The 72,089-nt window shown below is 40.7% G+C and overlaps 2 protein-coding genes across 2 annotated transcripts in view; both read left to right on the top strand.

The window, feature by feature from the left end:
* Positions 1 to 6,658, top strand: part of LOC138789260 (mucin-2-like) — a 51,158-nt gene extending 44,500 nt beyond the window's left edge. Inside the window, exons 15-16 of the mRNA XM_069967861.1 lie at positions 6,208 to 6,336; positions 6,495 to 6,658. Coding sequence (XP_069823962.1) covers positions 6,208 to 6,336; positions 6,495 to 6,658 — 293 coding nt within the window. The remainder of the gene's footprint in view (positions 1 to 6,207; positions 6,337 to 6,494) is intronic.
* Positions 6,659 to 17,005: 10,347 nt separating this feature from the next.
* Positions 17,006 to 71,462, top strand: LOC138789259 (mucin-2-like). The gene is made up of 21 exons (XM_069967860.1): positions 17,006 to 17,084; positions 18,097 to 18,168; positions 21,255 to 24,151; positions 27,880 to 28,054; positions 39,634 to 39,872; positions 41,985 to 42,168; positions 45,103 to 45,304; positions 46,028 to 46,191; positions 47,561 to 47,630; positions 50,560 to 50,666; positions 53,062 to 53,093; positions 56,061 to 56,238; positions 58,168 to 58,208; positions 58,985 to 59,116; positions 59,209 to 59,304; positions 63,024 to 63,152; positions 64,496 to 64,591; positions 66,825 to 66,944; positions 67,129 to 67,174; positions 68,873 to 68,993; positions 70,074 to 71,462. Exons 1-21 carry the CDS (start codon positions 17,006 to 17,008, stop codon positions 70,246 to 70,248), a joined length of 5,355 nt encoding a protein of 1,784 aa, XP_069823961.1. The 3' UTR covers positions 70,249 to 71,462.
* The last annotated feature ends 627 nt before the right edge of the window (positions 71,463 to 72,089 follow it).

Below are 72,089 nucleotides of genomic sequence, written 5' to 3'. Positions count from 1 at the left end.
CCCATATCTCTTGTAGGGGCCATTTATATATTTAAATAAGTTAATCATATCTCCCCTTAAACGTGTCTTCTCCAGACTAAACAAATGTAATTCTTTTAATCTCTCCTCATAACTAAGATGCTCCATTCCCCTTATTAGTTTAGTTGCCCGTCTTTGTACCCTCTCCAGCTCTAGAACATCCTTTTTATGAATCGGGTTCCAAAACTGGACGGCATACTCCAGATGAGGCCGCACCAAAGCTTTATAAAGCGGTAATATTATATCCCTGTCCCGAGAGTCCATGCCTGTTTTAATGCATGACAATATCCTACTGGCCTTAGAAGCAGCTGACTGACATTGTGTGCTGTTCTGTAGTCTATTATCTACAAGTACACCCAGATCCTTCTCCATCAGCGACTCTCCCAGAGTAACTCCCCCCAGGACATATGATGCATGTGGGTTATTAGTACCCAGGTGCATAACTTTACATTTATCCACATTGAACCTCATTTGCCAAGTGGACACCCAAACACTCAGTGTGTCTAAGTCATCCTGTAACATCCGCACATCTTCCATAGACTGTACTGTACTACAAAGCTTGGTGTCATCTGCAAAGATAGAAATATTGCTGTTAATTCCATTCTCAATATCATTAATAAACAAGTTAAACAGAAGAGGGCCCAGTACTGACCCTTGGGGTACACCACTTATTACCGGGGACCATTCGGAGTAGGAATCATTGACCACCACTCTCTGGGTACGATTATTAAGCCAGTTTTCAATCCAGTTACACATTAAATTTTCCAAACCGATAGACTTTAACTTACCCATCAGACGTCCATGAGGAACTGTGTCAAACGCTTTTGCAAAATCCAGGTACACTATATCCACAGCCGCGCCGCCATCCAGGCTTCTACTTACCTCTTCATAGAAACATATTAGGTTGGTTTGACAGCTTCTGTCCTTAGTAAAACCATGCTGGTTATCACTTATAATACTATTAGCCACTACATATTCCTGGATGTGGTCCCTTATAAGCCCCTCAAATAGTTTCCCCACAATGGACGTTAAGCTTACGGGTCTATAGTTACCTGGGGAAGTTCGAGAGCCCTTTTTGAAGATCGGCATTACATTTGCCTTACGCCAGTCCCTCGGCACAATATCAGTAAGCAAAGAATCACGAAATATTTCATACAAGGGTAGTGAAATTACAGAACTGAGTTCCCTAAGAACTCTGGGGTGCAATCCATCAGGCCCTGGAGCTTTGGTTACATTGAGTTTGTTTAATTTATCTTGGACCATATCTATAGTAAACCAGTTCAGTACATTACATGTGTTAGCAGCACTGGCCCCACCCACCTCAGTACTGGCCCCACCCACCACAGCTCCATCCTCTTTTGTATATACAGAACTGAAGAACCCATTAAGTAACTCAGCTTTCTCCTGATCCCCAGTTATTAATTCCCCGTCGCCATTATTTAGGGGTCCTACATGCTCTGACCTTGGTTTTTTTGCATTAATATATTTGAAGAATTTTTTGGGGTTTCTTTTGCTTTCTATAGCTACCTGCCTTTCATTGTGAATTTTTGCTGCTTTTATTAAATTTTTACAGGTTTTGTTGACTTCTTTGTAATGTTTAAATGCTACAGCTGACCCCTCTGATTTATATTTTTTGAATGCCCCTTTTTTCTCATTTATAGCCCTTCTAACCTCGGTTGTAAGCCATGTGGGATTGGATTTTAACCGTTTATATTTGTTACCCATAGGAATATATTTGGCAGTACAGTTATTTAATGTGGATTTGAAGATTGTGTGTAAGTGACCCAGTGTTCTCTAACATGCTGCAAAACAAAAAAAAGGTTAATACAGAAGACAATTAGCTATCTGCCTGACTACTCTGATAAGCTCTGACCTCTGTTCTCTGAGCTCCTGCAGAGGTCAGGGGTTATCAGTGCAGGAGTAGCAAAGGAGAGAGCTAGTTGTCTTATGTATAAACCCTTTTTTGTGTTACAGCATGTAAGAGAACACTGGGTCACTTACACACTGCAGTAAATAAAGCGTTAAGCAAAAGGTAGTCTGCTCCTGCACCTATGTATATAACCATAGGATTCTGCCTCTGGCCACAAGAGAATTTAGTTTTTGGCCACATCACCGAGTATGTATGTGTGTATGTATATATATATATATATATATATATATATATATATATTAATATTAGTGTGTAGGGGAAGGGGGCCCCATACAGTTTTTTGCTATGGGGCCCCATGAATCCTAGCTACGCCCCTGGCGATATCTTTTTTATATAGCTTTTGCAACAACTGGAGGGCCACAGTTTGGTGACCCATGGTTTATGGCATTTATACTATAACAACTGTTTGTGTGTTGCATATTGTAAGAGCAGTCATATTTTTATTTTTTCGCCAATAGAGTTATTTGAGGGCTTTTTTTATGCGGCATAAGCTGAAGTTTTTAGTGGTACACCTTTTGGGTACATGTGATGTTTTGACATTTTTTAGGGGGTGGGACTAACAAAAAAATATTCATTGTCATTTTGATTAGTTTTTTATTTATTTTTTTGCAGCGTTCATTGGGCGGTATAATTAATGTAACGGGTTAATAGAGTGGGTTATAACGGACATGGCGATACCAAATATATGTATCTCTTTTATAGGGGATTATTTATAAAAGGGGATAGGGAATGTGTATGTTTATTTATATTTATTTAATTTATTAATTTATTTATTTGTGTATTTATGTATGTATGTATGTATGTATGTATGTATGTATCTATGTATTTATTTATATGTGTGTGTGTTTTAACTTTTGCAGATACACATATAATACATTATAGCACATGATCTGTTTTGTAATGTATTATAGAGTGAATGAGCTGTCAGCGCACTGACAGCTCATTCAAACGATCAGACCCCTGCCTCAGTGCAGGGGCCTGATCATTCTAACCATAGCAGCCCAGGCGCATTAAGCAGCGTCTGGGTTGCTATGGTAACCCCTCCCCGGAGCCAGGATGAAGGGAGGTCGGAGGGAGCAGACCTGCCTCTGGATGCCCCATAGATGCTGTAGTACCATGGACCGCGGCACCTATGGGGTTAACCGCCTGGGGAGCGCGGCTCCCCTCCGGACAGTGGCAGCAGGTGGAGGAGGCTGTGTGAGACAGCTTCCTCCCGCTGCCTGATCTTTGTTAGGGACAGCGGGGGGAGGCAGGGAAAGCATGACGTTTGAGGAACGTAATTTTGCAGGAACTACCTGCATAAGATGACGTTCCCCAAACGTCACATTGCGGCAAGGGGTTAAAAAGAGAAAACACAGAAGTTTGATAATAAATGCCTTCACTCAACCACTATTCATGAGTGGGAAAAAATTCTGCCAGGGTATGTAAACTTTTGAGCACAACTGTATACTTTGCGGTTCTTACTTTTGTCCGTGAGGGATGGAAATGGTTAATCAGCTTATGTAAGGTAAATGAAATGTGCTGATCAGATCATGTCTGGACGACCTGCTCTCAACACCTGCTTACTAATCAATATCTGAGTACTGATATGAAAAGGTAATAAATGATGTCTGAGTTTTTGTTGAGAATGAAAGAAAATAAGGTAATAATTGATCATTTTTTACTGTATCACACGCTAGATGATCATAGCTATCATATGATGGAAAATTCCCTGATTCTTGTTAAAATGCTTATTCAGGTATATATGCCCACTGCAATGGGTATATAAAATTAACAAATCAATAAATTATGCTTCTGCTCAGGTTCACCCTGTGTTGAATACATCTACATCGGTCCAAGCTGTCCTATCTGATCTGGCAACCACATAATATACCATATATGAAGATGACCCTAACAGTTTTTGGCATCCCTGGGTAGGCTGGCAAGTGAAGAAGGCTAGGGTGGACACTAGGACCCAGTGGTAGTCTCTAAAGAAATTACAATGTTAATGAAGGGCTGCACCAGTGTGGTAGATCAAGTCCCTTGGGGCAAACACTGATAATGGTGGATCAGGGGTCTCCCAAGTTGGTATATGTGCAGATTATACCTGACACAGGGAGGTGAGGAGCAAGTGCATTGAGCACTTTGCTGAGAGACTTGAAATGCTTCCAACATTATACACAAATGTGTTGGGAAGGCAAGTTGCATAATATGGGGGATGTGCAGGAGAAGGATTGTATGCAATAATGTGAGGAGCATGAGAGTGCAGATAGCCTAGAATATATTCTCATTATCCTTTAAAGTGTTACTGTCATTGAAAACTCACAGACATGGAAAAAGTTTTGAGCGGTCAGTGTCTAAGTGCTTAGTATTCTAGATTTAGCCAGGAGAAACATGTAGCAGTACAGGTAATTTTCTGGCTTGGTGCTCTAATTAATTACAGTAGATGAGCTCCATAGATTTAGGGCAATCTTACATGGCCCAGTGTCAAGCCTTTGCAGAGTCTTCATATGTCTTAAGCAGGACCACATAAATGATAGTTGGATCATTTGTGTGGCCATTTAAGACAGGGAGATGTGTAGCCGATAATGAAAATGTATATGACTGCACAAAAAACTAAATCACTTAATGAATGAGAAGTTTCTTGTTCATTGGCTTATTTACACTAATTATTGCGTAAAAAAAAGAGCATTCCGAGAAACGCTTATTACTGAGAATTATAAGTAGTGGGCTTTACTATATAAGGAGTTGATATCTAAGCCATGTTTCAAACATTTCTGCCTTTGAAGAGACAGTATTTTTTCAAGTGAGCACAAGCTAATATCTTAATTCTCAAATCAGTAAATCTCTTATATAATGTGAATTGTGAATGATTTTAAACCAATGGTAGATTGCATTTATTAAAAAAAAAATAACTAGTAGATTATTTTTGCAGAATATAAATTTCACACCTGACAAATTAATTAATGATTTCTAATTGTATATATATTACAGTGGTCCCTTAACATACGATATTAATTGGTTCCGTAAGGACCATTGTATGTTGAAACTATTGTTGTATGTGGAGACCATAACTCTATAAAAAATTGGTAATTGGTTCTGTAGCCCCCAAAATGTCATCCCAAAATGAGAGAAAAAATAAGGTTAAAAAGAAAATAAGCAGATGATTAATATTGATAAAACAAGTCCTTACTGTCAGGTATGGGACTGAAGGACACAAGACAGGTGAGGCCCTAGCACTGACACCTGATGATAAACCCTAGCTTAGTCACTCTTACAAGGAGGCTCTATTGGCAAGGAAGAACACATAGGGGAGAATACTTATAGAGGCTGGTCCAGCCCCAGAGCGTGAATAGAGCTGAGACTCCAGCTCCAACTACACATACAAAGCCTACTGGCGGTGCTTGCCGTCAGTTAATTCCAATAGCGGGCAGTTAAAGCCCGGCCACGGCAAGATCAAAGGACGCTTCTGCCGCACCCCTGGCAACCGGCCGACTCCGACTGTGATGGCTGGCTCCTGACTCCTTACATAGAATAGTTAGAAAGAGCTACTGGAGGCTGTAAATCACTTTCTGTGTAAAGGACTGTCACATTTTCAGGGCCCTGTACAGAAAACACAGGTTCTCAGAAAATAAAATGTAGCTGCCCTCACCTGGTGCCCAAAGGAGCAATACAGGACATATAGTATCAGGCTATGTTCACACTATGTAAGAGACCGGCTGTTCCATGACCCGACAGGGTTTTCTACAGCCGCAATTCACTGAATTGCGGCCGCAGAAAACTGACATGTCAGTTATTTGGGGCGCCGCACGGGATCCCTGCCGGAGCGTATACAATGTGTATACGCTCCAGCTGAGATCCCATAAAACAATAGGCTATGTTCCCCTCTGCCGATGGCAACAACGGCCGTACTTTTACGTAGTGTGAACATAGCCTCACACTGTACTGTAGGGAGACGCTACTAGCCAATCAGTGCATGCACTTCAGTAATACTGGGGTTTAATAGTAATAAGGCCACTTTTAGTGATCAATCATCTAGTTATTCACATGTGCAGCAGATCCTGACTGTCTGTAGCATTGTATGCCGAGTCTGGTCTCAAGTTATGATGGTCCAGCAAGGACCACTATATGTTGAAAATATTATATCCTGAGGTCATTGTAAGTTGAGGAATCACTGCAGATATTTTTTTGTAATTGGCTGGCATTTCTGCATCCCAACGCAGTGTTTAATATTGTTTTGTCTTTTTGTTTTTAACCTCCAATGTTGACTTTGTAAACAGCTCTCTTCTGTGACTACTATAATGAAGATAATGGTTGTGAGTGGCACTATAAACCCTGTGGTGTCCCCTGCATGAAAACCTGTAGGAATCCAAATGGTACATGCAACTATGAAATAAGAGGTCTGGAAGGTAAATATATTGCAGGTTTATTTTATTATTTTGTACAATACTTCTCTAAGAAAGATAAATATAAATATATATATATATATATATATATATATATATATACAGTGTATATATATATATATATATATATATACACCTTATGGTTGTTGTCCATTAAACAGGATGTTATCCCAATTGTCCTCCTGAAAATCCTTACTTTGACGAAGATGAAATGAAGTGTGTTGCACAATGTGGCTGCTATGATGAGGAAAGGAAGCACTACAAACTCGGAGAAGAGGTTCCAAGTGAAAAGAACTGTCATGTTTGGTATATTTTTTTCTTTTGAACAATTAAAAACTATTATTCATAGATCATATGACAAACAGGAATTACAAAACTATAAGTCTACTGGCAAATATTATGTGCTTTTGGTGACACCGCTGTATTGAAGCGCAGCAGGAGCCAAAGTAAACAGGAGCTGAGCCACAGTAAGCAGGGGCTGCCACTATACAGTGAATGAATCCAACTGCTTCTGGCTGTGAATGGTCACGGTATAGTGGGGGCACTGAACAGCTTACTATCAGGAGTGCTAGGTGTCTGCAGCCCACTACACCCCATCAGTGATTGATGGATTAACCCTCTGCGAAAGTTATCAATCAAAATAATCCGGAAAACCCTTTAAAGGCCCAGAATTTTTTTTTACAAAGTTTAGAGTACCTAAAGTGCGATTCCTTTATAGTCCAAAGCTAAACAATCGACGAGTCCTGCAGTCTGCCTGCTCTATGGAAGAGGGTGGCTACAGCCTGAGGGACGCCTGGAAAACCTCTGAAAAAATGGCTGTATCAATCTTTTTCAGACGATCATCGGACTGTATCCTCCCTCCTGGCAGACTGCAGGATTTAAACACCAATCGTTTAGCTTCATACAAAGCTAAATAAATCCTGCTTTGCTTATAGGAACTGTACCATCAGGCCTGGGCTGAAGCACTGGAGGCGGGCTGACCCACCCCCAGTGCGAGGAACCCCCTGCCCCTCTATGACACTGCTTAATTAGAATCAATGGAGCTGTATCATAGAGGAATGGGGGGTTCCTCCCATTGGGGGTGGGTTGTCCCCCCTCCAGTGCTTCAGCCCAGGCCTGATGGTGCAATTACTTTAACTCTAATCATGTTCCCAGACTCTTGTGAACAAATGCAGCTGAGATCATCCTGCTGTGTCATGCAATGTTGTTGATATTATTGCAGTGATTGAAACACGCAATAGGACGCATGCTTTCAGATGTGGGAATGTGGCCAGAGTTCTGATTTAATTAACTGTATTGTTAATTATATATTGCATTCATAAATATATATATATATATATATATATATATATATATATATATATATATATATATAATGAATAGATACGGCAAGATAAGTGATTCCGGCATATACGTTTAACAAAATGTCCTATTCATTTGACTCATTAAAGTTCAACAAATTCGATTCGGCACAAATTAGATTCAGTCCACATTTCATAAAAAATAATCATAATTGAGATTTATTAGAATCTAAACATTTTGTGATTTATTCTGAATTTATCTTGTCTTTGTCTTGTCCTGAGTGCTCTGGTGGTAGGCAAGGATGATGTATGCACTGCTACTTTAATTCACTACATTTGCTGAGCTGGGTGCTGTACTTTATGGGAGCAGGGACTCCGGCCTTTGACAGGAGTCCCTGCTCTTGTACATACATTGCATAAGTAATTGGGGAATCTCTGAATCTCCAAAACTAATCTTATATTATTATTATTATTATTATTATTATTATTATTATTATTATTATATACTAGTCAGATATACCGGATCTTGGGAGATTCCTTAATATCTACCGAAGAGCAGTATTAGTCAAACTTATGGACAGATGTTTTTGAATAAGAAACAGAAAACAGCCTTTTAAAACCTTTAATGTTCTAAGCATTCCATGGAAGACTAGTAATATTTCTGTCTCCACAGTAACTGTACTACGGAAGGAATAAAATGCATTTATGTTGTTCATGGTAAGTTTATGGGACAGAGGCCAAAAAAAAAAAAAATTTTGCTAAATAGACTTTTCCCATTAAGTAGAAATGATTTGACTTTTATTTTAGAAAACAGCTACCGAATTCAGCTGGCTATAAACTGACTGAAGCTAAAGCAGAGTATTTATCTAGCTCCTATATAAGATGCCACATAATAGTATATGCTCCTTTTTAGATGTTGCCTGTTATTGCATCTTATTAAATATAGTAATATTGCTGAAAAGGATACCCCCCTCCCTTTAACTTGACTCAGAAAAACCTTTTGATTGTATTTGGTAAATGTCTTCCTGCTCTAAATGTCTTGTATTTTATTGTAGCCTGTATATGTATCTATGAAGGACGTGTGTACAAATACAATGAAACTGTTTACAACATAACTGGTGCAGAAGGCTGTGGCAGGGGTATATGTAAAGAAAATGGAACAATATATGAAGATGTCCACCCTTGCCCTAGTACTACAAAGGCCACACATACCACAGGTAAAATATTATTTTGATCATCTAAAAAGTAGTTTAATGGTACTATTTATGGACCTAATCTGTGGAGGCCATCTATTGACTTTGTAAGCATTATAAGTGGAATCACATTCCATTCTCTTGCTGATGAAGACATTTTGTCTGTCATTATAGAAGTGTGATCTGATCAAGGATAAGCATGTGGGGCCATAATACAATGATTACTATAACCAACACTTTTAGCATTCAGCATCTAAACATCATATGCAGGGCCCTATTTATTACCAGGTAACCTGGCCGGTGCCTAGGGCAGCACCTTGCAGGGGGGCAGCACCAGGGAGCAGGGGAAGGAAACAACTTTTTTTTTTTTTTAGTCTCCCACCCAGTAGTGGATTATAACAGGGGCGTTTCTGGCGGCAGCCCGGGGCCCTGAGCTCCTGGGGGGCCCATGACCACCCAAAAAGACTTATACTTTCAGCGGTGTATTGTCTCCTGGCTACACTTCCGCCATCATTTGCAAAAATCACAGTTTTTTTAATGCCAATTTTGCACAAATCAGGACATCTTGACTTTATCTGTCCTGTACTATGAACACCAGGCTAGTGCAGCCATAGTTACAGTGGGGTGGGGGGGCCCAGGCTTGGTGAACGGCCCGGGGCCTATGGTAAAGTTAATCTGCCCCTACTCCCACCTCCTGTTCAGACTTGCCAGCTGGTGTTTTTTCGAGGGGGGGGGGGGTGGTAATGTGATATTCATCAGGTCTGGTATGGTGGTGTAATTTAGTCAAAGTATGGCGGTATTATTCAGGTCTGGTGTGGGGGTGATAAATGTGAGGCCTGGAGCTATTACCTACCAATTTACCAATGTTTCTACATGTAGAGAAATGCATGTGGCCGAAACCATGCTCCCCCACGCTCCCATTTCTTCCCCAGTACTGCTACTAGGATTAGTGGCCAAGCGCCTATTGTTTACCGCATGAGGGTCTGGTTTCGGCTGCATCTGGTGACGTACAGTAAATGTGGGAATGCGGCCTAAGACTGATCAGATATCAATATGATGGTCAGAAACTAGAAAATCATGATGCTAATTGGTGATTAAGGATGGAGTGTCTTCAGGTTTAGTTTCTAGAGCAGCAGTAGCAGTTAATACAGCATGATCATATGGAACAATAGAGAGGACTTACTGATCTATCTACAAGCATGAGCACAGTGCTCCAACTGCTGGATGATCTACAGTAGGAAGCCATTGCATGTGGTAGTAGTGATATGAGGGACAATAAAGGCCGTATTATCGGCACAATAGAAGGGGCAAGTGAAGGGATGAACTGTCAGGTCAGTGCTTGCTTCCCCCTCATTCCCCGCCCACAGCCTGTGCTATGACACACACACAAACAACGAGCAGGGTGGAGCGGGGGGCTGCTGGAGGGGCTAACTCCTATTGGAGTCCGCAGCAGCTTATTACATGGAGCAACTGAAAGCAGATCATCTTTGCAAGAATCGGGATCTTTCAATATGTTGAAAGATCATGATCACTCGACATTGTGCACCTTCTACATGTCCTATTACACAAAACGATTATTGGCCTGAATGATCGGTAATCTGCCAAGAACAGCAAACAATTACTTTTTGTAATAGGGCCTTAACACCTCGGCCAGGATTCTAAATGGCACACACAGGAAAAGTTTTTGAAATGTCTCCTCTAAATTGCAACACTTCTTTGAGCTTCCCATCACTGCTGGGACCAACTAGGATGGTAGCTTTAGCAACCAACAAATTTGAAGGATCTACAGGCCTGTAACGTATGTGGGAAATATGCTGCAGAATGCTATACGGGAACTGTGTACCTCCATGCTTAACCACATATCATCCAGCAAGTTAGAGGCAGCCCAATAGCAGACTAGAGCCTCCTTTTAACCTAAATCTATTCTTCCACATGTTTACACACACAAGAAAAAAGAAAAACGGCCATATAAAACACATGAAGGGTGGGTTCACACGTAATGGATCCACAGCGGATTTCAAGTCGTGAGTTCATGCTGCATTTCCTTCCCTGTCACTTTCAAGGAGATTACATACTCATCCATGAGATTGTGAAATTCGCTGCGGATCTGTCACGTGTGAACCCACCCAAAAGTTTTTTTTTTTTAATCTACTAATGTGTAATATTGAAGGGGTACTCTTGAAACTTAAAAGGTACCTGTCATGATATAGCCACATATGCAAAAGGTATATAAAGGTATAAGTGTAAAAGAAAAAAAAAGTGTCATTGTTAATAAATAGCCCCCTCCCCTAATAAAAGTCAGAATCACCCCCCTTTTCCCATGTTATAAATAAAAATAAATACATAAACAAACATGTTTGGTATCACTGCGTGCGTAATCGCCCAAAATATTAATTTATCACATTCCAGATCTTGTAGGGTAAACGGCGTAAGCGCCAAAAAATCCCAAAGTGCAAAATTGCACATTTTTGGTCGCATCAAATCCAGAAAAATTGTAATAAAAAGCAATCAAAAAGTTGCATATGCACAATCAAGGTATCGATAGAAAGAACACATCAAGGCGCAAAAAAAATTACACCTCACACAGCCCCATAGACCAAAGGATAAAAGCGCTATAAGCATGAAAATAGGGCGATTTTAAGGAACATATATTTGTTAACAATGGTTTGAATGTTTTTACAGGCCATCAGATACACCGCACATATAATTTTTTTCTGCTTTCGGAGCATATTTTATGCAAAAATTCAGCCTGTCATTGCCAAGTACAATTAGTGATGCAAAAAATAAGGGCTAATGTGGGCCTGTAAGTGTTAAAAATGCAAGTGCTATGGCCTTTTAAGCACAAGGAGGAAAATGAAAACGCAAAAGCGAAAATTAGCCTGGTCCTGAAGGTGTTAAAGGGGTTGGCCACTTTATAGTAAAATTGCTCAGTGTACAGTATTAGTAACTGTACTCACTGCACTTACTGAAAGCAGCTCCCTGTGTACCTCATAGAGTTAAATTAGATTCCTCTCCTCCAGGCTGGGCTGCCCTGCTCTGTGGTGTTTCTGTCCATAAAACGGCCGAGAATTACAGTAGGACATTTTAATGGGGTCCAAGTCTCAATAGATATAGGGGGTCCCAGTGGTAAGTATTTAAACAAATTACAGTATGGGGAAAACTACAGTTAAACCATGAATTGTAGAGAAGTCTCTAAAACTATGTGCTTAGGACAAAAATAAGAAAATGTGCCAAAATTGGTGCAGAAAACAAAAGTATGTACAATATAAATACACTCTAAGGTAGAGTAGGTACTGTCGAAGGGAGGGATCTGAAAAATAGAGTTGCAAGCACCGATGGGCAAATAAACACCTAGGACCACCAGACGGTTATATCCTGATGTGTTTGTTCCAACGCGTTTCTACTGTCAAATGTATGTACAGCTTAATCAGGGAACAATATGTAAATTTCCACCGTCCGTATCAATATAAATACACTCTAAGGTAGAGTAGGTACTGTCGAAGGGAGGGATCTGAAAAATAGAGTTGCAAGCACCGATGGGCAAATAAACACCTAGGACCACCAGACGGTTATATCCTGATGTGTTTGTTCCAACGCGTTTCTACTGTCAAATGTATGTACAGCTTAATCAGGGAACAATATGTAAATTTCCACCGTCCGTATCTGTGCATATCAGACCATTGACCATTTATTTTAGCCATATTATAGAACCATATGTTTATCCTGACATGTTTGTCCTTATAAGATGGACAAAAGTAATTACTGGCAATGGGATAGATAAACCAGTGCCAGTGTTTACAGTTTTACCAGACAGAGATCTAGCACATCCCTATTAGATCAACAAGGTATAGCATTAGATGATGACCAACAAACACTATAAGGCTATGTTCACACTACGTATCTTTCCGGCCATAGTGCGAACCGCGAATATACGAACGTAGTTCTGAGGTTGATGCGTTCGCTTGAAAGTATACGATATACGGCCGCACAATGCACACTACGTATGAGCTTACGGCCGGATCGTATATGGCGCCGTGAAAAATGAACAAGACCATTGTTTGAGGACGGAAATGTTCCAACTCACGGCTGTGGATTTCTTTGCGGTCCCGTACGAAGTACTTATTTCAGCCAAATTGAACTTGATTTTTCGATCCAAAAGGTTCTGTGTGTTTTATTGGGCTGGGCGAAGATTTCCAAGTAAATGACCTGTTTCAGATCGCTTCGAAACAAGCTAGGGAAGCATAACTGTACTACGGGCATATGTTCGCGGTTCGTACATATCCGGTCGCATGTCCATTTTTCCCACGCCCGAAGTTTCAGCCGCACATGTACGGTGGCGTACGAAATGCGGCCGGAATTTTACGCAGTGTGAACATAGCCTAATACATATGAAAAATGCATTGACATGCTGACATGCATGATAGCATGATATATATCTATCAGAGATTGTGCATATGTAGTGATAATTGTGGTACAGGGCACCACAGAAGTTGGGTGCACATGATATGCTGTACTTGTCTCCTGCCATCAGAGTCCACTTCTTTTGATCTACATTGGCCCTGATATCGGACGTGTTGTATGGCGTCCTCACAGCCTCATGATCCCGCAGCCTCATGATCTGTGATATTCACAGATACGCCGTGAACGGATGGTGGAAATTTACGCAACATTCCCTGATAAAGCTGTACATACATTTGACAGCGGAAACGCACTGGAACAAATACACCAGGTCATAACCAGCTGGTGATCCAAGGTGTTTATTTGCCCATCTGTGCTTGCAACTCTTCAGACCCCTCCCTGTGACGGTACCTACTGTTCCCTACAGTGTATTTATATTGTACATACTTTTGTCCGCACACTAATTTTCCACATTTGTTATCTTTGTCCTGAGCACATAGGGGGAGATTTATCAAACAGTGTAAAATTTAGACTGGTGTAAACTGCCTACAGCAACCAATCACAGCTCAGCTTCCAGCTCTGGTGAAAGGAAAGAGGAGCTGTGATTGGTTGCTGTGGGCAGTTTGCACCAGTCTAAATTTTACACCCTTTGATAAATCTCCCCCATAGTGTTAGAGAAAGGACCGACACTGTGGTTGGGGCCATCCTATTAAGGAGGTGGGTCATTCCAAAAGAAAGGGTCAGAAGGTCTGGGTGAATAGTACGTAGAGTGCACACCCCCTTCCCTCCAACATACTTCTCTACAAGTTTATACAGCACTGTTTTTTATTACAATAATTTTGTACGTTTATGATTGTCGATATCCTTTTTTAACTGAAATAATAAAAGTTAATTTTTAACATTTCATAGTCCAACTGTGGTTTTCACCATAAAATGGCCAACATGGAGGAACATGTGACCATGCCCTGCCCCCTGTGTCCACCACTGAGCCTGTATATGTCTATGGAGGACACTGGGTGGGATGGGGCATTGTCACATGCTCCTCCATGTCAGCCATCTTATGGACAGAAACAAAACAGAGCAGTACAGGACAGGACAGCACAGCTTGGAGGAGGGGAGTCTGATTTTAGCTCTATGAGGTACACAGGGAGCTGCTGTTAGTAAGTGCAGTGAGTACACTTACTAATACTGGACACTGAACAATTTTACTTTGAAGTGGCCAACCCCTTTAATCATACAATTCCCAGAATTACTCCCCTCCAAACAAGAGTCCTCCCTGTGTCTCAGTTAGAGCTGTTGTATAACATCTCATTTCACTGCAGAATGTGTCAATTTTAAGCCATTTTGTTGTTGGCTGTGTCTGTTTTTTTCTGTCAAATTACTTAATGCGGTGCCTGCTCTAAAGCTGAAAGGTTTTCCTCAGGACAAAGTGAAAACCTGACCATCCTTCCACTCTAGAACTGGCTGTTTTTATAAAAAGAAAACCCATAAAAAAATTACAGTCTGCTTAGTAAATCTGTCGGTTCCCTTCCCTTTTGGCACATTATATAATGTACTGAATTTGCCCCCACACTGTGAGCCCCAATACATACAGTAGTTACCTTACACTATTTCCACCATACAGTGATTACATATTTCATAAAAACTGCACTAAACAAAACAGAAAGATATCACCAATGATACCATTACATAATACCGCCACATCATGACCCCTAACACTACAACCCTATAACAGAGTGCAGTTACATCCAGTGACTCACCGGGGGCGTCTTCTTCGATCAGAGTCTGTCACCTTTTCTTTTTCTCTCCATCCAGCCTGGGCCATCTTGAAGTCTTCTCCTGGCTGTGAATCTTCTCTCCAGAATCTGCCAGACAAATATTTTAGGCTCCAACACATACAGTAGTTAGTAGTTAGTAGTCCCTTGTACCCCTATACAGTAGTTACACCCCTCTGTACCCCTACATAGTTACACCCCTCTGTGCCTCCATAGTTTTAAGGTGTCCCTGTAGTATATAGACCCTTGTGTGCTCCTCCAGTTATAAACAGCCCTCCTGTGCGCTCCCCCATTAGTATATAGCCCCCCTGTGCACTCTCCCCAGTAGTATATAGCCCCCCTGTGCTCTCCCACAATAGTACATAGCCCCCCTGTGCTCTTCCAGAATAGTCTATAGCCCCCCTGTGCTCTCCCCAATATATAACCCCCCTGTGCTCTCCCCCATAGTATATAGCCCCCTGTGCTCCCCAATAGTATATAGCCCCCTGAGCTCCCCAATAATATATAGCTCCCCTGTGCTTCCCAATAGTATATAGCTCCCCTGTGCTCCCCAATAGTGTATAGCTCCCCTGTGCTCCCCAATAGTATATAGCTCCCCTGTGCTCCCCAATAGTATATAGCTCCCCTGTGCTCCCCCATAGTATATAGCACCCCTTTGCTCCCCAATAGTATATAGCTCCCCTGTGCTCCCCAATAGTATATAGCCCCCTGTGCTCTCCAGTAGTATATAGCTCCCCTGTGCTCCCCCATAGTATATAGCTCCCCTGTGCTCTCCCATAGTATATAGCCCCCTGTGCTCCCCCATAGTATATAGCTCCCCTGTGCTCCCCCATAGTATATAGCTCCCCTGTGCTCCCCCATAGTATATAGCTCCCCTGTGCTCCCCCATAGTATATAGCTCCCCTGTGCTCCCCCATAGTATATAGCCCCCTGTGCTCCCCAATAGTATATGCGCTCCCCCTTCCATATAACATTGAAAAAAACAAACACTTTTACTCACCTAGGTCCACGCAGTCCTCTTCTCTTCCCTCTTGTGGCCGCACTTCCTGCGGTCACAAAAGGCTGCACTCCCCTTACCCTCGCGCCGACACTCCAGTGACGTTGGGCGCTAGAGGGAGAGTGCGGCCTCTTGTGACCGCAGGAAGTGCGGCCACAAGAGTCACTGACAGGGAGGGAGCCAATGGCTCTCTCTCTGTCAGTATCGCTGCTGCGCGGAGGGGGCGGGGGGGGGGGGGGGCGCAGCGGCGGATGGGTAAGTAGATTACCCATCCATGGGGCTAAAATCCAGCCAAACCTCCCAAGACAGCAAAAGGATGATACATTGTTTCCAGAAAAAGAGAGGGAGTAGTCAGGGAGTTTTAGACAATTTAACACATTAAATTAAAAAGACATACACAGCATCTCAGTAGTAAATCATGCAAAAGTAATTAGCAAGAACACTATAATAGCATGTCATATATCTTGGGTCCGTAGTTTTATCTAAATACAATATTCCGATACTGGAATACCTCTTCAATTTCTTATAAAAAGGAAATTTGTAATTTAAATAAATAAATAAATAAATGAATACTTTTATGCAAGTATAATAAATGTCATGGTTTGCTAATAAATATATTTTCTTTTCACAGTATCGACCACCGAAACATCTTACACCCTTACTGCAACAGCTCGTACAACAACAGAACGGACTACTTTACCACGTACAACCTGTAGGCGACTTTGCAAATGGACAGATTATTATAGCTTTCATAATGTTACTCTGGGGCCCAATGGGGGTGATTCTGAAAATCTTGAAACAATAAGAAAGGCTGGTATAAAAATATGTGCGAATCCAGCAGATATTAAATGCAGACCAAAAAATAACAATGGTATAGCACAAATCTATACATGTTCTGTAGATAAAGGTTTAAGATGTCAGAATAGGTATCAACTTACAAACTTTTTTACATGCTATGATTATGAGGTCAGGTTCTATTGCTGCGAGATTTACTGCAAAGGTACATCCATGAAAACCACATCACCAAAAACATTCTCTACAAAATCTCGAAGAACCACATCTCCAAAACTTCAAACTAAGACAACAGGTAATTATACAATATACCCAGTTGCATGTACTCCGAAATGTTACCAATCAAAGTGGATAAATGAGCATAAGCCTGAGGCTGGAGTTTTGGGCGGTGAATTTGAAATCACTGGATTAATAAAAGCACCTGGAAAATATTTTTGTTCCAATCCAATTGAAATTTCCCATAGTATATAGCCCCCTGTGCTCCCCCATAGTATATAGCTCCCCTGTGCTCCCCCATAGTATATAGCTCCCCTGTGCTCCCCCATAGTATATAGCTCCACTGTGCTCCCCCATAGTATATAGCTCCCCTGTGCTCCCCCATAGTATATAGCCCCCTGTGCTCCCCAATAGTATATGCGCTCCCCCTTCCATATAACATTGAAAAAAACAAACACTTTTACTCACCTAGGTCCACGCAGTCCCCTTCTCTTCCCTCTTGTGGCCGCACTTCCTGCGGTCACAAGAGGCTGCACTCCCCTTACCCTTGTGCCGACATTCCAGTGACGTTGGGCGCTAGAGGGAGAGTGCGGCCTCTTGTGACCGCAGGAAGTGCGGCCACAAGAGTCACTGACAGGGAGGGAGCCAATGGCTCTCTCTCTGTCAGTATCGCTGCTGCGCGGAGGGGGCGGGGGGGGGGCGCAGCGGCGGATGGGTAAGTAGATTACCCATCCATGGGGCTAAAATCCAGCCAAACCTCCCAAGACAGCAAAAGGATGATACATTGTTTCCAGAAAAAGAGAGGGAGTAGTCAGGGAGTTTTAGACAATTTAACACATTAAATTAAAAAGACATACACAGCATCTCAGTAGTAAATCATGCAAAAGTAATTAGCAAGAACACTATATTAGCATGTCATATATCTTGGATCCGTAGTTTTATCTAAATACAATATTCCGATACTGGAATACCTCTTCGATTTCTTATAAAAAGGAAATTTGTAATTTAAAAAAATAAATAAATAAATGAATACTTTTATGCAAGTATAATAAATGTCATGGTTTGCTAATAAATATATTTTCTTTTCACAGTGTCGACCACCGAAACATCTTACACCCTTACTGCAACAGCTCGTACAACAACAGAACGGACTACTTTACCAAGTACAACCTGTAGGCGACTTTGCAAATGGACAGATTATTATAGCTTTCATAATGTTACTCTGGGGCCCAATGGGGGAGATTCTGAAAATCTTGAAACAATAAGAAAGGCTGGTATAAAAATATGTGCGAATCCAGCAGATATTAAATGCAGACCAAAAAATAACAATGGTATAGCACAAATCTATACATGTTCTGTAGATAAAGGTTTAAGATGTCAGAATAGGTATCAACTTACAAACTTTTTTACATGCTATGATTATGAGGTCAGGTTCTATTGCTGCGAGATTTACTGCAAAGGTACATCCATGAAAACCACATCACCAAAAACATTCTCTACAAAATCTCAAAGAACCACATCTCCAAAACTTCAAACTAAGACAACAGGTAATTATACAATATACCCAGTTGCATGTACTCCGAAATGTTACCAATCAAAGTGGATAAATGAGCATAAGCCTGAGGCTGGAGTTTTGGGCGGTGAATTTGAAATCACTGGATTAATAAAAGCACCTGGAAAATATTTTTGTTCCAATCCAATTGAAATTGAATGTCGAGTAAAAGGCTCTGAAAAAACCACACCAACCACAATAGAAAAACAGAATATAACATGTGATTTAAACGAGGGATTGAAATGTCTCAATGCCAAACAAACATCAAAAAAATGTTATGACTATGAGATACGCTTTATATGTTGTGATGACATACGCCACTGTAGGCGTACAACACCAAAAACAACATTGGAGACAACAACATTAAAAACAATGTTAACAACAACTTGCCATTGTTATGTGATGGGTTCCAAATTCCGACCAGGTATGTCAACTTCATTCTCTACTTGTATGTTTCATGTGTTTAGGTCAATAGGCACTGTGTTCATAAAACATTTCTAAACATTTGTCAAGGGTATCCACAGAAATCTTATCTCCCACTGGAAAAACTTATAGTGGGCCCAGCTCCCCAATATGATTTCTACAAAATATTTTATGCCTTCACATGACCCTTCCAGTCCCCAGTCCAGTCTCAGTTAACACTGACAGACATAGTTTACTGCAATTTAGATCTCATGGTCTCTAGTATGACTGAAAACCAAAAGAAAAATAAAGTTTTCCTTTAAAATTTTAAGAAAGAATAAAACATTTTATTACACTAAATAGGACACATAACAAGCATGCTACAGTCCAATAGTTTGACATTTTAATACCTGTGGCTAAAGAAGTTGGATGCAGCCCTAGGGAGTTCCTGAAAACATGGGTACAGCCATACTGATAGCATCTAATAGTCCCACAGGGGGACTTAAGAAGTGCAAAAAATTAAAAATAAAAATGTTTTTAAAAATATGCCAAAACCCCTCCCTCAATAAAAAGTTAAAATCACCTTTCTTTCCCATTATGCAATTAAAACTAATTAAATAAATAAACATATTATATGTCGTAGCATGCATAATTGTCCAATCTATTAAAATAAAACAATATTGTTTCCGTCACAAACAGAGCAAAGGAAAAAAGCAGAAAAGTGCCAGATTGATTTTTGTTGTTATTTAGCAGAATTTTTTTTATTTTATATTTTAAAATTAAAATAGAGCTATCAAAACGTCCGATCTACAGAAATATGATACTTATACAAGTTGTACAAGTGTAGGTTAGGGAAGAAGGAGCTTGTCATGCTAAAACAGGAGATGAATTGCACACAAAGGAAGGGCCTCATCAATAACTACGTCTAAATATTAAGACTATTTTCCAAATATGTACTGATAAACGTTAACATCAGCCATTGTGAAGCAACGTCAGGAATTTAAAGTTTATTATTGTTAATTCAGGCCATTGTTTTACAAGAGCAACCATTATTAGCGCTTATCAGAATGTACAGGGAACATAGCCTAATAGTAAAATTGCAAAAATATTCCATGGAGCTTTATTTAAGAGTCTTAAAACACTGGACTAGTAAGAAATCCCTCAAGGGAAGAGCCCAGGCAAAGGGTGGCACCTGTAAGACCACCAAACCACCATATTAAGTGGCCCTTTAAGTAAATATCCAACTCAATTTACGAGACTTAGGACATGATAAGGGAAAAAGCAAAACCAGGTATCCATCTGCAGACAGCTGTTTTGGATTGTTGCCCCTCATCTAGGCAGGAGCAGTGCCTAGTAGACCACCACAGTAAGGGTGCCTTTACACAGAGATATTTATCTGACAGATTTTTTTTCAAAGCCAGGAATGGATTTGAAAAGAGAAGAAATCTGTCTTTCCTTTTTGACATGTTCCCTGTTTATAGTCTGTTCCTGGCTTTGGCTTCAAAAATCTGTCAGAATGTTAAGAGCACAGTAAAAACTAATTTGAAATTAGATACTGAATATGATGTGTGGTGAGTGTGACACCTAAAACATTTCACTTTAAGGCTATGTCCACACAACGTTTTTCAGCTCCATTTAAAATGACGTCTGTTATTTTGAGTCTAAAATAACGTACGTTATTTAGCTGTCTAGCCTGCCCTTAGTGCAATGACTGGTGTTTGCACATTATTTTAGTTTGAGGTTACTAATAGCTCATTGGATGTGGCTTAATTGAAAAGTACATTGAATTTAATAGTAAAAACGGAGAAAGAACGGTGGAAAAAGAAAAACTGTGTGTGAACAACTAATGAAAAATGTCCGCTGTTTGCAAAAGACGTCCAAAAATAATGATCATGTTCATTATTTTGACGTCCGCGGTAAAAACATCTGTTGACTTCAATGCATTGCATTGCATTTTGTTTGTTTAAATATTAAAATCGGACGTTTTTCTATTTTCTATTTTTGACGTTGTGTGAACATAGCCTAAAGGTCATGCCAACTTTTCAAGTCACAGATTTTGCCAGTTAAAAGTCTCAGTTTACAGCAAAGGAGTTGCATCTTTTTTTTTTTACTTTTGTGCAAAAATAGTGATCTACTGCTTAGTAACTTAATATGGACCAATGTTCTTAAATTCCTCTACAATATCAATACAGTATATTGTTTGCATTCATTAAATGAGAGTAGTCTGTATTACATTTAGCAAATAAGTTGCGTATACTGTATGTGTATTTTTTTAAACTCTTTTTACTTTTTCAGGTGAAACTATTTCTAGGAGAAAAGATAATTCCGGCTGCACTATCTCTAAAATTTGCAGCCAAAGTTGTAAAGTTATAATAATTCAGTCCTGTCCTACAACTACAACTGCTACAACAACATTTAAACTTACCACAACTCCTAAAAGAACTACAACTTTAACAAAAAGCACTCGTCCGTCTACCACTGCCTCAAAAAAAACTACTCCTAAAACATCAAGAACTACAACCACAACAAAAACCACTCGTCCATTTACCACTGCCTCAAAAACAACCACTTCTTTGAGCACAGTAGCTACCCCAAAAATATCATCAAGAACTACAACCACAACAAAGACCACTCGTCCATCTACCACTGCCTTAAAAACAACCACTTCTTTGAGCACAGTAGCTACTCCCAAAAGATCATCAAGAACTACAACCACAACAAAGACCACTCGCCCATCTACCACTGCCCCAAAAACAACCTTTTCTTTGACCTTTTTATCTACTCTTAAAACATCACCAAGAACTACAACCACAACAAAGACCACACGTCCATCTACTACGGCCTCAAAAACAACCACTTCATTGAGCACAGTACCTACTTTTAAAACATCCTCAAGAACTACAACCACAACAAAGACCACTCGTCCATCTACCACTGTCTCAAAAGCAACCACTTCTTTGAGCACAGTATCTACTCCTAAAACATCATCAAGAACTACAGCCACAAAAAAGACCACTCATCCATCTACCACTGCCTCAAAAACAACTGCTACATTGAGCACAGTGGCTACTCCTAAAACATCATCAAGAACTACAACCACAACAAAGACCACTCATCCATCTACTACTACTCCCAAAACAACCACTAAATTAAGTACTGTGGCTACTCCTAGATCATCAAGAACTACAACCACAACAAAGACCACTCGCCCATCTACCACTGCCCCAAAAACAACCACTTCTTTAACCTTTTTATCTACTCTTAAAACATCACCGAGAACTACAACCACAACAAAGACCACACGTCCATCTACTACTGCCTCAAAAACAACCACTTCATTGAGCACAGTACCTACTTTTAAAACATCCTCAAGAACTACAACCACAACAAAGACCACTCATCCATCTACCACTGTCTCAAAAGCAACCATTTCTTTGAGCACAGTATCTACTCCTAAAACATCATCAAGAACTACAGCCACAAAAAAGACCACTCATCCATCTACCACTGCCTCAAAAACAACTGCTACATTGAGCACAGTGGCTACTCCTAAAACATCATCAAGAACTACAACCACAACAAAGACCACTCATCCATCTACTACTACTCCCAAAACAACCACTAAATTAAGTACTGTGGCTACTCCTAGATCATCAAGAACTACAACCACAACAAAGACCACTCGCCCATCTACCACTGCCCCAAAAACAACCACTTCTTTGACCTTTTTATCTACTCTTAAAACATCACCAAGAACTACAACCACAACAAAGACCACACGTCCATCTACTACTGCCTCAAAAACAACCACTTCATTGAGCACAGTACCTACTTTTAAAACATCATCAAGAACTACAACCACAACAAAGACCACTCGTTCATCTACCACTGTCTCAAAAGCAACCACTTCTTTGAGCACAGTATCTACTCCTAAAACATCATCAAAAACTACAGCCACAAAAAAGACCACTCATCCATCTACCACTGCCTCAAAAACAACTGCTACATTGAGCACAGTGGCTACTCCTAAAACATCATCAAGAACTACAACCACAACAAAGACCACTCATCCATCTACTACTACTCCCAAAACAACCACTAAATTAAGTACTGTGGCTACTCCTAGATCATCAAGAACTACAACCACAACAAAGACCACTCGCCCATCTACCACTGCCCCAAAAACAACCACTTCTTTGACCTTTTTATCTACTCTTAAAACATCACCAAGAACTACAACCACAACAAAGACCACACGTCCATCTACTACTGCCTCAAAAACAACCACTTCATTGAGCACAGTACCTACTTTTAAAACATCATCAAGAACTACAACCACAACAAAGACCACTCGTCCATCTACCACTGTCTCAAAAGCAACCACTTCTTTGAGCACAGTATCTACTCCTAAAACATCATCAAAAACTACAGCCACAAAAAAGACCACTCATCCATCTACCACTGCCTCAAAAACAACTGCTACATTGAGCACAGTGGCTACTCCTAAAACATCATCAAGAACTACAACCACAACAAAGACCACTCGTCCATCTACCACTGCCTCAAAAACAACCACTCCATTGAGCACAGTACCTACTCCTAAAACATCAAGAACTACAACCACAAGAGAGACCACTCGTCCATCTACCACTGCCTTAAAAACAACCACTCCCTTGAGCACAGTAGCTACTTCTAAAACATCAAGAAGTACAACCACAAGAAAGACCACACGTCCATCTACCACTGCCTTAAAAACAACCACTCCCTTGAGTACAGTAGCTACTCCTAAAACATCAAGAACTACAACCACAAGAGAGACCACCCGTCCATCTACCACTGCCTTAAAAACAACCACTCCCTTGAGCACAGCACCTACTCCTAAAACATCAAGAACTCCAACCACAAGAGAGACGACTCGTGCATCTACCACTGCCTTAAAAACAACAACTCCATTGAGAACATTGTTTACCCTTAAAACATCACGAACTACAACCACAGTAAAGACGACACAAAAAAGTACAAAAATAACACCATCTACTTTAAAATCGTCTACCACAGTATCTATTCCTAAAACATCATCAAGAACTACAGCCAGAACAAAAACTTCTAGATCATCTGCGGAAACCGCCACCTCAAGATTATTAACTTCAAAAAGCGCAACTACGGAATTGTATGATTGTTCTGGAAAAAAGGTGACTATAAAGGGATAGTGTGTGTTTGCAAGAAATTGTCTGTATATGTACACCTGAGCAAAAACTTTACTGGTTATTTTACCCAGAAAAAACCAAAATAATTATTTTCTTCAGTCACTAAAAGTTATTTTAGGAATTATTAATGTAGCAATGGTTCCGGCACTCCAGAAAAAGTTTAAATTAGTATATCTTTATTGCATATCCAAGGTAAAAAATCATGCTGCTTGACACAATCAATGTGTTTCGCACCCATGTGTGCTTAATCGTGGTCTGATCAGCTGATTGTATCAACACGTTAAAAACAGAAAGCCGCCAATGAACAGACACAATACAAAAAACACAATCATTTGTGTGAAGCAAGACAATAGGTTAAGAGGAAACAACCATGCATATGGCAGCACATATGTGCATCCAAGGAAAGCGCAATATTCCACATAAATACTGCTGTTCAGACAGAGCGACACCTAGAAATATAAATGAGTACAATGATATACAGGAAAATTTGTATTATTATACATAAACGGATGGATCTGTGACAGTATAGACATGCAGTCTATGGAATCCCGGCCGGAGTGTATACACATAGTATACACTCCGGCCAGGATCTTTAGCGGCGCCGCATCCCAATTCATCAGAAGTGAAGATCATCCGGACGGTACTGCAGTCTTCTCTGACACCGACCGTTTTGTGACCCGGCCGGGGCCTCAATGCACTTCCCAGAAATGTTTAGCAGTCCCTAATGAACTGGAGCTGGACCCTCTTTTGATATCAGTGATGTGTTCACTTGTCCTGAGTTTTAATTGCCTAATTGTGCACTCTACATATTTAAATTTACATGATGTACATTTAATTATAAACACAATGTGGCCACTGATATAATCGGAAATAGTGAATATATAGGAATTGTCAATAGAGGAAAATTTTTTAGTTACAATAGAATATTTGCACATGTTGCACTTATGGAGCCCACATTAATAATTACCTATTATTTTTTGGTAAGTGATGGCATTCAATGGTTTTAAGGCACTGAGTGATAGTTGGTTGCCCAAGGTGCACCCTCTACGGGCTACAGAGCGTATACCTCTACCTTAAAAGAGTGTCCTACTCGAAATATTAATATTTTTGTGTAATTTGTCAATTATTTGTTTATACTCAGGTGAGTGACAAGTTGAAAAAGTGACAGAGGTATTATCATTAGTACCTGTCCGTTGTGTACTGTCAGATTGTTTACACAAAAGCTGTTTTCTAGTTTTTCGGGAAACAATGCAAGCCTGTTCGCTTTGTAAACAAAAGGTATTGTGGAAAAACAGGTGCATTTGATGTGCATTAGTTCCTTATATTGGTATTGATCTTATTGTATGGGTGGGATGATCGCTATCTACATGGAGTAAGGTGTTACCGGCGGTCGAATTCCTGTAGAGTGCTGTGTGAACACAGGCAGAATCAATATCAGCTGTAAGTAGTATGTCCAGAAAAGGAATTTCACTTGATGAGTGAAAATAAGATTATTATTATTAGTGTATTGGAGGAAACCTTCTATCGTATTCTCCTTTCCCTGCCATACTATGAGCACGTCATCGATGTAATGACCGTACCACCGTATGGCAGGGAAGAAGGGAGTAGAATTAAAAAACACAAACCGTTTTAACCCCTTCGCTCCTATAGGGGTGCCTTGTGTTTGCAGGAAGAAACAACCTTTAAGGCCGCATTTACACGTCCCGTGTTCTGCATGGAACACGGACGTGGAATGCATGTAACGGACTCCCCCTCCGCCTGGGCAGCATCTGTAATTAGATGCTGGTAGCGGGGGAACTGTACAGATATGCACCACGTTGTAATAAAGCAGCCGTGCAACGCTGTCATTACAGAGCGGCGTATAGGCTTACAGTTTCCCTGCTCCCACCAGCATCTAATTACAGACGCTGCCCGTGCAGGGAGGGGGGGGTAGGGAGTCCGTTACACGCATTCCACGTCCATGTACCGAGCATAACACGGAATGTGGCCTAAAGGTTAAAAAATGTTTCAAAAGAAAGTTAGTGCAATCTAAAATATACTCTTTAAGTTTGCAACTGTAAGTACTGTATCTATAAAGATGGAAAGCCAATGCTGAAAGTGCCTGCTCATGAGGAATTAAAGAATAGAGTGCAGAGATGTCAGAACTAAGCCGTAAGCACATAAGGTACTTGTCACTCACCTGAGTATAAACAAATAATTGACATATTACACAACAATGTTAATATTCTCAGACATGACACTCTTTTAAATGAAATGGTAGAAAGAGGAATATGCTGTGTAGCCTGTAGAGGGTGCACCTTGGGCAACCAACTATTACCACCATAAAATAATAGGTAATTATAAATATGGGATCCCTAAGAGCAACATGTGTAAATATTCTTAAACGTTTTCCAATATTGACAATTCTCAAATATTCACTATTTCTGATCATATCAGTTGTGAAAGTGACCGCATTGTGTATATAATTGAATGTACATCATGCAAATTAACTAAACAGCTGTTGCACAAAGAGGCAGTATACATTTTCAAGTTAAATACTAGAATTCCTTACAGACCTAATTTTAAAAATGACCTTTTGTATCATTATACTGTACTTATTAATCCTGTCTATACTGTTATGAATATGTGGATCCTTGTCACAGATCCATCCATTTATGTATAACAAATTTTCATGTATATTATTGTACTCCTGTGTATCACTGTGTCGCTCAGTCTGAACAGTCCTATTGATGTGGAATTTTGAGCTTTCCTTGGATGCACACATATGCTGGCATATGCATTGTTATTCTCCTCCCATTTCCTCTTAACCTATTATCTTGCTTCACACAAAGTTTTGTGTTTTTTTTGTATTGTGTCTGCTCATTGGAGGCTTTCTGTTGTTACAATCAGCTGATAGGCCATGATTAAGCGCCCATGCGTGCAAAACGCGTTGGCAGCCTCAAGCAGCATGATTTTTAACTTAGATATGCAATAAAGATATACTATTTTCAACTTTTTCCTGGGGTGCTAGAACCATTGTTACATTTTTATCTTCCATGACCCTGCAACGTAGATAAGGTGAGCTGACTGCTACACTTTGATTTTCTTATTCAGGAATTGATTCTCCAGTATATTCTAGTAATGCAGGAATTCCAAACTATTTTAAAGGTATTTACTACCTGCAGAAACCATGTGGCCAAAAAACATTACGAAATCATGCCAATGTGTGGTAAAACTGTATGTTGTAGTGGACTGTCACTGTTACATGTGGCGCCGTCTATACAAAGCTCATGCACCTAGAGCAGCTATATAGGTGCATGAATCCTATTCTTTACCTACTTATTCCTCCAATGTAATATGGAGGTATTTTAAGTTTTTTCTTTACTTTGTACAAATTTTATTTTTTTATTATGTACAAATCCTACAGAAAAAAGGGACATGCTGTACCACTGATACAGTATACCCTAAAAGCATGCAAGGAGTGTGAAAGAGCCTTATTACAGTGCATGGAGGTTGTAAGGTGTATGCATTGACCTTTTTTCAGAATGCAAGTACTGTTCAACAAAATTAGTTCTTACACTTCTTCATAAAGGGTTCCTACACTTCTTCGGGAGAAAAAAAGAACATGATGACATAATATTTGGCATGTGTGGTGTATGTTATGTTTCAAATAGGCTCATGCTTTGGCTTTTTTATATACTTTATGTTTTTTCTGTTGTTTTTTCTCAATGCAGATAAATGAGACATGGCTAATTAACAACTGCACGTATGCAAAATGCTTGGGAAACAATCAGGTTGTTTTACAAAATGTGACTTGTCCTCCTACAACAACCACTTTCTGTGTTCGTGGCATTACACGTACTGTAACATATACCGATGATGGCTGCTGCTCTCAAAATGTCTGTGAATGTAAGTCAAAAATGATAAGTCATGCTTATATAATGTGGCAATTATGTAATAGAGACACCTATAATCCGAACCTCTCCTACCTCTTCACTCCATGAGTTTATATTATTTTTATTTAATATATTTGAGAATAACAAAAAATAAAGTGGGCCTTGATGCAGAAAGGGACACATTTTTGCACACCCCTCATCTGCAGAACACTTTGGCCTTTTGGGAGATTTACACTACTCTTGCCACTTTATAAAACTTGAGCGATATAAAACTTAAAAGCCATTTGTTTTGGAGGCCTTAGTTGTGTATTTCATGGTTTAGCAGTTGCCTATTACTACAAGTACTAAGCAACAACTACATAGCTTTCCCTCAGCTATTCATAACATTCCTCCCACCCTGCCTTCTGCCCCCCCCCCAAGGCTCTCTCCAGTTCCCTTGCCTAAAGCTGTTGCAATGAGGATACAGCACTTGCTCGGCAGGTCCCATAGAGACTGAAGGGAGGGGGAATGCACATGCACATCCCACCATTTTAGTCTGTTAGGAGACATGGGTCCCTATTTTCTAGTAAAAATTAGCAGTCAGACCCCCACCAATGGGAATACCCCATGAAGACTTGTGTCTTAGTAAATTCTCCTTCCCCTAAACAGTATACAAAAGCCTTATTCTTTAGCATCCTTTTTCATGGTGCTGGTAAGAGGGTATAGAGAGGGTTCATGGCGCAAGCTCTCTCTCTATTGTCTGTGGCTTTTGGCTGCGATCAGCAACTGGGGTCCGCTGCAAATAGCTGACACTGATTGATTACTCGTGCCAGATACTTAACCACTTAGATGCTGTTGTCAAAACTGAGCAAAACTAGCATACCTGCATTAGTGGTCAAATCTCGCTTCAGGGAGACAATTCAATGTCAATGTCAGCCTCCCGGGCTGCCTGATATTTGTGATTGCTTCTGCTTGTGTCAGCCCTGATATGGTAGATCAATGTAGCACATAGGTACTGTATTGCTCTCTATAAGCAATCATGGTATTGCTCATAGAAGCTCCTGGGGGGGACTACAAAAGTGTGTAATTTTATTTTAATTTTTTAAATATATTAATAAATCCATCCTATAATAAAGGTTTAAATATTCCTCCTATTCCTAATTTTTAATAATAAAAAAAAAATAGAAACATAAAAATAAGTCACATGCTTGGTATTGACCAAACTATTAATTATAGCATTACTGATCTCACACAGTAAACGGTTCAAAGCTGGGTTCACACTGCATTTTTGCAGTCCGTTTAACATATCCATTGTCCTTCCTATATGTATTTTATAGCATTTTCTTTATTAACCATAAACTTGTTACTCTACCTGTACTTCTAAGGGTAGCTTCACACATTCAGGATCCGCAGCGGATTTCACGAGTTTGCAGCGAAATCCGCTGCTGATCCTGGTAGTGTGAAGGTGAATCGGTCACATACCCGCAGGGGAATTTTCATTCCACTGCCAGTATGTGACCTGGCCCCTTTTAAACCCCCGCAGCCATCAGCCCCCCGGCCTGGAGCATATATTACCTGCTTGGCCCCGTGGCTGCATGTGATGCTCCTGGCTTCCCTCACTCCCCATCAGCCAATAAGTGCACGGCAGCACTGATTGGCTGATGGGAACCGCCGGGAGCCTCACACACAGCCGCGACACCAAGCAGGTAATGTATGCCCTGGGCCTGAGGCTGCAGGCTGAGGCCGTCGGGGGGTTAAAGGGGCCGGGTTACATATCCGCAGTGGAATGAGAATTCTGCTGCGGATATGTAACCCCATAGACCTTCACACTACCAGGATCCGCAGCGGATTTTGCTGCAAACTCGCAGCGTGAAATCTGCTGCGGACCCGGTACGTGTGAAGCTACCCTTAAATCATTTTTAAAACCATCATAATTTTGTTACATTAACCCTTTAGACTGGTGACAAGGTGATTCTCACTTACTGAGCTCCTGGAAGACCCCCCATGGTACATACTGTTTCTCATTTTTTCTATTGGGGGTGGGACCAGAGCTTGGGTGTATGCTACCTTGTCTTTCTTAGGGTCCTAATACATAGCAATTAACGAAAAATGATTGCTAACAAGCGTTTTTGGGAACAACCTGAAATCATTCACCATAACACACAGAACAGAAGTTTTTAGTTACAATTAGGGATGAGCGAACCGAACTGTTACGAACCAGATTCGTCACGAACTTTGCAAAAAGTTCGGTTCGGTACCGAACCGAACTTTCAAAAAGTTTGTGACGAAGTTCGTTAAAACCGCAACGGCGTCGCAAAACTATTGTTTTCACAGAATGGAAGAGGATATAAGGAATTATTACTCCTATAATCCCTTTTATCCTTTTATTATGTGAATATCAAGGTGTGTGACGTCACTACAGGAACAGGAAGTGCCTGAGCGTCCATGCTCTTTCTCATTGTGTGTCTAGACTGCAGAGAGAGAGGAGCTCCGTGCTAGTTAGGGAGGGAAAGCACATAGATAGCTAGGCAAACAAGTAGATATTTACAGGGAGGTAGAGAGAGGGAGAGATAGGCAGAGATAGGAAGTAAAAAACTTGTGATATCCAGAAAATAGTCAAACACCGATATATCACAAAATATCTTTATTACATGCTCGAAATAGTATAAAGCACAGGATAGTGGTTGAGGGGGGGGGGCAGAGGCTGTGTGACCACTTATCACAATAATTTATGCCAACAACAACCTTAGTATAAAAGGGAGTGCAGGCAGGACGCCCACAATTTATTTTTTAACGTCAAGCCAGATGTTCGTCTCCCTGCCCAGGCTCAACAGGGCCCCCTTGGTGGAGTCATGGTGCGTGCCTCCGTCAGATGAGGTTCTTTATTCTCTTCATCCGATGAGGCCTCTGCTGTTTGTTGAGCTTCTTCATCTCTGCTGACAAATGAACAGTGGACAAAATCTGTTATTACAAACATGTTAGCAACATTGTAACAATTCTCAAGAACCAATATGCATCCAATGCAGGATTTGACTTAGGCTTTTTGTGTCCTTTTTTATCCAGTATGTCCAATGTGTTAGCCTTACCTTTGCGCATAATCTAGACTATTGATCAACATTCTCACACTGCTCCCCAAAAATGATGCTCAGGGAAAATGATATGTCTGCAAAGAAATAGTAATTTATTCTCACATCTTGTGCTAATTAGCCCTTGGCTCCCTAAAAATCTCACTTGAGAAATGAGTGGGACATTGTTAGGTCATATGTAATCATTGGGGCACATTTGTCGCCATTTATCCTGTCCGTGCTTTGTAGCTAAATCGAACTCCAGTTAGGTCTTACATCATCGACTTATTAAACAATTTTTTGTATCCAGTTAGGGCACACTGCATTTATAAAGAATATTGAGTGTACAGCAGGGGGAGCATTATTGTTAGTAACTGTATTATTATCCAGTTCCAGAAATATATAGGTCCCCCTGCAGGAAGCTCGATGTATATAATCTCTGTCTATGTAACACATGTCTATATGTCTGCACACATAACAGACTGAACTAATACTGACATCATCTGATCCTAGCATGGACAGATGCAATTAAGACACACACTTACTGGCGCCGTCTGCTGGCATTCAAAATGAAACGCAGCATTGGGGCAAAACGCAAAGAGCCGAGTTCTTCTTGTGAAGCCCCACGCCTCATCAGCTGCCGTCGCTCCCTGATGAATCTGTCCCTCACACTGGACCACCTGGTCTCCACATGTTTGGCGGAAAGCAAAAAACTTACAGACATTAGTAATATATGAGTGTCAGGTGACCATAACAGTAGAGTTTCTTGTTTGACATAGTGGGTAAATAACTTACCAATGATCAACTTCTGTAATCTACTATGCTTGTCCCAACCTGGGTACACAATCCGGGCAACCTCCCTCCATGCGGCACTCCGCCTTAGCCGGCTTGTGTACCCAGGCGCAGGGCAGTCCCATAGCAGTGGCCGAGCATGGACCTTAATAAAAAGATACATAAATAATATAAACCTCTTGCAAACAATGCTCGCTTGGTAAGGTAATAGCTAGTCGAGGCTTTTTCCTTGTTAGAGGCAATGTTGCTAACTAAATATAACGTCACTTATGTGGGTGGCTTATGGAGCTTCCCGTGCTGCTAACTCCCTCCCTCCTCCCTCTCCCTCCATGATGTCTGCTGCCGGCCCATATCATATATACAGTACACAACTACTCCCATCATGTGGTCATAGTGTAAGCCTCAAATATTTCAAACATAACGTAATAGTGAATTCGACACCACAATCCGGAGGGGGGATGGGGGAGGGGGGAGTGAGTTAGCTGCACGAACAGCTCGCTAACACAAACCATAAGTCACACCCTCGTTTCTCAGCAACATGTGATCAAACAAAGAAAATTCCTGGAAGAGATATTACACAAACATAGCGAATCAAACATAATTAGCGGCACATTGGCTACAATTGGAAATACATTGCATTATGTTTCACACAGACACATAGCCTAAGGGTACAAACACACACACCGTATACGTAGCCTATTTACTGCTGCGATACGCAGCAAATACGCAACAAATACGCAGCAAATATGCAGCAGATTAGATCTAAATAACTGAACACAGCATCAAATCTGCACCACCAAATCTGCTCGTATTTGCTGCGTATTTGCTGCGTATCTGCTGCGTATACGGTGTGTGTGTTTGTACCCTAACAAATATAAATGTATAGTGCGATTTAGAGCTAACCCTTATGGGCAAGCCATAGGAATTACACACATTCGTAGGGACGTGAACTACTATCACCAATGTATGGTGACCAATGTAGTCACACAGGGCAATAGGTGGGGGCAAAAATCCATAATAAACATTTAGCTTCGTCATAAATAAAGATCATTCATGACTAACTTGTAAATGAGAAATTTGGAAGGAAAGAGCCTTTAACAACACATATATAAAATAGAGCAATGTAAAGTACCGGGACAGAATGTAAGCATTATTGAGAACAGATATCTGATATATTCGAAGACCAGACCTGCACATTTAATTTTGACAGTAACTCTAATCAGGGCCGCCATCAGAAATTTCGGGGCCCCATACAGCCAAAATGTCAGGGCCCCCCATAAGCAAAAGCAATAATCCCATAAATTGAAGTGGCATGCAGACATGCAGGTCGGCGCTCGCTTGCTGTGAAGATCGGGCCTTTTAATAGGGGCTTAGTGCATTAGGCTTACGCTTTACGAAACATCAGACAGACCGGGAACAGAAAAGGCAGGACAGGGACAAAATCAGAAACCGCACAATAGTCTGAGGTACAAGCCGAGTCAGAACCAGAGACAAGTACACACAACAAGCCAAGGTCAAGCCAGGAGAGTAAAGTGACGTCCAAAACAGCAGGCAAAGGGAACGGGGCAAACAGTCAGAATCAAGGAAAAGCTGAGTACTTAAAAACACTAGTGATGGCTAAAGAGGGACAAATCACAGGCGGCTATGGTCAGCAGCTGTCTGTTTAAATAGAGCACCCAAAACAGCCTGATTGGCCCAGTATTCCTGCCTTTTCATTGGCGGATTTTTCCCCTCTTGCCCTGATGCTCGACCCTGATGTCGCCTGGGCTGGTTGCTTGAGAATCAGAGAGCCACACAAAGTATGGATTTGCTGTGGGAGTGGACGCAGTGACAGATCACTGCTTACTATAACAGAGCAGAACACCTGTCAAAATAACTTACTGCACCTATTCCTTACTGCTCCTAGCTTTGTCTTTGGCTATACTGCAGTCTTTAGTAACCGTCACATGATCACTTGAGACTGCGCTGCAGAGGAAGATGCCATACAAAGAGGAGTGGGAAGCGGCTGCGTTCCCACATTGTGTTTGTTAAAAACTGTGAACTTTCAGCACTTTGTGAACGTACTTCCCCACTGTCCTAGCCATCTCTGCTAGTATATGCGCTTGTAAACAGGATTCGCCTGTGTGACCGTATTCTTATTGTAAATCCATAAAGCAGAAAACCATTAGACTACATGACAGTTTTTGAGCCACGGCCAGAAGTGGATCCAGCAAGAAGCAGAAGTACACGTCCTTCCTTTATATTCCTCATTCCTCTCTAATCCACATTTCGCTTTGGAACAAAAACTACGGTGTGTCACCAGCCTCAACGTGACCGCAATAATGTCTTGTATTATAGATCTACAATAAAACTGTGACTTTTAAAGGAAAACTATCAGCAGGTTCATCCATATGACCGTCCTGCTGATCTATCACTGTAGCCGCCTCGCTCCTCATTCCGGCGCAGTCTCCTTATTTTTCTAGGTTCTGCTGTTTTGAAGCCAAAATAAATTTTTTTAAAATGCAAATGAGTTCCTTTAATGCACTGGGGAAGTTTCTCGGCCCCTCAGTGCACCGTCCCACCTGCACGCTGGTTGTGAAGTGCACACTTACTTACACATACGCAATTATGCAAAAGCAGACACGTCTCGTTCTCACACATGAGCTGTTCAAACTGCGTACTCTGGATGGCGCAGGGACAAGACGTGTCTGCTTATGGATAACTGAGTATGTATAAAGCCCCATTCACACGTCTGTGTCAGTTTGTACTGTCAGGAAATCCTGATCAGGAGGCCTCAAATGGCATCAGGAAAGTATCAGGATTTCCTGACAATAATCAGTTTTTACCTTCAGGATTTCCTGATCATAAGAAAAAATAGGACACGATGTGAGATGTAGTTCTGCAAACTGTATGGTCACAGCTTGCAGAACTACAACTCTCATCATGCTTGGATGACAGGTCATGATGGGAGTTGTACTTCTGCAGCCTGGATGGCCACAGGCTGCAGAAGCACAACTCCCATCATGACCTGTCAGCAGGACAGTATATCGGTTGTTCCAGCGCTGGATTTGCAGATCGGGTGGCGCTGCTCAGGTCCAGGGAGGGGAGGAGGAGGCAGCAGGAGTCCGGGACACACCGGGAGCAGCGGCAGAAGGAGGCCTGGGGGAGCCGACTCGTGAGGTTCGGGTGAGTGGAACTCCGGATGCTTTCCTGATGTGCATCAGGAAAGCGCCCAGGACTTCAAGGCTCCCATAGACACCTATGGGGGCATTTGGGACGGAATTACAGACAAAAATAGGACCGGTTCCGGAAAAATCTGTCGATGGGTCCAAAAATCGAGATTTTCCGGACATATGAAGGGGGCCTAAGTAAGTGTGCACTTTACAACCAGCATGCAGGTGGGACAGTGTACTGAGGGGCCGAGGAACTTCCCCAATGCATTAAAGGAACTCATTTGCATTTTTATTTTGGATTTATTTTGGCTTCAAAACAGCAGAACCTAGAAAAATAAGCGAGGAGCGAGGTGGCTACAGTGACAGATCAGCAGGACGGTCATATGGAACTTGCTGAGCTTCATCTACACTACAGAATCCTACATATACCAAATCCTACAGTCATACACACAGGTTATATAATTGTACACACACACATGAACATGGGCTCTTTACATACCGTATATACCGTATATATCTATCAGATACACATAACAGACATACCTATATACATTACATACGGTCACACTTTAAATTTAGTCCAGGAGGAATAACAGAGCAGGAGCAGAACACGAGGTATAAGAGAATAAAGCTTCCTAATACTGGCATACAAGAAGTCCTAGGTAAGTATGTAATAATCCAGGAGACATATTTCATAGTCAGGCTGCAGTAGCTAATCTACAGAATCCTAAACATATTGCCAGTCACACACACATGATATATACTTGTACACACACATACACACATGTGCACTTTACACACCATACATCATATGCAAACCAGACATACTTGTATACATTACATACGGTCACACACACAGGATATATACTTGTACACACACAGGATATATACTTGTACACACACACACACACACACACACACACACACTATATACTTGTACACACACACACACACAGGATATATACTTGTACACACACAGGATATATACTTGTACACACACACACACGATATATACTTGTGTACACACAGGATATATACTTGTACACACACAGGATATATACTTGTGTACACACACACACAGGATATATACTTGTACACACACACACACACGATATATATACTTGTACACACACACACACACACACACAGGATATATACTTGTACACACACAGGATATATACTTGTACACACACAGGATATATACTTGTGTACACACACACACAGGATATATACTTGTACACACACACACACACACGATATATACTTGTACACACACACACACGATATATACTTGTGTACACACACACACACAGGATATATACTTGTACACACACAGGATATATACTTGTACACACACACACAGGATATATACTTGTACACACGCAGGATATATACTTGTACACACACACACAGGATATATACTTGTGTACACACACACACACATATATACTTGTACACACACACCCTCTCTCTCTCTTACTCTGTGTGCAGGGAAGCACAGGGGGCCATGCTCTGGAGTCCTCAGCTTCCTGTCTTCTCCTCCTCACAGGCGGCTCTGGCCCCTCCCCCTCCTCTTTGTCGGGACTTTAGAAGAGAGGAGGAAGTAGCCAGTAAAGGTAATGGAGGGCGGGGGAGGGCCCCAGGATAGGGAGGAGGGGGCCCTGTCTGTGTAGAAACCTTCCTGTCTGTCTATAGTGTATAGACACAGACAGGCAGGAGGAAACTGTGTGCGGTACAGCTGTCAGGTGGCCGGGCCCCTCTGAGCTTAGTCTGAGCCCGGGCCCCTGACAACTGTACCGCCAATACTGCCCTGATGGCGGCCCTGACTCTAATAAATAAAGTGACTGTCACACACATCGCTTCTCAGACTCACAATGATAAGCCAAAAAGCGGTAAGCTGTTAGAACTCCACCTATGTCAACATTTATTAACTCATTAATGGCAAGGCGTTATCAAATACTTACTTGTAAGATTAGTCCATAAACGTTGATGAGTGATTTATCGATAACCATATCTGCCTCCATCGATTTGCCTTCACAGTTCTAAATAAGCTAATTGAGTGAATTGCTTTAAAAACTATACATTTGTTTCTCAAAACAATCACGTGACCCCCTAGATGCAATTGTATCATGGCCAGTGAACCTGCTTCGTAGGAGTAAGTAGATTTAGTTTGTCAGAACTTTGTAAGCCGAGAAACAAAAATAGAAATATAATCATCACTAGCAGTAGTGGAATATAATAGGGGCGTTTTGGGCGGCAGCCCGGGGCCCTGAGCTCCTGGGGGGCCCATGACCACCCAAAAAGACTTATACTTTCAATGGTGTACTGTCTCCTGGCTACACTTCTGCCATGATTTGCAAAAAATCACTGTTTTTTTATGGCAATTTTGCACAAATCAGGACATCATGACATTATCTATCCTGTACTATGAACGCCAGGCTAGTGCTTCCATAGTTACAGTGGGGTGGGGGGGCCCAGGCTTGGTGAACAGCCCGGGGCCTATGGTAAAGTTAATCCGCCCCTGATCACTAGTAGTCTGTTTTTCTGTTTTTATACTGGCCTGTAATCGATCAACTGCTCCCTCCTCCTCAAGTAGCCTCTCCTCAATAATACTGGACTGGAATCAATCAACTGCTGCCTCCTCCTGCTGCTCAACTTGTCTCTTCTCAACAATACTGGCCTGGGTGCAATCAAGTGCTGCCGCATCCTCCTTGCAAACTTTTTTTTTCCATATTTTTTGTCACTATTTTGTCACTTTTATTCACTATATTTTATTAATTTTATTCCTATTATTATTATTATTATTATTATTTTTTTTTTTTTTTTTTTAATTCTCATTATTTTTGGAAATTGTAATATCAATTGCAACTAAACGAAACTATACCCTATCTCACTTCCACTATTGTAGCTGCAATTATTCAGCCGTTAGAGCAAGGTTCGTTTTCGGTTCGGTTCGGACCGACCTGAAATTCACGAAAGTGCGCCGGATCGAATCGAACCGAACTTTTCAAAAGTTCGCTCATCCCTAGTTACAATCATTACCACGATAGTTGCTAAGATCTAGAGATGAGCGAATAGTAAAATATTCGACTCGATTAGGTTTGATTTGAATTGAATAGCTCCCGATATTCTACTATTCGAACGAATATCGCATTCCATTATAGTCTATGGGAGAAAAATCCTTGGGACCTGGAAATCAAGATTAGACCACTGGGAGGTCAACAAGTGCACAATAAAACCTCAGAAAATGATGCCAACACCTCTGGAATGCATATGGGACAGCAGGGGAAGCATGCCTGGGTAAATGAACATAAAGTACAAGTGTACCTTTTAGTCTAGCGGTACTAGCGTACGTATTAGGTGGTGCGTAATATTAGCGTATGTTTGTTTTTAGTTTATTCAGTACACTTGTGAAATACAATTGTTTGCAGAGTTTTATATTGCCCAGACAGTGATGTGAATTGCACACATGTATATATTGCATATATATATCCACTTTCAGTATTAAGCCACTATCAACTCCGAACACAATATAACCGCTTTGTATAATGGAAAAAATACTCAGACAACTTATTTCCTCTACATTAGCGTGGACAGAAAGCCAAATATTGAGCAAAAGAAAATTTATCATGCAGCCATTTAAATCACAAAAAAGTTAAGTTGGTGTGGGAATTACTTTAAACGGCAATAGAGTCTCTCTCCCCATGCTGTTTAGCCAAACAGCAGTCCTTTTATTTTTTGAGGCAATGGAAAAGCCTGGAATACCTGGGAGCAGTTGTCCCATCCATCACTTTGACTGCTCCAGTAAAGCCGGACCTGGAGCAGCTGTGGAAACATGTAATAAAAGTGTCAATAACCTACAGTTACTGTCTAAAGCTACCGGTTCACTTCACCAAGGCCAGGCACCTGACACCATGAGGTGAGCCCTTGAAAAATTAGCTTGAGGCCCATGAGGTTATCCCTCGAAAAATTAGCTTGAGGCCCATGATAGATTGGCTGTATAGAGGCCTATGAAGTGAGTCCTCAAAAAAATTGTATATTATTTTAGTGTCCCACTATGGGGACTTCACTGTGCAATTGCCTGATTACAGGCATATTGCATTGCAGTGCTGATCTGCACTGCAATGCAATGTGTCTGTAATAGGCAAGCTGACCTTAAGCTGAGCCTGATCAGCTACCGTAGCTGAGATACAGGAGTATTCGGGGAAGCAGAGATTCTCCCTTCTTTTAGCACTATAGGGTCTGTGTTCACACTGATCGCAGCTTCTATAGGGTTAATTGCCGTGATCCTGGCTCGGGCCGGATCTCATCAGTTGCGGCGGGTGCCCTGCTATCACTGACAGCCGGGCCCCCCCACAGATGACACGGGCGCAGCTTCTGCGCCCGTGTCATCCCTGTCACGTACTGGAATGCTATGCAGAATAAGACGTGCTGGTACGTAATTCGGCGGGAAGGGGTTAAGTACTACTGCAAACCCTTTTAAAATAATTCTTTATCAGGGTCTATCAAGGTTCCAGTTTTGGCAGTGTTATTTATTATTGTTGTTATTTTAGTCTTGTTGTTACCTTACCACTGCATGAAAATTATTCTATGGTTTCTTGCAGGCCTCTGCAAGGGAATGGGTGACGGCTACTTTGTCACTTTTGATGGAACTAATTATACGTATATGGACACATGTACAGATATCCTGGTAAAAGAAATCAATCCAACATATGGTGATTTTACGGTGCTCTTAGATAAGTCCAACTGCTTCACCACACTTAATGGATCCTGTCAACTTACAATATTGATTCAATATAAAGGCAATGAGGTGCAGCTGATACAAAAAGATGGTTTTACTGAGGTGAGTTCCCCTTGATTGCAAATGCGCATGTTGGCCAATTCTTCATGCAGCTTACACAATCTTTGTTGAAGAATACTGCCAACCCCTTGATGACCGCAATATGTCCCTTGTCTGTGGGGCTCTGGTCTCCTAGAGCAGTGCTTCTCAAACTGTGAGGCGGGCCAGCTGAGGAGCGAGTTTTCACAAATTAACTATGATCTGCACAGCCCTTTTGCTGTTTGCAGAAATCTCCATTATAACATCATTATTCATTTATTTTGTACTTAATTTATTAGTATATAGAGCTTGGGAGACAGGTAAAAGGTAGCCCTAGCATAATTCTCAGCTTTTAAATGGACTTTCACCACAGATAGTGAGGCCCAGGCGCCCTCTTGGTCAGTCAAGTGAGGCCCAGGCATTGCCTTGGTCTGTTGGGTGAGGCTCCAGTAGAAGAAGTTTGAGAAGTGCTGTCCTAGAGAATATCATCAAACTAAAGCTCTGGCTCCAACTATTAAAAGCAGAGGGATCTTTAATCATTGTAGTTTAACCCCTTATATGCTGTGTTCAAATTATGATTGCAGCATTTAAGTGGTTTCTGGGCTTCTGTCACTCCTTCTGCATTGAGGTGGAAAAAAATCGCTGGGAGGTAAGTTGGATTTTTATGGCAGCAGAGGGACTAATGAAGGCTTCAAGGTATGCCATATATTTGTGCCTTCTCAGCTGTGCCTCTGGCAAGGCTGGCTAGGTTGCCTATGAACATTATGTTGACAGGATATAACACTACACTACACTACTATACTAAGTAGTACAGTATATTTATATTAGCGATTGGGAGATTGCATTTTAGTGTCACTTTGTGAGACTAAAAAAGTAAGGTTTTGGAAAACATACCATATTTTCTGGCGTATAAAATGAAGTATAAGGTGCGTCTCCTGGCCCGTTCCTGGCGCAGGCAGTGTGACGTACACTGCCTGTGCCGGGAATCCCTCGAAACTCTCTTGAGCAGCTGAGCATCTCATTGGAGATGCTCGGATGCCGGGAGAACTTCGGGAGAATGACGTAGGCTCCAGACGTACCCGAAGCCTCTGTTATTCTTCTGAAGCTCTCCCGGCAGCCGAGCGTCTCCGACGTTCGACTGCTCGAGAGAACTTCGGGGGATCCCAGGCGCAGGCAGTGTACATCACACTGCCTTTGCCGGGAACAGGCCAGGAGACTCGCGGAGGCCGGGAACAGGCCCCAGGTGTGTTAACTGTTTGGTGTTTTTCAATTTAACTGCAGTTAACCACTGCAGTTAACCCCAGGCAGGGGTTAACATTTTACGGCGTATAAGACGAACCCTTGACAATATTCTCAAAAGTCAGGGGTCGTCTTATACGTCCAGTCGCCTTTTATGCCGGAAAATATGGTAATTGTATTATATGAAAAAAAAAAACTTGCAAAAAAAATAAAATTATATATATATATATATATATATATATATATATATATATACATACAATTTCCCCTTACAAAATATGTATATAAAATGTAAAAAATAAAAACACACACACACACATATTGCATCACCACATCCATAATGATCTAAACTATAAAATTATTTCATTATTTTTCGCGCAGGGTGAATGCTATAGGAATAAAAATTTAAAACCGACACCAGAATTGCAGTATTTTTTTTTTATTTGCCTCCAAAAAAACAAACAAAAAATATATAAAATCATATATACCCTAAGAAGGCGCCAGTGATAACCTTAATGACGAAACATTTTTTTTATTGTTGCCTTCCAAGTGCTATAACTTTTTTTTTTAGTCAATATACCTACATGCTGGCTTGTTTTTTGCAGGACAAGTTGTACTAACTTGTCCTGAAAAAAACAAGCCAGCATGTAGGTATATTGACTAAAAACAAAAAAAAACTGGTATAGCACTTGGAAGGCAACAATAAAAAAAAAAATGCTTGGTCATCAAGGAGTTAAAGGACATCTCACCTTTATTTGTTAAAGGGAACATTTCACCATTCCTTGCCTGTCTGTTCAGTTAACAGTGAAGCATTGAGCTTATGTTCTATGCAGAACCAACTAACCAAGAAGTACCTTTTTAAACATTAAAATATTTTTTCTTTACTTTTCCTTTCAGGCAACATTTAACTCAGTAAAAGTTAATCCAGTTTTCATTGAGGATGATATTGAAATTTACGGCATTGATGATAAAATAGTATACATAAGAGCTATTGATGCCTCAATCAGGTTAAGCAGTGGTACAATATTTGAAATAAAGTTGTCATCTGCTCTGTTCAACAACAATACTGAAGGACAATGTGGTAAGTTATGTTATATGATTGTTATTCCTTTTTTCATGATGTGTGGAAGGGATTATTGTAAAATAGATTGAAGCCTGTATGCAGTAACCTGGTTCGGCCATTACACAGTAAATGGAGACAATTGTTTCCAGTCCTGTTCTCTGTGTGGGTGACAGGTCTCTGCATCCTGCTGATCAGTGATTGTTGAGTTACCCTCATGTCTCATCAGTTTATTTTGCATATAATAGTCCTTTGTTGGTGAAGATCAGTACAAAAGATATCAGTTGATAAAAGCATTTTTGCAAACCTATGTAGAATGCTTAAAGTGACACTTGTCACCTCCTTTTTGCATTCTGACATCTCTACACAGGTGTAAAGGGTAAACTTTGCGGTTTTCATACCTTATTTTATATCATACGTCATGGTGCTTGTTCAAGTACAAAGGCATCTTTTATCAACTGCAAATTGTGTTAAGTGGGCGTGGCCTCGCGGCATTAGCGCCACTTAGCCCCGCCCACAACACCGCCATTGACCCTGCCCCCTCACGGCCATTGGAACAAGCTGGCCGAAAGGTCTAGACCCCACCCCTTTACAAGGGGGTGGGGCAGACGTTGTTGTGGGCAGGGCTAAGTGGCGCTAATGCGGCGAGGCCACGCCCACTTAATACAATATGCAGTTGATAAAAGGACACTTTTTACTTGAACAAGCACCATGACGTATGATATGAAATAAGGTATGAAAAACGCTAAATTTACCCTTTACACCTGTGTAGAGATGTCAGAATACACCAAGGGGGTGACAGTGTCACTTTAAAGTAAATCTGTCAGAAGTAATTCACTTTCCAAAATGCTAACACTGTAAGATAGCTGTTAGGTAAAGGAGACACCGTGTACCTTGTACGTTTTTTATATCTGTCTTTGCCTTCTGAATGTAGAAAAATGCTTTTATTCTCCAGTAGGAATTGTAAGAGAGGCTTTTCCAAGCTCCTGATCTATTGCAAGCTGTAACACCTCCTGACTACCCCTCCCATACCTTACCCTGCCTGACTGGCAATTAACTGCAAGTTAAAGGGGTTATCCAACTAAAATCTTTTTCTTTCAAAGTAACTGTGCCGTGGCTGGGTCGCTGGGACTAATATTGAACCAGCTGGTGGGCTCTGGTGTTTTGGGGGCTACTTGTCACGGTGGCCAGGAGTGGTAAATACCCACCCCCTGACACACGGGCAACCAGACCTTGAAATAGGACAGATGTGAGGTGCAAAGCGTGGGTGCAGGTGCCACGGCAGAGTCTCACTTTCAACAATATTCAACTTTACTAGAACTTCTCTTCAGTGCAATACAAGTATTAGCAGTGCTAATATTAGTGATAAACAGAAGTAACTTCACATAGTGTAGAAATAAGCAGAAAAGTTATAACAGGAGATAGGGGTTGGATAGAAGTGCCCTTGCTAAATTTAGCAAGTACTCTGCTGTGATGTGGGTGAAGTGCGAATTATATTGAAAACTCCTCGTACTCACGTATAGATAAGTCCCAGTTATCTTATCTGACCACCTTCTGCCTCTCAGTGTTAGGTTTCCAACCTGATTGGTAGTACAAGTCCCAGGTCTCTGTCTCTGGGGTTGTGGAACTAGTAGTATCCTTCCTACTTAGTCGAGCGAAGTTCAGTAGAGAGCGGTTATCTTGCGCTGGGTTCTACTGGAGATCAGCCTTTCTTTCCTCTCCTTCTTTAGGGGGTTGACTTTCCTGACAAACAAATTTGATGCATAGGCAAGGGGGGTGATCCTTCATCTCCTGTTACCCTGTGGTTAGGTCTTGCAGTGCATAACTGCTGTTGTTAGTCACACTTGAAAAACAAGTCTGGTCTCCTCCTCAGCTAACCCACGACTCAAAACCTCTCTGGCCGAACTCCCTAACTACAGGAAGCCCTGAGTGTGAGTAAGGGTCCTATTCCATGGAGCGATAATCATCCGAATCGGCTCGATTTGGCCGATTATCGCTCTGTGGAATAGAGACAACTTTGAGCCAATGATCGTGTCATCGGCTGATCGTTTATTTAGGTTCAAACCTAAAATCATCGGTCACCAACTGCGCATTACTACGTGGAATAGCGATGCGCGGCAGGCAACCAAAGATTTTGCAAGCACCATGCTTTACCTAAGCATGTTGCACATCTTCTTCTGCGCTTCTTCGTCCCGGTCCCGCGCACAGCAGCAGCTTCATTGCGGCCTGTCTTAGCTTACAGACCACTCAGCCAATCACTGGCCAGGACCGCCGCGGCCAGTGATTGGCTGAGCAGTCTGTCAGCTCAGACAGGCTGCACCAAAGGAGGAAGAATGAGCGCAGGAGAAGGGCACAGCAGTGATCTATACTAACTGGGACACCTGGTTGTATAAAGAGCAAAGAAAAACCTATAGTGTGACACTACAACTGGTCTTAGAAAGTTATATAGATTTGAAATTTACTTCTATTGTGTGTCCTGCAAGAGATGTTGTTTTTTCAGTCTGACACAGTGCTCTCTGCTGACATCTCTGCCTGAGACAGGAACTGTCCAAAACAGGAGAGGTTTTTTGCTGGATAACCCCGTTAAGCCTCAATCAGATAATATATTATTTAGGCTATGGTCACACGCTGTATATACAACGGCCGTTGTTTTAAGTTACCTATGGATGGATTTCATCATTGTTAATTCCGGCCATAGGTAGCGGCCAGAACGTTGTTTGTAGAGCATGTGAATATTGCCTAAATAACATAAGCATTTTTCTACATTTTGGAAGCACAGATGGATATATCCTGCGCTCCTTCGTCCTCCTTCGTGTCTCCTTGACCTAACAGCAGTCTTTGACCTAACAGCAGTCCTACAGTGTAAGAAGTTTGGAAAAACAAGACAGGATTTTTCCTCAAATCTTTTTATGTTTAAAAGATTATTAAACTATTTATCTTTAAACTTTTCTTAAGGTACCTGTTCCAACAACAGAGCAGATGACTGTCGTCTTCCAGATGGAACCATCATCTCAGATTGCTCTTTTATGGCCTCTTTTTGGAAGGTTCCTAAAAAGAGTTGTGGCTTAAGTACAGCTAAACCTGTCACTGTAACTGGGAGGGGTATTACAGAACCATATTGTAAATATGGAAACATATGTGACATTATTGCAAGCAGGTAAGTAATAAATAATAAATACTAACAATACAGATAATGTGTAGAAAGCAAAACTTTACAGGTTCTCACTACCCAGTAACAAAGAGAAAGGGACCACTAGAACTGCTCTCCCCTCACTTCAAGGACCCCATAGCAGTTTCCTAGCCCACCTCAGCAATGCTTTTGTATTATACAAATGAATGGAGCTTGGACTAAAACCTTAAAGATGCGTTCACATGTACAGGATCTGCAGCAGATCTGCAGCAGATTTGATGGCGCAGATTTGTAGTTGCATTTTCAAAGCAAATCCTGTACGTGTAAATGCACCCTGAAGGGGTTTTCCGGGCCCGGGGGCGGGGTTGATGTGGTAGTCACGAGTGCCATTATTGTAAGTGCCCATGAGGAGACCTTTTCATGTTATAGGCTCAGAGCTCTATACAATGAGCTTTTCTTAAGGTGCTTTAAGTAACAGCAGAAGAGGCCATTTAGGAGATTGCTGGAGATGTAATTCAGAGCTGTGATGAGTGACCGTGGAAGCATTCAGTTCAGAAAGCTTTGGCTGCTTAACATAGAAAGCTGGCCTCCTGGGCCCTGGTAATAATGGTGTCCGAGACACTAAAGCAAGCTTTTTGTAGTCATGCAGCTTTCCTTTATATGGTCCTGACATCAATTTTGAGTGCCCAAACTGTTGAAAGACTCCCTTTAAAATGTTATCAAACATCATTGTTTTGTTTCCCTCATTAGTAAATTTGCAGAGTGTCATAAAGTGCTTCCATATGAAGACTACTACAAGAGATGTATTATAAGTGATTGTGATCAAACTACTGCCTGTGACCAAGTGGCGTTTTATGCACTAGACTGTATCCTGAAAGACAAGTGCACAGACTGGCGGACAGATACTCCATGTGGTAAGTGTTCATATTTTTTTTTATGATTTAGGCTATGTTCACACAACGTAAGTTGTGTATTAATCACAGCCGTTGTTGCCGATGTGGGACATTGATGGTGGCCCCGCAAAAAACTGACAGTTCACACAATGGAGCAGAGAACCTGTCAGTTCACACTGGTGCGCCCACATCCGAATTAAGCAGCAGTGAAATCATCTGGCTGGTACTGGAGCACCAACCTGGACGATTGGACGATCTTCAGTAACAGCAGCCGTTCTGTGACCCGGCCGGGTCACAGAACAGCCAGTGTTATACGCTGTGTGAACATGGCCTTAGTTAGTATAGCACTAATATTATGTTGTTGATATTACTGAAACTTTAAAAATAAATGTGAATTTATTTATTATTTCTAATACTACAGTAAGCTCAGCAGAGCCTCCCAATTTATTATTCTCTAATATTGTATCTTTTTGATGATTGGTTTGTACAGTACTGGGAGAAAGTGACAAAGATTGCTATAATGTAAAATAAAAAAATAAAATAAAAAAAACACTGTTCAGCTGCTGTTTCTATTCTAGGCAAAAAGAGAATATTGAGAGCTTTGCCATAGTTATGGAGCTCTATTTGGCCCCAAAGTTTGCCTTAAAACTCTTTTTTTTTTTTTTACTAAACATTGTCATTCTTGAGATTGACTGCTACAACAGACTGAATTTGAAGATTTCTTGTGCCAGCAGAAGTTTGTTCAGGAATTTTTTTAAATCCCATAGAACTCAATTTCTGCCTAAGGGCTCATTCACACGATGCGTGCCGCGATCCGAAGGAGAATCGCTGCATTGATCCCCTAGCCGGGGACCACCCGCCGCCCGACATGGATCCCCCTGGCAGCAGAGATGATGCGATCTCCTGTCATCGCATCTACTACTCACCTATTCCACTGTGCAGACCGGCTAGACAGGCTCACCAGAAATGGCCTGGACTGCGCTGCCGGGAGAAGATGATAGTGTAGTCCAGGCCACTTCTGGTAAACACAAAGCCGGTCGGCACAGAGTAGTAGGTGAGTAGTGGATGCGTTGACCAAAGAGCACATCTGATGCCGGGGGCCGGGGGGGGGGGGGGATCTATGCTGTGATCTGCACTAGGACATGTCCTATTGTTTCGTGGTGCGGATCGTGGTTCAGGTCGTGGCACGGATCATGTGAATTTTATATTACAGAGTAATGTAACTTTATTAATGCAATGTATTTACCGAAATTTTACATTCTCTCTTTAAGCCATATGCTGAGTTTTATGCTGACTGCTGTATTTTCTTTTTACTACAGTATAGTGACCAGTTGCTTAATGTAAAAATTAAGACTGTATAATTTATTTATTCATCTGTATTCATTTACAGCTTTTAATTGTTCTAGTCCAAAAGTTTATAAAGCCTGCAGCAACACTACACAGCCTACCTGCACTTCAAGGTATGAAGTGTATTTTTTTTTAACTTCGTAAATTGTATGTTTAAAAGGATGGTCTACCCAACAACAACAACAAAAAAGATCTTCTGCAATTTCCTATCTATCTTATAAAACATAGCATATTACACCTAACATAACATATATGCCCCTGCATGTATCTCTCGTTATTCTGGTATTACCAGAAACATTTAACTCCATTATTATTACTCCAAAATATTATTTATAAAAATATAAACTGGTGAAATTGGAAAAAACAATGCAATATGGTAACATTTGGGGGCTTCCTGTGTCTACGTAATGCACTATACGGTAAGATCGACATGATACCATTATTTTATAGGTCAGTCTGAACACAACCATATGCAGGTTTACACAGATTTTCTAATGTTTTAATTTTTTTTATGAAATCCTTTTGTTCTTTTCAATTAATTATTCATTAAACGGCCCTATCGTGACTCTTATAACGGTTTTAGTTTTTCACCTACGGGGCTGTATGGGGTGTAGTTTTTTGCGCCATGATCTCTACTTTTTATCAATACCAAATTTGTGTAGATCTTACGTTTTGATAACTTTTTATTAAGTTTTTTATATGCCTGTGGCAGACTCAATGAGCAGATCGCCGATCGGAATGCACGGAGGAAGGTAAGAGACCTCCAGTGGTCCTATACAGCGATCGAGACCACCACAGTCACACTGCGGGGGTCCTGATTGGTAAGTGACAGGCATTTAAGGGGTTAATGACAGGCTGCAGCGCGATCGCTGCAGCCTGCCATTAAGTGTGAGGGCCCGGCTACTGATTGCAGCCAGCCCCCACTGCTATGAAGTGCGCTCCGCTCCAGAGTGCGCTACATAAAACAGGACTTACCGGTATGCCCAGGGTCGTATAGGGGTTAAGGTACTAAAGCTAATGGTCAGCTTGTTGCTCAAGAATAAAAATTTGTAGGATTGAAGACAATTAAAATGTACACTGTTTAAAAAATAAAGGGAACACTTAAACAACACAATATAACTCAAAGTAAATCAAACTTTTGTGAAATTAAACTGTCCACTAAGAAGCAACACTGATTGACAATCAATTTCACATGCTTTTTTGCAAATGGAATGGACAACAGGTGGAAATTATTGGAAATTAGCAAGACACAAATGTTCATGTGTCTGGACAAACGGTTAGAAACCAACTCCATAAGGGCATGGTATGAGGGCCCAACGTCCACAGATGGGGGTTGTGCTCATAGCCCAAAACTGTGCAGGACACTTGGCATTTGCCAGAGACAACAGAAATGAGCATTTAGCCTCAGGCGGCAAACTCTGCGTTCCAGCAGGGGGCGGCATAATGTTTCCCCTGCTGTCATTTTAGTTAAGTTTCACTTAACAAAAATGACAGCAGCCCTGCAGCTGTCACCTGTCCCACCTCCCACACCAACCACTGTTCGTGCGTCCTGCTGGGCTCCTGTGACGTCACCCAGCAGCCTTCCTGACTGAGTGCCCGGGGTCGCGCTGTGGTGATTGGGTCTCCGGGATGGTCCGTATTAGGCTTGCTGCGAGCAGGCGTGCAGATTTGCCTCAGGCGGCAAAGACCCCATAATCGGCCCTGCTCTCTACTGAAAACCTTCGTCTTAGAATACCCTTTAGAAAATTTGCGCCAAATTATATTGGTCCCTACATTGTCACAGAGATCATCAACCCTGTCTCTTACGGACTGCAACTTCCAAACTCAATGCATATTCATAATGTCTTCCACAAAGTGCAGATAAAAAGGTATCACATACAGTATATGGAAGCAATATTGGATTCCTGTTAAGTAAAAAAATATCTTCAATATGTTATCCACTGGAAGGGTTATGGCCCGGACGAGCGCACTTAGGTCTCTGAGAAAGATAACCATGTGCCTCGACTCATCAGGCTTTTCCATCTACATAACCCTTCCAAACCAGGTCCCTCAAGTGAGGGTCCAGAGGCACCTCATCGACAGGGAGGATGGGGAGTACTGTTATAATCTTACCAGACTTTGATTCAGCAAGGACTTCTGTGGTGCGCAGAGCAACACCCGCATTCTCAAGTGCCAGCCCCGGAAGCCACATGCTGCTGAAGCACACCCCTTCACTCTTAGCTGACACCACCTGCCAAGGTGCTGCACCCTTGGCTTCTCCTTTCCAATTTCTGCAATGTTATCTGGTTTTATTGACCTCGGCTCTTGTTTATCTGACTGCTCTCTGGATTTTAATTTCTGGTTTCTTTGCTGGTCTGTTGAATACCCCCTAAGTTTGATTTCTGTACTTTGCTGGTCTGTTGAATACCCCCTAAGTTTGTTTTTCCCATGTTTTTTTTATCGCATTATTGTAAGTTAGGGACTGGCACCCAGTTGCCTGCAGTCACCTAGGGCTGTCCGAGGCAAGTAGGCAGGCACAGTAGGCAGGGACAAGTTCAGGGTTCACTGTCTGTGTCTACCCCCAACCCTTCCCGGACCGAACTCCTCCTTTGGTTTTGTGTCACTTAGTACTTTCCATTCCTTAGTTATTCCACCTGAATAAATTGAAAACTGGGTGTAACTATTCCTCTTGAAAAGTGGTTGTATCACTATACTCTGACACTTTCTCCAATCACTGCTGAGAGTGTCATACTGTGCAGTTACATACTCATGACAAGAAAGATAGTAATGCCCAGTGGTAAATGTATTTATACATTTTATGAGAAATACATGTATTTAGGAAAATAAATGTGCCATAAATGCAGGTTTCCTTTTATATCATGATACATAGAGGTATACTGTTACTTTTTATGTGCAAAAGTTTTAAATATGTTTAATTTATCAATTACAAACAATACATTTGGGAAATACAAATATTGTATAAAGTTTTGCTTAGTATGCCATAGTAGTTTCAGTTTGTTTGTGATAAATTTTATTATTTTTTTTATTTTTTATTTTTTGTAGATTTTCTCCTAGTATTCTAAATAGTATTGGAGAAGCATGCCTCTGCCCCAATAACACCATTCTCTACAGTGCAGAACCAGATAAAAGAATATGTGTTCCACAGTGTGGTAAGCTTTTTTTTTTTTTAAACTATACCACTGGTGCTTTGAAATAAATATGCATGTGAATGAATAGTTATAAAAAGAGAGGAGGGAATCTGTTCCAATGAATTCAAATACAATCCAAATCTCTCCTCCAAAAAACAGATTTATCTAAATTTCCAGAGATTTGTCTTTATTATGAGTATGTAGAGAAGCAGGGATTCCTGTGAAAGGCAGGTCAGTTAAAGTGTCACTGTGGTATAACTTTTCACATATAAATCTACAGGGAATATGAAATAAAGCAAGTTTCCAATCTACATTTTTTTTTTAAATTGTTATCGTGCTATAAAACAAAGCTATACTTAACTTGAAAAGTCAGTCTCCCAAAACTTTTTAGTCTTGTGCTGATTAAAAAACTAACAAAAAACATAGGATGTCCCAGTCATTTGTGCATTTACGGAGAAACCAGTCCTTTGATTGACAGGTGCATTAGTCACTTTTTTCAACCAGCACAAGACCAAAAAGCTGCCTTCAGGAGACTGGATTTGGATTTCAAATAAAGTATAGTATAGCTTTGCTTTAAACTAAAAAAAAAACAAAAAAAACCCTAAATAATCAATGTAAATAGCAACCATGCTTTATTGTACATGCCCTGTTGATTTAGGTTTTAAAAGTTATAACAACAGTGACACGCTAACATTCCTTGAGCTGGGCGTTTCACATGCATCACTGCTATATGCATGATTGCTGATCCAGTTGCTCTCCATTCACTCATGCTGTGTGCATTGCCACTTATACCCAGTACATTCACTGGACTGAGCGATCTACACTAATCTCAGAACATAGTGAGTAGATACCCATATCTCTGAATTTTTATACAAAACAAAAAGAAAACTATAAGCAGGATTTATTCTAGGTTTCAAAAAAGTGACTTCATAGACCTAACTACAAGTAGCGGCTAGCTTTGAAGCCCATCAATTAAGGGGTTGGGCGCCATTACAGAAATTAGAATCACAAAACCCAACATGTGCTACCCCAGGCGTTTTGAAAATCATAAAGGTGTCTTTTGCAGCGACTGATGGAACTGCAGCAAATATAGCGCTGCTCCAGGCTGGGTTAACACACAGTATATTTCAGTCAGTATTGTGGTCCTCATATTGCAACCAAAACCAGGAGTGGATTAAAAACACAGAAAGGCTCTGTTCACACACTGTTGAAATTTAGTGGATGGCCGTCATTTTATGACAAATAATGGCCGTTATTTCATAACAACGGCCAATGTTTTAAAATAACACCAATTATTTGCCATTAAATGACGGCCATCTACTGAATTTCAACATTATCTAAACATAGCCTTTCTGTGTTTTCAATCCACTCCTGGTTTTGGTTGCAAAATACTGACCAAAATACTGAGCAAAAATACTGTGTGTGAACCCAGCCTTAGGACCCTATTCCACCGGACGATTATTGTTCGCATAATCGTTAACGATTAACGATCTCAAACGACCGCTATTGCGAAAGACCTGAAAACATTTGCTCATTTCCATGGAACGATAATCGTTACTTATGATCGTATTTGCGATCGTTTTTTCCTCGCTATTTCAGCGCTATTGCGTTTTTTATCTACTGGGAACCACCGAACGACGTTTTATTCAATGCGAACGATTTGCAAACGTTTTGCGAACGAGCAACGATAAAAATAGGTCTAGGTCTTATGAAGCGATCAACGATTTCTCGTTCGGTCGTTAATCGTTAACTGCATTTCAACCGAACGATTATGGTTTAGATTCGAACGATTTAACGATAATCTGAACGATAATTGTCAGGTGGAATAGGGCCCTTACTGTGATTTCACAATTAGCGGCAAATTAGCACTAAACAACATTAATTAAATGCTATGAGTGAGCATAGCTTTAGGCTGTGTTCCCACATTTGCGAGTTCTTTAGCCCTTAGAGAAAAAGTATTGCAAAAATATTATGCCTTTTGTCATATTGTGCTTTCTGTGCAGCTGCAAATCTCAAAGCCCATCTATGGTGGGGAATGGACATTTTTTATTTTAAATAGCAATTGCTCAGGGTTCAGTAATTTTATTATGTGCAGCTGCTGACAAAACATAAATTAACAAGGGTCTTTCTTTAGGCTGTGTTCACACATAGCATTTATTGTGCATTAATTAGTGCTATTTTGCCATGAATTCAGCTGAAAGATAAGGCTGATTAACGCTTATTAAATGTGCATTAAAGGCTATGTTATAAATAATCCAGCCTGGAAACCCTTATTACAATGCAGAGTCCAGACAAGATAATTATATGATTATGTAAACAAAGAAACAACAAAAAAAAAAGACAAATGGGGGCACACGGCCTTATGCCTAGCAAATATACACTTGATTGTAATTACTGTTTATTTTTCTGTCCTCAGGTTGTGTCGGGCCTAATGGAGAGCCTAAAATGGTGAGGAATCTTCAAACTGTTAGTGTATTAATAAGAGAACTAAGTAAAGTGGTACTTTGGTTCTCGAACACCACTGTGTTCAAGTAATTCACTTTTCAAACAACAATTTTCCCCAAAGTTTTGTTCAGTACTTGAACTCTGCTTAGTGTCCAAACAAACCTCGAGAAGATAACTATTGTTCAGCCTCCCGTTATTTAAGGTGTTCGGGTACAACTGTTTACAGGAGAGGGGAATCGCTTCATAATAAGGGCATCCTGCTCTAAATAGCGCTTCCCACTCAAGAGCAGAAAGCTTGTGGTCCTGAGCCATCTGTGTCAGTACTGCTGCCGAGCGGGATGCACACACTGTACTTCTTCTACTCAGTTTGCCAGCCAGGCAGGGGTTAAAAGGCTTGAAGTACAGATAAAGACACAGCCTAAGTAACATCTTCCCAAAGACCAGAACACCCATCATTTTGACTGGTGTTCGGCTCTTCCTAGTAGGTTAAGTGGTGATGCTGTGCATAGCATCACCACTTAACCCGTGCCTGGCTGGCATTCTGAGCAGAAGGCATACAGTATAGTGTTGAGCAGTACAGACACAGCACACTCAGGACAGAACCTTTCTGCCTTTAAATGGGAATCCCCAATTAAAGCAGGAATTCCCTTCATTATGAGAGGATTCCCTGCTCCTGCAGTAAGGAGCAGTGTGTTATAGCAGTATGAAATTGCATCACCACCTAACTCTTTACACTCTGTGGGCCAATAGCTCTGCTCGGTTCTTGAACTGCTCCATTCTGAAAGAGCCTTCTATAATGGAAGAGAGGTATGAGTGTATAATTTGATTGCAATTTGTCATTTTGTCATCAGAAAATGACTCTCAAATTTTTTTGAGAAACATTTCAGAAGAAATCTATACTTAAAAACCTCTATAAAATATCCTGAAATCTTGCAACTTTTCACCCTGGCAACTGAGTTTTAAAAAAAACAAAAACAAACAAAAAAAAACCTGTCACTTACTGTTTAGCATCTCACTATCATCTCAGATGGGATTATAATGAATGGTAATACCCATTTAAAACAGCTGGAGGACAGATAACATACCAAGTTTCTCCAAAAATAAGCCCTATCCCAGAAATAAGACCTAGCTTCATTTTGTAGGCTTTTTGAACTAGGCTTGAAATATAAGCCCTACTCCACAAATAAGCCAATCAGGGCTGTGCAAGCTGGAAGCCATGTGATGCGCTCCAGCCAATTAAATGGTTGCTGGTGCGCAAGTGCACCAGCAGCCTTATTCTCTCCCATTCACTGCTGTGGAAGACGTCGAAGAGGAAGAAGACCAAACCCGCCCCTTGCTCTGACAACATCGATCCAAGATGTTGCCAGGGAGAAGAGGACGGGATGACAGTTATTTGATATGTATACTTTCTTTCTCTTCCTGTGTTCTTTTTGGAGAAACACGGTAGAATTCGCCATTGAGAATGGGTAATGGATACAGTTTACCTTATCTTCCTTCCTGCACACCAAACTCTACACAGGTCACAAAGTACAGTATGCAAACAAAACTCTCCCAAAGAAGTCTCCAGTCTATAGTTTCTGAGGTTCATGTTGCAAAGCATATCTCTATTTAATACTAGAAGCTTAAAGGGGTAGTCCACCAAAAAAAATTTTCTTTCAAATCAACTGGTGCCATAAAGTGCCAGAGATTTGTAATTCACTTCTATTAAAAAATCTTAAGTCTTCCAGTACTTATCAGCTGCTGTGTGTCCAGCAGGAAGTGGTGTTTTCTTTCCTGTCTGACCCATTGCTCTCTGTTGACTCCTCTGTCCATGTCAGGAACTGTCCAAAGCAGGAGCAAATCCCCATAGAAAACCTCTCCTGCTCTCCAGACTGGAAATAATACAACTTCCTGTTGGGCATACAGCAGCTGATAAGTACTGGAAGACTTGAGATTTTTTAATAGAAGTAAATTACAAATCTCTGGCACTTCATGGTAGCAGTTGATTTGAAAGAAATTTTTTTTGGGTGGACTACCCCTTTAAGCAAGACAGAAAATAAAAAATAGAATTTAAAATGTACAATTAAAGTGCAACTATCATTCTTTGCTGGTGCAGGATACAGTGTTAAAATCCTTCCACTGGCATGTCTGTTCTGGCGCCCCAAGGACAGAATTCATCCAGCAGCACAGTTTACTGCATTTTTAGTGTATATAGTCAATGGCATTGACAGATTAATTCTGTTCTCGGGGCGTCCAAACAGACAAGTAAGTGGAAACATTTTAACAGCATCTCCTGCACCAGCAAAAAAAAAATTATAGATACACTTTAACCCCTTCCCGTCATTAACATGTATATATATGTTCTTACTGCACATACCCCAATGCAGTAGGAATGTACATTTATGTTCCTGACTAAGGGGCTTCTGATGTGTGATCTATGGCAATCTATTGATTGCATCTTTTACAGTGATAAAAGGTGTAAAAAAAAGTGTAATAAAAAAAAAGTTTTTAAAAGTATTAAGAAACCCTTATACCCCCCCCCCATAATAAAAGTTTTAAATACCCCCTTGCCCATTATAAAAATATAAAAAAAAAAAAAAAAATGTGTAAATAACAAACATTAGTTCCCTATCTATCTCTCCAGCAACAGTACCTTTATGGTGCCCACAAGTCCTTGTTTACAACAGCATTGATGGACTATATGGGCATGTAACCACTGACATTACTGACCTCGGCATCATTACTAAGACCATCGGCTAATGGACATAGATGATTTAATGTCCATTGGGTGGATCTGTACTATAGCACCAATAGGCTGCTTTAGACCCATACTGCTGTTGTACTTGCCTATGTTTCATATGAAGGCATGAGGTAAAATCTTTTACAAGATGTTTATAATAATGATGAGGTTCAGTGCAGACCTCTGTGATTCAACCCTGCACTAACTTGTTTACCAGTATGCTTGCATACAATTCTATTCTCTGTTTACAGCCCAATGAGTCTTGGATCGTCAACTGCTCCATCTGCACTTGTAATGAAAAGTCATTTACTGTGCAGTGTCAACCAATAAGGTGTCCAACACCTGTTCCGCCAACCTGTGATAAGATCGGCTTTAGATTAGTTGAAATTGTTGATCCAGCAAATCCTTGCTGTAAAAATAAAACATGTGGTAAGTGAATCTTCTACTTTTCAGACAGTATTGAACTTTGGACAAAAAATATATGGTCACTTCACAGCTAAATGAACACCAGCTAAATGGCAACTTGTGAGGAGACATAATAGCTGCTCTTCACATTTCCCATGTAAGGGTATGTGCAAACTTAGGAAAACACGCAGTGGACTTGTGTCGGATTCTGCCGCTCGTTCCCATGCGCTCCCACTTCACTCTCCGCCTGTACCATTGACTCCATTTTATGGTTAGGCAGATGCTGCCCTCCGCCCGAAGAATGGAGGGGTTCATCCCATTGAAGTAATAGGACAGGCTATTACAGGGGTAGGGAACCTTGTCTCTCCAGCTGTTGCAAAACTACAACTCCCATCATGCCTGGGGAGCTAAAGCTGTCCAGGCATGATGGGAGATGTAGTATTGCAACAGCTGGAGAGACAAGGTTCCCTGCCCATGATCTATTGAAATGCAATTGATGTTTGAAAGAGATGCAGATGCAGGGTTATAAGTGAACCTTGGGGCTTGGGATAGTAAAGCAAGGGCCTTTTGGTGATCACCTTGTTGGAGGAGTACAGACACAATCATTTGAATACACAAATTAAAAGCACTTTACTTGCAAGAGGTACTAAAGCTTGATGATTACAAGAATATATACACTTACACATACAGGAGGTACAGTAAGTATGATGTTCCTCACTCTGCAGTAAGTTAAAACAGTGCTTCTCAATTCCAGTCCTCAGGCCTCACTAACAGGTCATGTAATACCTGATGCACTGACTATAATTATATCACCTGTGAAATACTAAGGAAATCCTCAAAACGTGACCTGTGAGGCCTGAGGACTGGAATTGAGAAGCACTGAGTTAAAAGATTTTGGTGGGGCTTGAACTAATGAAGTCTCTCTGACTCTTCAAATCTATTAAACCCTTGTGAATAGTTATGTTGCTCACTCTTCCAGGGTAGATGCACTTGTCCACTCACAGCACACTACCTGTCAGGCTAGGTTCAAACAAAGTCTTTATTTGGCTATGCAACGGCCATCTTTTTGGATGTCCGCCATTTTTAGGTTAAATAACATCTGTTTTTCAAATAGCGAAAGTTATTTGGCCTAAAAATGACGGATGTCCAAAAAGATGTCCGTCGAAGGGCCAAATAAAAGGCGTTGTGTGAACCTAGCCTCACAGACACAACACATCTCCTACGCCATACAAGCTAGTACTTGCACAGTGAAAAGTATGCGACATATCTGCAATCCACAAACAGAAATCCTATCAGGTACTCTGCCAGTCTTCAGCAGCTCACAAATCAGTCCCTCACTGCTCGTCTCTTCTCCCTGCTTCCCAGACAAGAGGTCAGAAGGCAGATAAGATGAACACTGAGGGACCCCGAGCAGCCACAATCGAAGCTGCTGGGGAATGGGGGTAGCTATAGCTATATTTTTATTCTTTATAGCCCCAACATTAGAAGATGTTTTTTGCGACATAGGAGTAGGGATGGTCCAAACCTGCTTCGGTTCAGGTTCGTACAAACCCAAACTCTTGGAAATGATTTCCGCTGTCTGCCCACTCCATGGAGAGGGTGGATACAGCGGGAGGACTGCCTGGAAAACTGAGATACAGCCATAACCATAGGTTGTATCCCAGTTTTCCAGGCGGTTCTCCCGCTGTATCCACCCGCTACACGGAGCGGGCAGACAGCAGGAATCTGACGCCGAGCGTTCGGGTTCTTACGAACCCGAACCAAAGCAGGTTCGGGCCGTCCCTACACAGGAGCATCTCAATTATTATCACCTAAGCTCCCACAGTGCACTGCTCTCTGCTAACACAAGGCTTTCTGAATTTCTCTTGTTTGTCATAAAAGCCAAGACAATCTCATGTAGTTAAAAACATTACATTTGGGTTTTTTGAATTTTTCCCTTTTTTCCCTCCTAAGAGCCTCAAGATGTATGTGTGGTCAACAACACTATATATCAGGTAAGAAAGCCTAAAGTATAGTGCTGTCTTATTTAAAAATAAACGAGAGAATAAATAAATTGACAATGAACAACAATATTAGATCACTTGACATAAAGCAACATGTTATGTTCAGTTCAGAGAGGCTTGCTAATTTGTACAAAGCACATCCTTTAGGCTATGTTCACACAAGTTTTTTTTTTGTGGCCGTTTTTTTAATGACAAAATATGTCCATATTTTGATAATTACGGCCGCAAATAATAATCATGATCATTATATATGGCTGTAATTATAAAATGACTGCCCTTTTTTGTTGTCAAAAGGACAACTACAAAACAACATTGTGTGAACATAACTTTAAGCTGACACCATAGCAGGATGCTATCCAACAGAGGCATCAGCACTTATTGAGTTTTTTCCTACAACTCAGCGTTTCCCAACAAATAACTAGCGAGACACCAACCCCCACTTCCACTCAAGTAGCTCTTGGTTTGGATGGCTCCAGCTATGTTAGAACTAAACTGCTGCAGGTGAAAACCATATCACTGGGCGCTAACACTATTGACATTTAATGGTGCGTTTACACAGGCAGATTTATCTGACAGATTTTTGAAGCCAAAGCAAGGAACAGATCATAAACAGGGAATGGGTCACAAAGGAACGACTGAGATTTCTCCTCTTTTCAAATCCATTCCTGGTTTTGGCTTCCAAAATCTGTCAGAAAAATCTGCCTGTGTAAACGCACCATAAGCTGTGATAATTCCTAATTTAATAATTCCCTTCTTTCATTTAACAGCCAGGTGCTACTATTCCACCACCGTATGATAACCCTTGTTATGAATGTAATTGTACTCATCAAAAGGATTCTGTAACCAAGTTAAATGCAGTAAAATGTGAGACTAGAACCTGTCAAGGAGAATGTAAGCTGGTAAGTGAGATGTTAAGCTATTATACACAGTGGGGACAATACATGTAATTCTTCTTCATACTAAATGCAATGTCTTACCTGTTATCTGGCAGGGCTTCAAGCACAAAACAGAAAACGGGAGATGTTGTGAATGTGTCCAACAGTTTTGCATCATTACACTTCCGAATGGAACAAATATTTTACTTCAGGTATGTCTAGATACTCATTACAGTTACTAAGGATGTAAGGGTATGTTCAAATGGGGCTGCAAACCCGCAGCGTGAAATCCGCTGCTGATCCAGTATGAGGAAAGGCACCCGAAATGTGAATTATTATCTCATTTGTGTTGCGTCACTATCTTTGTCACACACATGTAATTTCAAACCCAGAGAAATGCAAATTTTTCCCTTTTTTTATAACAGTTAAATAATAATTATTTTTTTTAACAGATAGTACCAGAAAGTTAGGCTAGGTTCACACTGCGTTTTCATCATCCGTTTAAAGCATCCGTTTTTTGCAAAAAACGCATGAAAAACGGATTGCAAAAAACGGATTCATTTCTGTGCATCCGTTTTTCCATTGACTTCCATTATAAAAAAAAAACGGATCCGTTTTTTTTGGCGGACCAAAACGGACCAAAAAACTTTGCTGACCCTATTTTTCTGGAGGTTAAAAAAAAGGGATCGGTTAAACGGATGCTGAAAACGCAGTGTGAACCTAGCCTTATAAGCCCTAAGATTTCTAAATTCAATTGAAAACGTCTTCCATTACTTATCTGCTACTGGCCTACAGGAAGTGGTGTTTTATTTTTAGTCTGAAACTGTGCTCACTGCTGTCACCTCTGTCTGTGACAGGAACTGTCCAAAGCAGTAAAGGTTAGAGGTGGCAGCAGAGAGTAATGTTTCAGAATTTAAAGAAAACACCACTTCCCGCAGGACATACAGATGCTGATAAGTACTGGAAGGCTAGATATTTTTGAATTAAAGCAATTTTCAAATCTATATAGCTTTCTGGTAAAAATAATTTTGCCAGAGACCCCGTTTAATGTATCAACCAAATTTTTCTACTAACATGAAGTACATTTTGTCATCAGAAAACTTTCTTATCACTTAGATAAGTTTAACCCTTTCCCGCACGAGGACGTAACTGTACTTCCTCACGCAGGTGCGGGCGTTCAGAGCGGGGCCGCGCGGTGACCCCGCTGTGAACCGCCGCAGTCCCAGGTGCCTCATGGAGCCCGGGACCGCGGGTATTAGCAGGCACGGTCCGATCGCCGTGCCCGCTAATACAGTAATCAGATGCAGCTGTCAAACATGACAGCTGCATTCGATTACCGGATGCAGCATTTTCCTGGTGTCTAGTGGCGGAGATCGTTCCTGAACGATTACTGAAGCCGGCTGGGGACCGCTCCAAGATGGCGCCGTCCCTGGCTCGGCTGCAGCAGCCGAAAGCAAACGAGTGCCGATCTTATTGATCTTTGCTGTATGACTATACAGCAAAGATCTCAACGAGAGATCAAAGTGTATATACTAGAAGTCCCCCAGGGGGGCTTCTAGTATATGTGTAAAATCACCCCCTTTTCCCAGGTTTTAAATAAAAGTAAATAAATAAATAAACATGTTTGCTATCGCCGCACTTTGAATTTTTTTCTGGTTTCGCAGTGTACTTTATGCAAAAATTCAGCCTGTCATTGCAAAGTACAATTAGTGACGCAAATAATAAGGGCTCATGTGGGTTTCTAGGTGGAAAAATGCAAGTGCTATGGCCTTTTAAGCACAAGGAGGAAAAAACGAAACCGCAAAAATCGAAATTGGCTCTGTCTTTAAGGGGTTAATTCAATAGACTTTTCAATTAAGCCACATCCAAAGGTCAATTAGTCCACCTACACTAGAATTATGTACTAACATCCTTGATTGCACTAATGTGTGAACATAGCCTATGTCTATTTATGGACACTCATTAATAATTAACAGTTTGAGTGCTCGGACAGCATGTAATAATGTGCGGAATTGGCTTAATTAGAAATTGGAGTCCTTAGTAAGAAAAAATTTGCATTAACATCTGTTTATTTATTTCTCATTAATCCAGTCCATTGCCTCAGACCTTGCATCATATTTGTAGCCCGTCTTTGAACCTATTCTATGTTATTAATATCTTTTTGTAGGTGAGGTTTCTAGAACTGGACACAGGATTCCAGATGTGGTCTTATACTAAAGTTATACAGCAGGATTACAATCTCTTCCTACTGCTGTAGTTATATCTCTAGCTGAACAGCCCAACACTTGATTAGCCTTTTATACCGCAGTATAACTGGTATGGTAGCACTGGTGACTTATTTTGAGGTTGTAAAAAATCACTACTCCTAAATCCTTCTCTTCTTAAAGCAACTCTGTACCCACAATCTGTCCCCCCCAAACCGCTTGTACCGTCAGATATCTGCTTTTAATCCAAGGTCTGTCCTAGGGTCCGTTCAGCAGGTGATGCAGTTATTGTCCGAAAAAGCAACTTTTAAACTTGCAGCCCGTGCCAAACTGCCATAGCCTAGAGTATCTGTGCCCTAAACTTACACCACCCCTCTGTCCCTCCTCTCCAACATCTTCATCATTAGAAATGCCTCTGGCAGGATTTTTCCTATTCTTCTGCAGTGAAAACTGCCCAGGTGCCTTAACGATTCAGCCCATGTGCAGTGTTCACACAGCTGATGAATAGGAGAATACTTGCCTGGGGCATTCCTAATGATGAAGGGGACGGAGAGGAAGGACAGAGAGGTTGTGTCAGCCTAATGCACAGACACTCTAGGCCACGCCAGTTTGACACAGGGTTGCAGGTTTGAAGGTTGTTTTTTAGGACAGCAGCTATCCAAAGGTACAAGCGGTTTAGGCTGGGCAGATTGTGGGTACAGAGTCACTTTAAGGGTGTGTTAACACTGAGTAAATGTGGCAAAATTCCGCAGCGGAATCTCGTCTGCCTCATGTCAACTCTTTGCCCTCTCATAGACAGGCTATGGCCCACTGGCGGGATTCCATGGCGGAAAGATCGGCCACAGAATTCCGCCACATTTACTTAAGGAATGTTCACACTGAGCGGAAAGTTCTGCCACGGAATCCTGCCGTGCTCAGTGTGTCATTGCCCATCTATGGGAGAGTGCACGCTCCTCTGCTGCCTCCTCTGACATGTCACTTCTTTGAGTGGAGAAGGGAGGAAGCGGACGCATGTGCACCTTCTCATTCACTCACTGTAGGACACTAAACAAAAAATCTAATTCAAAAAGTCGCATCTAATTTAGATAGTCTTGTCTAAAAAGCTTCATAAATTCATATTAGATTTATTTTGAGCCCAAACTAGATATATTAGACTAAAAACTGGCGCAATTAGTTTGATAAATGTCCCCCATAGTGTTTTCTAAAACAAAACTGACAATATGATTCTTCCTACAAGAGTATTGAGGTTGTTATATTGCTTGGATTTTTTAGTTTTCTTAAGGAATCTCATGCAATATCAGGAAATTTTTCTGCCTAAAGGAGAGAGTGCAGTGTAATGCAGTGTAAAGAGACCATCATAAGAGAGTATGTTTACGTGTATTCTCACAGTATTCAGTTTCTGAGAATGCCATGTTGAAAGCCTTGAGAAGATACATCAAGACCTGGTATATTTTGGCAGATGGCATCATGTACATAAATGTACAGTATCTGCCAGAGGAACTTAGCATGCCAGCTTAGGCTTATGCAATGCCTACAATGTTAAATAGTATTAAACTGTGCCAATAAGGTAATCAGCTGCATGACAAGCACAATAGAAACATAATGATAAGAAAACAGAATACAGGAATGAGTGAAGCTGAAAAGAATATTCAGACAAATGTAATAAACATAAAACATAAAAAAGTATCATAAATGAAAAGAAGTGACAAATATATACATTTTTACAGGACAATACAACCTGGTATCTATCTAATAATTCCTGTTCGTACTATGAATGTCATAAAGTGAATGGCCAATTTAATGTGAAAGAAAGTCAAGTATTATGCACTGTAAATAGCCAAAGTGACTGCTCAAAGGTACGTAACTGTGAAACACTTTATTACTGCAAAAGTGTGTTCTAATTTTTGTTGTTACCTAATTGCTAATTTTTGCTAACCTAATATGCTTCTTTTGTACATTCAATATATGTTCATAATCTTAAATTACGAGTTATTGCATCATTGTTTTATTGTGTATGTTATCCATTATTATCTAGTTGTGTTTCTTACTTGGCTAGTAGCTAGTGCCTACTAGAGATGAGCAAACCTTGAGAAGGCTGAGTTCGTCCGAACCTAAATGCTCTGCATTTGATTTCTGGGGGCTGAAGAAGTTGGTTGCAGCCCTAAGGCTGCTTGGAAACATGGATACAGCCATAAGCTGTATCCATGTTTTCCAGGACCCCCTAGGGCTGCATCCAACCTCTTTCGCCACTGGTTATCAAATAATTACAATTCAGGTTCAGACAAACCCAAGCGTGCTGAAGGTTTTCTCATCAGCCTACCATATAATACTGAGTAATTGTGGAGAAGAATCTAGGTCACTCCCACCGAGCTCCAAAGGACCTGTTTAAAGATGGAAGAAACCTCCAGAAGATCACAGCAACACTTTACCAATCTGAACTTTATGGCAGAGTGCCAGAATAAAGTCTCTCCTTAGTAAAAGATGTAAAAAAATAAATGCTGCCGGGAAGACGCCCACACTCTTACAAGATTCTCCGATCTGATGAAACCAAGGTTGAATTATTTGGCCTTTGTTCTAAGGGTCATGTCTGTAAGAGAACACAGCACTGCCCATCCTTTGCCTAATACCATCAATACAGCGTAGCATGGTGGTGGCAGCATCTTGCTATGGGGATGTTTTTCAGTGGTTGGGAAAGGGAGACTGATGATTTTTTTTAGGAAAAGCTGAATAGTGCAATGTACAGAGATATTCTAAATGAAAACCTGATGCAGAGGGCTCTTGACCTGAGACTGAAGGTTCACCTTTTAACAAGACAATGACCCTGTCAAGTGCACAGTATAAGTGCACAGCCAAGACAAGATAAAGTGGCTGAGGGACAATTCTGTGAATGCTCTTTAGTGGCCCAACCAGAGTTCGGATTTGATCCAAATGAAATATCTCTGGAGATGTTAAAATGGCTACACCGACGGTCCCCAAGAAGAATAAAGGCTGGAATCACCACTAAAGGGGCTTCAACTAAGTAGTGACTAAGGGGCTTATTACACAAAATGATTATACAATAATCGCTTCATGTTAAAAGGCAACGATCAGATGATATATAGTCAGAAGAATGACTGAATACTCCCAGTGTCTCGATATTTACTATGCAGGTGTAATTTCATTATCTTTATGCATCTTACCAATTGTTTGCAATCTACAGGGGTACGTATACCAAAAGCTTCCAAGTGAATGCTGTGGGAAATGTATCCAGACAAACTGCATCATAACAGCTGACAATGTTACCAAAATATTACAGGTAATGATTCTAATTAATATAAGCAGAATAAAAATATACTACTGCAGATTGTACATGAACGTGTGAAAGGGGTACTCCAGAGAAAAAACCCTGGTTTCCAATCAACTGGTGGAAGTACTGTAAGACTTGAGTTTTTAGACAGAAATAATTTACAAATCTGTATAATTTTCTGACACCAGATGATTTAAATACTTTTTTTTCTCCTGGTTACCCTTTAATTAAAGATATTGGGCCTAATTAAATATAAAAAAGAGAGAGAAAATCACTAAAAAATAGAGATACTGTAGGCTGTGTCATTTGAATTTAGGTGACTGATTGGATTAATTTTATATCCTAATCCCCAGTACACCAATTTGCATATTTTAGTAGAACTATTATTATTTTTAGGATTAGAAGTGTCTAGTAAAAGAACAGCATAAGGCCCTCTGCACCTGACCACAAAACCACTAATCCACAATCACAGACAGTGCACACATTAAACATATAGAAGCCACAAATCCCGACTGTATAATTTTCTCTATTTTTGACATTAGCCTAAAGATGGGATAGCCTAAATATGAGACCTTGTACTCTGTGAGACAAGTTGTAGTTTTTATATGAACCATTTTGTGGTACATACTGTAAATTATATTTAATATTTTTTAAAATTTTCTATGGAAATTCTTTTGAATTTTTTTCTTCCTTTTTTTTTTTTTTTTTTTTACCATGCTGTGAAAATAACATCCTATCTTTATTCTGGAGGTCGGTACAAATGCAGTGAACGCACTAAATCTGTACAGGGTTTTTATACTTTAAGTTTTTTTTTTTTAAGATTTATTATAATAATTTTGGAATATTTTTATAAAATAAAAGTACTTTTTTTTTTTTTAAAGGAAATTTTTTATGCTGTGCAAACTTAAGGAGGGGGAAATAAAAGCTAATTGATTTTCCTGCAGAGACAAGAGGTCAACAGAGTGCCAGAGCACAGAAGGAATTAAATCCTAAGGGCCCTATTACACCAACAGATTATCTGACAGATTTTTGCAAGCCAAAGCCAGGAGTGGATTTGAAAAGACGAGGAATCTAAGTCTTTCCATTGTTACCTGTTCTCTGTGTATAGTCCACTCCTGGTTTTGGCTCCCAAAAATCTGTCAGATAATCTGTTAGTGTAATAGGACCCTAAGGCTCTATTCCTCGAAATGATTATTGGCCAAATAATCGTCCCCTGGAATAGAAGGCAACGAATAGCCCACATCGTTTATGTCGGCTGATTGTTGCAGTCGTTTGTCTTTCAACCATGTTGAAAAAAAAATGATTGTGATAGCAGTGATCTGCTGCCGTTGCTCCGTGGAATAGGAGCAGCGGCAGCTGGCTGCCATTATCCTCTATGGGCTGCCCGGAACGATCTAGTGATCACCAGGGCAGCCCCCCCCCCCCCCCCCCCCCGCAGCTCCCCGCGGCCCCTCCCACACTTACCCACTTGCTAACCCTCTTACGCAGAGATAAGGACCTCACTGGAGAAGCAGGCAGCAAAATAAAATACACAGGAGGGAACAGAGAGTGGTTTAAGGAGATCTACTGTATTTAATGGGTGAACTAGATCGAGACCAAAAGAGGAGAAGCAGGGAGACGATATGTAATTTTATTTATTGCACTAAAGTGTGTGTGTGTCCCTCAGGTGCACTGAAAAGAGTAAGGCACAGACAGGACCACAAACTCTTTTCTTTCTCCTGTCATTCTGAACTAACAGAAAACCCAGCCAGGAGAAGCAGCTGCTATTATTTAGCTGCTCTCCCAGCACTAAGGGTCAACCCTGACCAATACTTGGGCAGAACTGTATTGTACTTTTTTAGTAAAAACGGGATAAACTGTTAAGAGGTAAAGCATCAAGCAATCTCTAGATATCATTAGGAGAAGCATGTGGTAGCGCACTTCACTTCCCGACTGGCCATGATCTGTCTACATACTCTGTCAGCAATATTTCCTGGCAATAGGGCCAGCTTGACTATGGTATCAGAAAAAAGAATATGTATGATCATATTATAAGAATATGTATAAGAATATGGCTAATATAATATATATATATATATATATATATATATATATATATTATATATATATATATATTATATATATATATATATATATATATATATATATATATATATATATATATATATATATATATATTATATATATTATATTTTGTAATTAAAATTTTTACTTTTTAATCTGTTTCTGATTATTTGTACAGCCTGGAGAGACATGGTCTTCTCCAAGTAACAACTGCACCATATACAATTGTGATGAGAATTCTCAAATATACACTTCGCAAGTAATATGCAAACCACCTGACCCATCAGTCTGCGAAAAGGTATGTTCTTATTTTCTGTGAAAATCATACGTAATACAAGATATATAGACGCATCTACTTTTATAAAGAGACTAATATTTATAAAAGGTTATTCGTAATAAAGTGATGAAATATTAGTAGGATATCAGGGCGTGTGTGTAACTTTTTAAAAAAGCTAAAAATGTGAAATTCTTTTTATTTATAGGGGATAGTAACTTTAAGTGAAGATGGATGTTGCAAGGTTTGTAGAGGTATGAGCCAATGAAAAAAAGATTAAACATAAAGATATATAGTCATTATTTAAAGGGGTTATCCAGCGCTACAAAAACAAGTCCACTTTTCCCACACTGTTGTCTCCAGTTTAGGTGCAGTTTGCAATTAAGCTCCATTTACTTCAATGGAACTGAGTTTCAAAACCCCACCCAAACTGGAGACAACAGTAGGGGGAAAGTGGCCATGTTTTTGTAGTGCTGGATAACCCCTTTAATGTCATAGGCTGTGGCTGTCTCTGTGATACAGTAGTTATATTCTATTTTGTATTTTTTTTTTATAGTATGTGATTTTACTTACCTTTACTGTCATGGACTTTGAATCAATTTTTTAAGAGCTGACCACTCCTTAATCATGTGACATATTAAACTGTCATCAGTCGCACATGACCTTTTAGGACACGTGTTGGCTGCACTAATGGCCTGTGCTAATGCATGCATAGACACATCGGCAAGCATTTTTAACGTTGAAAGACAACAATCAGCTGATAAACGTCTTTGTAACACAGGGCGATATCTGCTTGATTGGGCAGATAATCGTCACGTGTAATGGGGCCCTTACGCTCAATAACCCCTTTAATAAAAAGAGTTATGGCTCTTAAAAGGAGAGGATGAATAAATGTAGAGCACTGCTTCAGTGTGAGCAGTGTGCATCAAGGAACTTTGGTCATGAAGGGATTTAAGGGGTATTCTAGGAAGTATTTCCTATATGTAATCTATTTAGACGACTCCTACTTTAAGGTGTATTCTTGGAAAACCCAGAGGATAACCCCATACATCAAAGCAACAAACAATGTGTGGCTTTGGGGTATTTTAAAAACATTTTTACTTTTAATTTTTACATGCAATCATGAGACTGCATACACTGGTCAATGCTATGCCATAGCATAGCATTCATCAGTGTTACCTGTGACAGACTCTATTACCAGAACACCAATCAGACTGCAGAGAGGTAAGGAAAACTCCTCCTGCAGTCCAGGAAAGCGATCAGGACCCGAGCAATCACACTGCAGGGGTCCTGATCGGTAAGTGCCAGGAGCTGCTCCTCTCACACTTAAACGTCGTGATGGCGTGTAGTGCGATCGCTGCAGTCTGTTAGTAAGTATGAGGGCCCGGCTGCTGATAGCAGATGGTCCCTGCCCGCAATCAAGCGAGCTTAGCTACTGAGCTCACTTCATAACTACATAACATATGGCTGTACCAATATATTCAGGGTCGTCTGGTGACAGGCAGCTGTGGCATACTGGTACATCAGGGGTCGTCCAGGGGTTAAAGCAGAGTAGAGGATGTGCAGCAAACAATGTGAGTAATGCTGCACATTCCTCCATTCTTCTGTTTTAACCAGATTAGACCCCTCCAGACACCGCAAGTCATAGTCATGTCCTTGGTAAGGGCCGCCCCTCTCCCTTGCTATGTACAGTACAGCGGCATCTGAAGACTGACAGGGACTGTGAGGCATTGTGAATTTCCAGGTGTGGGACTGGTGTAATGATGGCTCCCATACACGTCTTCCAGGTTCAGACTGGTAGAGGCTCCTAGGGCCCTTTATTCCGACCCTGGCATCGAGGCTGGATCAAGCAAGTGGGCTCGATGCCAATCCACCATCTGCCCCATAGGTAAAGCAGCCCTGTCAGTACAGCATGAGATTAAACCGACTTTATGTCATTTTTCTTCTTTTAGAATTTTCTAAAAATCCATGTCAAATCCATGGCAATGTTACCATCCTCCATCTTGATAACTGTGTGTCCCTGAAACCAGTAAATGCAACATATTGTGAAGGGAATTGCGAGTCTTTCTCCATGTGAGTATAAGTTGATCTCTGGCATTACATTTTAATATTCCTTGGAAGATATAATCTTTACCAGCCTCGTAAAGAGGGGTTTTATACAGAAATTGTATAAAATGAACAGGTATTTGTTATTTTTATGCCACTGTTATATCATGCAAAGCCGGTTATACAGTAAAAAAAAAAAAATAAATAAAACAATTGTTGACATACTGTTAACTGTGATACATGCTTCATGCTCATGTGCACAAAGCCTTAAAGTGTCCTTGTCATTAGAAAAAGCTTCTGAATGTTGCACAGAAGTTTTATTCAGTTGAGGTTGGTTAGAACCCCATGATTGTTAAAGTGGGGCATGGTTATGTGCCTCACTAAGTCTAAGGAGAATTCATGGAGCAAGACAAAAAGGGCAGCAATTTGGGGATTGAATTACATAACCATATACTTATCCTGGTTTCACTAATGAAACAATGGCAAATCCCCTCTATAGAGGCACTTGCACTCGGTACGAGGAGAAGCTTAGCTAAGTGCTTCATTTCCGGGTTCCATATTTGTGTTGCTGCAGAAGACCGTTTCCATTGTAAATTTATGGAACACATTTCCTGCAGTCCGATGAGCTGCGCCAAGTAATTCTCCTGTCACTATCGACAATACATATTACACATTTATGGCATAAACTGTAAATATGCAATAAACGTCTACTATGCCTGTGATATTACAATGTTCTGAACAGGGGTGTAGCTAGGATTCATGGGGCCCCATAGAAAAAACTGTGAGGCCCCATAAATCATGTACGGCTTCCCTCCTCACCAAACTCGGCCCAGGCCCCCAGTGTTACTTTGTTCTCCCAGGTTCCTGGTGCACAAGTGATGTCAAACGTGCTCAGAGAAATCAGGGAAATACGGATTACGGGTATGCTGGTCCGGAGGGAATAACATAGAGGCCGACCATGCTTTGCCGGGCACCCTTGCTGCAGAGACCCTGTTGCAGTTGCATGGTCTGCCTCTATTGAAGGACAAACTAAGCTCTGACATACCTGTACTTTTAATTGAATGGATTCTTGTATTGCTTATATACTGTCATGTTACCTCCGGGCAGGTACTCATTTAAGAATCAGAAAATGGAACAGAAGTGTAAATGCTGTATACCAACTGCGATCAAAGAGGGTGAAGTACTTATGGAGTGCAAGAATGGAACATCTTTCAATTATAAATACAGCGTGATAGAGGAATGTTATTGCTCCAATCCTACCTGTGAAAAAATAATCTCCTAATAGATCTTGTCTGATGCATCTCATGGCTTGTTTAAGCTTTCAAGAAATTAGCTTTGTGTTTTCTGATATCAATCCAGCACAGCTACAGCTTTTCTTCTACAGCAAAGTACCGTAGTTCTCGTTAAAAAAGCCACTGATATTAATTTCTATTAAATGCAACAATGTATCACTTTATGTTTAAATATTTATGTTAGCAAGCTTCTTACATTCAACTTCATCACTTTCTTGATTAAGTGTTTTGTTTAATAAAATTTTGGAACTTAATTCACTCTCATACACTAAAGGTGGAGCTATTTGTTCTAGAGATTTTTACTCCAGACATTAGCTAGAAATCCTAGAACATGTTTATAGCCTACATACAATGGAGGCAATAAGATATTGTAAAGAGGGATGTTTCTAATCAATTTATCAGAGATCTGTGAATTCTGTTCTTTAGAAGTAGCACCACACTGTGTGTATAATGGATTTCATTCCGTTTCTTTTTCAAGATTATATACAATATTTTTTTTTGCTTTAAACTACACCTGGTATCCAATAGGTGCAATCAATTTTATAATGCTACAAAGAGATGGAAAGTAGCCCCGACCTAAAGGCTTATTCCCATGTTCCATGAAACACGGAAGCTACAGATGGGGAAGCCCAGTAGTGGACTCTTTCCCCTCCCGGCAGCACGTATCAGTATGATGAGGAAAGTGACAGAGCCACGCGGCTGCTTCATTACAGTGCCTCAAACACTGCCGGGCATGGAAAGAGTCCACTACAGGGCCTCCCTGTCAGTAGGTTTCGTGTTTTATGGAACATGGGAATAAGCCCAAACAGAGGACACTGTTACAATACCAGACACTTCACATAAACATGTATGATGATAGTTTTGAGATTAGCCCCTTTCCAACTTTAGGGTCCATAAAATGGTGGTCCAAGATTTTGGAAATCTCTTCTTTTGGAAAATGTTGCTATCTAAAGCTAATTTGGAACCATAAAAAATATGTTGATTAACTAATGCTATGTTACAATTTATTGTGAACTGGATGTCATCAGTATAGCCTATTAGAATGTTTAAGTTGGGCCATCAAAATAACTTTCTCTTGTGCATCCAGGGTATGCCAGTTTTACATTAGGTATCTTCATGTCTCTCTAGGGATCAGGGACAAAAAATAACAACTATTTCCATATTTTATAGAGGCCATGTTCGAAAAAGTTCCATTGACAAAATTGCAGATTTTCAGAAAAATGTTTTAATGAATTATAATATAATATTTTTTGTTATTAATTCTTTCCAAATCTTGGTGTTAGTCAGTTTGTTACATGTATCACACATTATGTTTATTAGTTCTAAATGATATCTGTTTGCCAAACCAAATAAAGATACATTCAAAGACTTTGGGTTATTTTTTAAAATTAACATTAATAAACAATTTTGCAAGTTTGCACTAATAATACTAAATGAGGTGTTCTATACATTTGGTAGTTTTGGATGGAAAGCAGGGTAATAATAACAACAATCTTGATGGTTGTCAGTAGTGAAGGCAATATGGACATTCCTTGTGAAATACAGATGATAGTAAAGGAAGTTTAATCTGGTGCTCAAGTAGTTTTGAATTAAGCACCAACTTACACAAAAACACAAGGGCACCAGCACCTCGTGTCTCACTGTGGAGGGACCAGAAATAGTAGTACGCTCACCTTGAAGCCCTTTGGCCTGCAAATAACCCCCCTCCGTGATGGGGTACTGATCGATGGCAGATGACAACCACTGGCTAGTGGAGTGTGGTGAGGAAAAAAAAGGGGGGGGGCTGCCGGGTACACACAAAGATCAGCGCCATCCAAAATATCCAATTACC

This window comes from Dendropsophus ebraccatus, chromosome 4 (genome assembly GCF_027789765.1).
Source record: "Dendropsophus ebraccatus isolate aDenEbr1 chromosome 4, aDenEbr1.pat, whole genome shotgun sequence".
In the NCBI taxonomy this organism is placed as follows: Eukaryota; Metazoa; Chordata; class Amphibia; order Anura; family Hylidae; genus Dendropsophus; species Dendropsophus ebraccatus.
This window is presented reverse-complemented; position numbering and strand designations above follow the sequence as displayed.

Bases quoted from the DNA above. Each gene is read 5' to 3' on its own strand.
- LOC138789259 (XM_069967860.1), top strand. From the start codon at position 17,006: ATGAAAACCACATCACCAAAAACATTCTCTACAAAATCTCGAAGAACC. The intron at 56,239-58,167 runs GTAAGTGAATCT...TTCCCTCCTAAG, and splicing joins CTGTAAAAATAAAACATGTG to AGCCTCAAGATGTATGTGTG. The intron at 68,994-70,073 runs GTGAGTATAAGT...ACCTCCGGGCAG, and splicing joins AATTGCGAGTCTTTCTCCAT to GTACTCATTTAAGAATCAGA.